Source organism: Eschrichtius robustus, chromosome 3 (assembly GCF_028021215.1).
Source record: "Eschrichtius robustus isolate mEscRob2 chromosome 3, mEscRob2.pri, whole genome shotgun sequence".
Lineage (NCBI taxonomy): Eukaryota > Metazoa > Chordata > Mammalia > Artiodactyla > Eschrichtiidae > Eschrichtius > Eschrichtius robustus.
This window is the reverse complement of record NC_090826.1, coordinates 88,220,804-88,276,439: the sequence shown is the minus strand read 5'-3', so window position 1 is coordinate 88,276,439 and position 55,636 is coordinate 88,220,804. Positions and strand designations below refer to the sequence as shown.

General features: G+C 36.5%; 1 protein-coding gene across 1 annotated transcript; it reads left to right on the top strand.

Annotated features, from left to right (window-relative positions):
* Positions 1-21,648: 21,648 nt before the first annotated feature.
* Positions 21,649-54,033, top strand: FRRS1 (ferric chelate reductase 1). Its single transcript, XM_068538079.1, has 15 exons — positions 21,649-21,844; positions 22,854-22,990; positions 24,056-24,150; positions 25,750-25,897; positions 29,006-29,188; positions 34,939-35,037; positions 36,197-36,344; positions 43,804-43,917; positions 45,271-45,383; positions 47,133-47,219; positions 51,025-51,122; positions 51,360-51,418; positions 52,236-52,379; positions 53,556-53,617; positions 53,700-54,033. Exons 1-15 carry the CDS (start codon positions 21,649-21,651, stop codon positions 53,790-53,792), a joined length of 1,776 nt encoding a protein of 591 aa, XP_068394180.1. The 3' UTR covers positions 53,793-54,033.
* Positions 54,034-55,636: the final 1,603 nt, after the last annotated feature.

Sequence of the window (55,636 nt, the reverse complement as noted above, 5' to 3'; positions counted from 1 at the left end):
AGGTGATTCTGATGCATATGAAAGCCTGAGAACCATGGGTCTAGAGAAATGACTGATATCATTCCAATGACAAAAACTCTAATACAGCAACTCTTGGGTATGTGAGAATAACCTTGTGCTTGTTTAAGTGCACAGTTCTTAGTGCCTTCCTTGGGGTGGAGTGGTGTAGGCAGATAACCTCTGAGTTAAAACTATACCCCTTTCTTCCATCATTTCTGCAATACTGAATTAATATCCTTAAGTATTACCAAATGATGTCACAAAATACAATTTTATTTATTATTTAAATCCTCACATATCATTGGTTGGAATGAAACAAAAGGAGCAGTCACTTTGGAAAACAATTTGGTAGTTTCTTATAAAGTTAAACATACACTTACCATATGATCTAGCAATCCCACATCTAGGTATTTACTCAAGAGGAATGAAAACATTTGTGCACACAAAAGCCAGTATGTGAGTGTTTATAGTGACTTATACACTTATAAGTCACTATGCTTATAATTGCTGCAAACTGGAAACAACTCAAATGTCCTTCAGCTGGTGAATGGATAAACAAACTGGTACATACATACAATGGAATATTACTCAGCAATAACAAGGAATGAACTTCTGATATATGCAACATGGATGAATCTCAAATGCACTATGCTAAGTGAAAGACACCAGATGCAAAAGGCCATAGAAGCTATGATTTCATTCATATGATATTCTGGAAAAGGCAAATCTATAAGGAGAGAAAATAGATCAATGGTGCTATGGGTTGAATTGTGTTGCCCCAAAATTCATATGTTGAAGTCCTAACTCCAGTATCTCAGAATGTGACCATATTAGAATAGTGTCTTTACAGAGGTAATCAAGTTAAAAATGAAGCCTTTAGGATGGGCCTTAATTCAACATCACTAGTGACCTTATAAAAAAGGAAAATGTGGACACAGAGCCATATAGAGGGAAGATGATGTAAAGAGACATAGGAAGAAGTCAGTCATTTATAAACCAAGGGGAGAGGCCTGGAACAGATCCTTCTCCCACTGCCCTCAGAAAGAACCAACCCTGCTGACAACTTGATTTTGGACTTTGAGACGTAGATTTTCTATTTTTTAAGCAATTGAGTTTGTGGTACTTTATTACAGGAGTCCTAGCAAACTAATACAAATGGTTTCTAGGGTGGGGGTGAGGCAAGTGTTGACTATAAAGGGTCACAACGGGACATTTTGAGGTGATATGAATGCTCTGTTTCTTGATTGTGGTGGTTACATGACTGCATGTTTGTCAGAAATCACAGAACTCTACACTAAAAAGGGAAAATTTCACTCTTTGTAGAATTATACTTCTATAAACATGACTTGAAAAAAATTAACCAAAAAATGACATTTAAAAAAGATTACTTTTAAAATTAAATATTGAAGAAGTGACCCAGGATGTACGTATATACAAGAATATTTACATTAATGTTGTTCATAATAATAAAACAGCAGAATGAAACACAATGTCCAAAATAGGAGATTATTTGAACAAACAGTAGTTAAAAGCAAAGCCAAAAGATAAAATTCTTTCCCTGACAGAACTTATATTCCAGCAGATGAGCTAGCCAATACATAAATAAAGAAATAAATATGTAAACATAATGTCAGGTAGTGATAAGTTCTGTGAAGAAGACAAAGTAAGGTAAGGGTAGAGAGTTAAAAGGAGCACTAGTTTAGATACAGTAGTGTAATGCCAACAACTTTGCTCGGTTATAATCCCCAGTTATTCCATCAAATGCTAATCTAGATGTTGCTGTGAAGGTATTTTGTAGATGTGATTCAAGTCCATAATCAGTTGACTTTCAGGAAGGGAGATTGTCCTAGATATCGGGGTGAGCGCGGTGCAATGATGAGCATGTTAAAAGGCCTTAAGAGCAGAGACTTCCCTGAAGAAGGAGAAATTCCAGCTATGGTGAGAGAGAGAAAACTTGAGAGAAAGTTATTATCTCTAAGACCATGTTATCTTAGAGTTTTATTAGCCAGGGAAGGGGGCTACATTTTGAATCACACATATTCTTACTCTGTTTTTAAAGGGCCTTTTTTAAAAAAATTGGTACAGTGGTTCTCAAATGGTAGCCATAGACTAACAGCGTAAGCATTGCCAGGAATCTTGTTAGAAATGCAATTTTTCAGGTTTACCCCAGTCTTCCTGAATCAGAAACTCTGGAGGTGGGTTCTAGTAATCTGTGTTTTAAGGAATCCATCAGGTGATTCTGATACATAGGAAAGCCTGAGAACCATGGGTCTAGAGAAATGACTGATATCATTCCAATGACAGAAACTCTAATACAGCAACTCTTGGGTATGTGAGAATAACCCTGTGCTTGTTTAAGTGCACAGTTCTGAGTGCCTTCCTACAAAGTCTGTCCAGTAGGTCTGAGGTGGGCCCAGGAATCTCATTTTAATAAGTAGGTAATTGTGATGCAGGAGGTCCACAGGTGACTCTGAGAACCATGCTCATTTGTCAATTGTTAGTCTCCAGTATATTCAAGCTCTCAGTGACATTGGACGTGATGGACCTCATCCATCTTCGGTACCACTTTCTACGTTTTGGGACTCACCACTCTCTCAGTTATCTTCCTACTTTACTGGCCAATCAATCACAATTTCCTTTACTGAGCTTGCCTGTTCTTCCCAACCTCTAAACATTAGTGCACTTGAGGCTTATTCTTTAGGCCTCTTCTTTTTTCCATCCATGCTCACACCATAGTGCAAATGACTCAAATGTGTATCTTCATACATGTATATCAACAGATATCTCCACTTGGATATTTTAATGGCATCTAAAACCTAATATGTCCAACACTCAACTCTTGGTTTCTACCCTTCAAACCTGCTCCTCCCCTGTTTCCCACCAATCTTCCCATCCAAATAGATGCCACCACTTCCAATTTCTTCCTGTTTCCCTCAAGTTTTCTATCTTTGGATTCATCAAAATTTCTCTGTTGATCAGAATTGACTCAAGAGATAAAATTCTGGTTGTTGCTTCCTTTGCTCTCAGAGAGGTAAAGTTATTAGTAATTCAGGTCAAGAATTTATTCAGTGTTCTGAACTTAGAGTCTTATTTTTAACATCTTAAAAGAAAATATCCCATTTTAGGCTAGAGAAGAGCAAACGTGACCTACTGGGGTCAGCAAAGAACAGTGTGTCAAAGGTTTAGACCCAGAGAAGGCACTGGGAGTGATTAGTTACTAAGCAACTCTCCTAAGCACTTAGATCACTGATGTGATTAGTACTCAGCTCTGCTGCTGCCTGATGGGAAGTAAGAGACCGGAGGAGAGTATCAGATGAGTGCAGAAGTGCCTCTCAGAGTTGGGACCAATGGACAGACATGGCAGCCATCATGAAGAGACAGCTGCTCCTGTTTGCTCCATAGGGATTATCAAAGTTTCCTGGAGAATCCATAAACTACTGAAATTATTATCTTTGTTGACTCCAGCCAGCCTGCTCAATGGCATACCATCCAGACTGGACTCTTAGTTAGCTATCAGTGAATTAGCTTATGCTAAAAATGTACAAAAAGATTCACTATTTCCAGACTGCCTACAGTTTTTTTTTTTCCTATCCCCTTTCTCTTACACATTCTGTTTTTGCCTTTGGCCCTCGATAGTCTAATGTCTGTGCGAAGAAGGCTTACATATAAGTATTGTAGAGGAGCAAAATTTGCCACCCCTAAATGTGTCTCTTTGGCATGAGGATTAATTTAGGCTGATTATTTTTAAGGAACAGAAGACTCAGGAAGTCTCTCTTCTACATTCTCCTTGGCTGCCTAAATAATTTAGATAAAGGGCCTGTTTCCAGAATAGAGCTATCACCAGAGATATGAGTTAAGTGTGGTTGGGGGAGGGGGAGGGATGGGGACTTAGCTGGACCTAGAGATCAGAGTCCACTCTGTGTCCCATAGTCTCTGCATGGCCCAGCAAACATTTATTTACCAAACATTTACTTTTCCATCTCTATGGCAATTACCTTCCTCCTCTTTAAATTGCCCAAACTACTACCCCCAACATCCTCTTTTGTCTTTAGCTGAAGATGGTACTTAAGGTGAGGATTTAGGCCATTTTGGCAAGTTACTCAGTTTTCCTGGATCTCTCCCAGGTGTTCATGTTATTAAACCTTTGTTTGATTTTCTCTTGTTATTCTGTTTCATGTCAATTTAATTCATAGACCATCCAGAAGAACCTAGAAGGGTAGAGGAAAATTTCTTCATTCCCAACAATATTGAGAAAGAAGGAACTGATAATTGACTTGGGGAAATTAAAAGCAGTTGGTTTCAACATTTTGGGCTGTAGCCCACAGTAAGAAATACATTTTATCTCACAAACCAGGATATATGTACTCATAATCAGAAAAGCTCATGAAATAGCATTCATTTACCCTTACCATATAACGGTATTTTCTCTGCTATTTTTTTCTATTTTATTTCATTAACAGTTTTCTGATTGTGACCACTAAAGATTTTACAGTCCACTGACAAATGGGTTGTGGCTCTGAGTTGAAAAACTCTAAGCTATAAAATATGAAAAAGACAAAAAAGTTAAAAGTCCTCCAGGTTTAGTTTGAGTGGTGAGGAAAATGGGTACCACTAATTGATAAAAATAAAGAAGAAATTGGAAAGGAGAGTTGATAAGTTTCCTGTGGCTACTGTAACAAATGTGAAAGGAAAATAAAAATGGAGTTGGTGTTGCTAAGAGAGCTCTCTAAAATGAGCCAGGAGGCCATTGAGGAGGTGTGACTTGTGTGCATCTTGGCCTGGATGAAATCTGGTCTTTTGATTCTTGTCCTACTCAGGATCCTTGTTGGACCGTTACTCTAGGGTGGCTCCTGGCAGCCTATCTGCTTGTTTGGGCCCTTGCCCTACAGCAGCTCATGATTCCTGGAGGACAGATGTTTCCTGACTTGCGTCAGGGGCGGTCACGGTTCTTTGGCAGCCGTGTGGCTTTAGTCTTTGTGGGCCCTTGACTCTTTCTCTTCCCTAGAACACTCTTCCGGTTTTCCCTGAATCTGTGTCTCCCAAATTGCAATTCCTAAGACCCCAAATAAAGCTCTTTTTTCTTTGCAGCCTCAATACTGATTATTGTTTGACACAAATTACCATAAACTTGGGATCTAAAACAACAAAAATTTATTCTTTCACAGTTCTGGAGGTCAAAAGTCCAAAATCAATATCACTGGGCCAAAGTCAAGATGTTGGCAGAAGCACACGCCCTCCACAGGCTCTAGGTGAGTATCTGTTCCTTGTCTCTCCAGCTTCTGGAGACTGCGTGTGTGTAGGCACATGGGTTTACCAGGTAATTGTGCCTCTTCCTCCCTCCCTCCCTCCCTCCCTCTCTCTCTCTTTCTTTCTTTCTTTCTTTTTCTTCCTTTTCTTTCTCATCCACCTAAGAAATCACAATATATTAGAGTAGATGTAGAACCACTTTGTACCAATATAGGTTAGTGCCTAGCACAATATCTGCCATGTTGTAGGTACTTGACAAAATGTTTGTTGGATGATTGTGATAATTCTTTTTTTTTTAAAGTGACCTTTCACCTAAAAGTCTAGTATTTTTCTGGTCCATTATGTGTCTCCTCTTGGCCATCAGAAACCTGCATTCAGAATTTGGCATGAAACCTTAGAGGATATATGGTTCCGGTTGTAATCCCTCATTTTTACTCTTTTTCTTTTCTTAATTTTTTAAAAAAATTAACTAATTTATTTTTGGCTGCGCTTGGGTCTTCGTTGCTGCGCGTGGGCTTTCTCTAGTTGCGGCGAGCGGGGGTTACTCTTTGTTGTGGTGCACGGGTTTCTCATTGCGGTGGCTTCTCTTGTTGTGGAGCACAGGCTCTAGGCATGCAGGCTTCAGTAGTTGTGGCACATGGGCTCTTAGTTGTGGCTCGTGGGCTCTAGAGCGCAGGCTCAGTAGTTGTGGTGCACGGGCTTAGTTGCTCCGCGGCATGTGGGATCTTCCCGGACCAGGGCTCTAACCTGTGTCCCCTGCATTGGGAGGTGGATTCTTAACCACTGCACCACCAGGGAAGTCTCATTTTTACTCTTGAGGTAAGAAAAACAGAGAAGATAAGTGATTTGTCTAGAATGATCTAGTGCTCTTTTCACCACACTCCTTTGCCTTTTCACATTCGTTTTAAGCCAAGCTTCTTTTGAGTTCACCTGTCAACCTAAATAAGCAGTACTATTACTAAAATGTGGTAATACTCTAGTTCTTTCCCCTGTTGGTATTTATTTTCTTCAAAAGCAAAATGCTTCATTCCACTGGGACCCAGAGTGACTCATCTAATCACAGCTTTACACAGTGGATCCACTCTCATACCTTATATCTGCTTCCTGCTGCAACTTTGGAAATGTGTAGTGGCATTTTTTGGATTATCACTATTAATGGGTAGAGCAGGGCTTCTGTATTTAATAGCTGGAGTAATGGAATGCTTAGACATTCTACAATGAGTAGGACAGTGTGTCACAACAAGAAAATATCTCAATTGAAAATAATTACTAGAAGGCAATGTCCTATGCCACAAAGAGTTACCCTCTATGTATTTACATTAGAGTAGACTTTTATGACTTCAGATCATCTCCATTTTTTTTATGGTAAAAATAATTATGGTGAAAGTAAAGATTTTTTCAAGAGATTAATTTTATCCAGAGAAGGCAAAACTGGGTCTCACTAATAACGTTAGTTATCTTTTGAAGACACAGATAATTTTAGCCAGGGTTTGGGTGAAGTGGCAGATATTCTTCAGGATCATTCATCGTAGAGAAGTCACATTATGTTGAGTAATTTAAGGAGTAGGCTGTGTTTAGAGGAGAATAATGTGAAGTGACCTGGAACTGGTAGAAAGAGAATTATGAAGAAGAATGTTGCTACTACTAATCTAATGCTGAGAATGGCTTTGTGTTGTCAGAGAACATGTGAAATATGGATTTAGTGAACAGAGTTTGGTTAGAAGTTCATGGGTAATTTTGGAACAATTTCTTATTGTGAAGCACTGGGAAGATGGGGCATCTCATTCACAAATCAAAAAAAAATTTTTTTTCTTTTAAGTATGATTTATTAAATACTTCTGTATCAGGCACTGTGATTTACAGATATTATTTCATTTGACCATCTGTCTATGGAATCTGGACATTCATTCATTCAGTAATAAGTAGTAAGTGAAGGTTTTTTGAGCAGAAGAATTACATGATGTGAGTTATACTTTAGAAAGATTAATATGATAGCATGTGGGATGGCTTATTAGGTTGATGAGAAACTGGAGGCACTTAGTAGATAATGCCCACAGTCCAGTGGAGAAGTAATGAGGACCTAAGCCAGAGTGATGGCAGTGGAGATAGAGAAGAGGGGATGAATTTGGATGAGATGGCCATAATTAAAGCCTGAGTGAGAATGAGTCCATTTTAGACAGTGGGTTTGGTTTTATTGAGTTGAGGCAGGGTCTAATCAATTGGAGATGTTTTACTTCAATGTAATTTTTAATGAAATGCTGACTATAATAGGAAGGTTTTTAAGTTTGGTCCATCAGCCCTCATTCACACTTGACAGTGTAGAGAGTTAGTAGCTCTGGCTTAGAAACCGGTCTGTCACTTTTCTCTGCCTGACCTTGGGCTATTTACTTAGCCAGGCACATCCTTAGCCTTCTCAGCTGCAGAAAGTCCATAACAAATACCTTTTACCTAGAGTCCTTGTGAGACTTGGATATGATAATTCATGTGCCTTGCTCAAAACAGAAGCTCAACAGATCGTTATTATTGTTCTTGCTCTACTTTATTTGCCTTATTCATTCTCATTCTCTTATGAGTATGCAGTGAATTTTTCCAGTGGCTGCATGATGTGCTTATATGATATTGCAACAGACTGAATACAGAAGAAGATATGAGAATTCAGCTGTCTTCTATTAACCCAGGCACAAAAGAGATTTGTAAAAATTTAAACAATACTACTCTTCTCACTAAATTCTTATTTTTGAAAAACACTTATAAAAGCAAGAGTAAAAAATATCATGTCAACATGTAGAGTTCATTATTGTCATTTGTCCATAAATAAATTTGTGGAATTTGTGAATAAGTATTTAAATATTTCTCACTTTATTGTTTTAATACAACAGATATTGACAGATATCACCCCCATAACCAAACATCTCTTAGAGGCTGCAATAAGTTTTAGGAGTTGCAAAGGGGTCCTGAAACCAAAAAAAATTTGAGAACTACTAATTTAGAGACATGAGAGCTGGCTCCAATAGGCTAGTATCTACTTCTCAGAGTCCAAGGTCCATTGAAGACTTTAATAAATTGGGTTTCCTTTCTGGCAGCTGACAAGTAGCTGATGAAGGAACCCCGTTGAGGTGAACTTCTGGGAGGGAATGATAAGGGGAATTATAACTGGGGACTTTCAGGGAAATGATAGGCCTGGAAAGGGTGGTTTTAGATAGTGCTAAGCCTCTCCATTCAGTTTTTTCTACTGTACTTTAGGATTAAAGATTATGATAGTATATTCTAAGAATTATTTGTTTTATAGACTTTTTATCATGCTTTTGGCATGTAAAGTGTCCACTGGGGACTATTCCTGGAAAGAATCTAACTAAAACTAGAGAAAGTTATGTCATCACTTGACGCTTTATATGGAAGGACTGAAGATCAACTGACTTAGTTTAAATTCTTTCCCATTCCAAGCAGCTTTAGGATAGAAAACCAGAGCTGCATCTTCTTTATTTAAAGCTTCTCTCTAAAATCCTGTAAAGGGGGCTTTTGTTACTTGTGACAAGTTCCTAAAGAGAAAGATTAAAGTGATGGCGTTCTTTCCCTACCTTTCTCCCCTTTTGAATTGGTTCTAGAGAATTTACTAGTGTGATTGCCAAACAGTGATCACAGGTCACGGCGTGTGTGACAAAGTCTATTTTCCAGTCTGCACATGTTAGTCATGGTCTGAAGTGTTTAATATTTTCAGAACATAATCTTTTCCTAGCCCTGAATTTTTTTTTTTTTTTTTTGTGAAAAGAATCTTGGAAAAACAATGGTTAAAGGCTTAAAAAGAAACAAAAACAAACAAAACTCCTAAATTCCAAGGTAAATTTTGCATAAGAAAAGAATTCTTTTGCATTATGTCATTTACACTTTCAAAGGCTTCATTTCTATGCAGTCTGATTCTATTACACCTTTTGTAGTTAATTGAAATAGTTTGCTAATTACTGTTATTCTCTAGATAGGGTTGCCAGATAAAATAGAAAGTAAATTTGAATTTCAGGAAAACAATGAATCACTTTTTAATATAAGTATATCCCCAATATTGCATAGGACAATACTTATGTTAATGAATGATTTGTTGTTTATCTGAAATTCTAATTTAACATCCTATACTTTAATTTGCTAAATTTGGCAACCCTAAACTAGGCACAAACAGGTTCTTTGGTTTGTCTTTACTTAGCATTATATAGAACAGGTTGTATTTTCAAATGGTTTTATAGTTAAAGACAAAAACTTAAATTTTCTCAGTGAAACAATTATTAGTTGGCAAAAAGTGTTCCTTTGTGTAAAACAGAATGGTTAATTCTCAGAAACTGAGTCCTAAGACTAGCACTGGTCTTGCAAATCCAGTTTTGCGGTTCAGTTTGGGAAACGTTCTCTTCTCTTTATGGTTATACTGGCTCCACCCAGCTGCTGAAATGAGATATAAGTTGTAAAAAAACCGGAAGTTGGATGGGCTGCCTTTGCTTCTCGAGGTAAGTGTCTCCTGTTTTCTTTATGTCCGAGCTCTTCGCAGAGCGCTTAAAAATTGAATCCAGCTCGGTGACAGTACTGAGAGAGCAGGCGCCTGTGCTGACCCGGGCGGTCGGCGACGCAGGATGGATGCTTTATTAACAAACTGTGTTCTGGAGCTTGCGAGCTTGTGTTGAGCTAATGAGTGCTCACGAACGAGTTAGATTAATGATAAATCACGTGACTTTGACTACGGCGCTTTAATCCCATGAAAAGGGTGATTGTAAGTAGAGACATGTCTGGGATCATGAAAAGCATTGACTTTATTCATGCGTCAGTGTTTTTATGTTTTTGTTTTTTGTTTTTAATTTTAAGCAATGGAAACTCCCTTTTTATCTAAAGCTAATGGCGTTATTACCTATATGGAGGTTACTTAGAACCCTATTTGGCTTTAAAAGTGTCTTTTAATTTAGAAATCTCAGCTCCCCTCACCCCCACCTCTGGTGTGCCTTTGGAATTTCAGAGACGCTCTGGGGTGACTAGGTGTTACCTCTGCCCTTAATTTTTTTACGTCTTGTGCTGCCCTAAGGGCAAAGGGGAGTTTTCCGTTTGTAAATGTATTATTAGAAGTATTTCTTTATAAAGCTAAACTTCTTAGTTCAGATATTTTCTTTTTTCTCTGAATTAAAGAAAAAGTAGAAAGATTTTGCATGTTTACTTGGATAGTGGAGAAGTGGGAGGCTAAAATTTGGTCTATTGATTTACTGAAAACAACGAGCTAGACTTTTTAAAGGATGGTTTTGTTTAAAGGGATGAGTTCTACTAAGTCTTTTAATAAGCCAGTATGTGGATTCCTTTTGCTGGCTGTACCTTCTGTTTCACACCTGTCCACTTAGGTAATGTCAGATTCCCTGGAAATCACATTGTAGTGCATTGTGTTGAGTGCTGTTTTCAAGGTTGCCTGCTAGTCATTGTGAAAGGAGATCAAGGAGTAGGATGCCTTTGCTGCCTTCAGAAATTTGCCTTAGGACAAGTCAACCAGTTGTGGCCAAAAAATGTGATAAAATTTTTTATTAGCAAAAAAACCAAAGCTTTTGGAGCTTCCCAGAAGAGACTGGTTAAAGTTGGCAGAATTAGGCAAAATTCCAAGGAAGAAAGGATTTTAATGGAAGACCTGGTTTATGGTGGGCACTGTGCTAAATGTTTCGTTGATGTTATTTCATTTAATCTTCACATAAAGCCCTTGATATTGGTAGCATTGTCTCTAACAAAATGAGAAGTTTTAGGCTCAGTGAGATTAAATAATTTGCCCAAGGTCAGTCATTAAGGTGGTACCTGCTGGATTCAAACCTAGGTCTATGTGATTTCAAAGTCCTTACCACACACTGTCTCAGAGGACAGAGTAGTTGATAGCATTTTAAATGGACCTTGAATGACAATAACAGTAAAAGTAATATAGAATGTTTGAAAATAGAGAAAAGAAAAAAATCTGAACACCTTACAATTAATTTAATGTGTTTCTTTACAGTCTTCAAATATGCATGTCTTGTAGTGTTTTTTAGATTACAAAGCAGTACATGCTTTAAAAAATATGCAAAATTCAAAGAGGATTAAAAAGAAGTCCATTTCTTTTCCCGTATTGAAAACACTTTCCTAGGGGCTAACCACTATTGAGAACGGTTAAAGCACGGTGTTTTTTCTTTTCCCTTTTCTTTTATATGCACTTGGTACATTACGTATCATTTTGTAGTTTGCTTGTTTTCATTCCTCATTGTGGCAGGAGCATGTTTCCACCTGAGTACATGCAGATTCATGTCTTAAGCTTTTCTGAAAAGAGTTAACACTCGCAAAGAACTTAAAAGAATGCCTAGCTCTTAGAAAGCAGTCAGTAATTATCAGCTGTTATTTCGGTCATTGCCTACTCTATTTCATTCTTTTAAATGGGTACACGGTATTTTATTTGTAAATTTTTGTTTTTATTAAAGTATAGTTGATTTACAATGATGTGTTAATTTCAGGTGTAGAGCAAAGTGATTCAGATCACACACACACACACACACACACACACACTTACACACACACATATGCATATCTCTATTCTTTTTCAGCTTCTTTTCCCTTATAGCTTATTACAAAATATTGAATATAGTTCTCTGTGCTATATATAGATCCTTGTTGGTTATCTGTAGCAGTGGGTACACAGTATTTTAGAGTTTGGGTATAGCATAGTATATCTTTGTAACCACCTAAATTGTCTTAAATTTTTGCTGTTACAAATAATCCTTGCATCATTGTGGGGGGGGGTTTCTTTTTCTTTCTTTCTTTCTTTTTTTAAATTGAAGTATTGTTGACTCACAATATTATATTAGTTTCCGGTGTACAACATAGTAATTCAAGTTTTTATAGAATATACTCCATACGAAGTTATTATAAAATGTTGACTGTATTCCCTGTGCTGTGTGTTGTGTGGGGGTTTTTATAGGATAAATTCCTAGAAGTGAAATTCCTCAGTCAAAGATTAAACATATTTTAGTTTAGTAGGAAATTGTCACATTTCCTCCAAAAATATTGCAGCAATTTACACTCTTCAGTGTATGAGCACACTTATTTCTCCACATGCTTGCTTATGTCGGATATTATCAGTCTTTTGCATTTTACATGAAATGATAGGCAATGTACCTTTATTTTTAACATAGTTTAAGCACAGTGTTCAGATATTTTCCGTATCTATTTTTTTCCCCGTTTAACATATATCTGTTTTTACATGGGTAGGAATTTGATGGATGGCATGATGGAGGTCCCAGTTAGAAGACAGAACATGGGGAGAAAAAAAGTGAGGTACTTGTTCCAGAAATAAGTACAAGTGGTACATTGTTGCTAGAACATGGATTGGGCTGAATACACATTAAATGCCTAGTGCTTTTGTCTTTAATTGAATAATTCCAGGGAAGCTGTTGAAGGTTTTTGGTGAGCGGAGTGATATGATGAGAATTGCGCCTTAGGAAAATGATCTTGTGGTGTTGTGTAGGATTTGAATGGAGATACAGAAACAGGGAGGCCAGTTGAGAGTATTTCATGAATCTGGGTGACAGATAATGAAGGCTTTGTGCTTGAAGGTGGTGTCGGAATGGAAAACTGCAGACAGATGTAATAGAGGGAATGGAAGGTAGAAGAGAGAAACAGAAGGGATAGGTAGGTGTCCGGAAGGGTGGAGGTCGAATCTGCTTAGCTTATTTGGAAATTGGGGTCCCAGAGAGTGTTTGGAGTCAAATCTTGAGAATTTGGGCTTTCAGATATTTTTTTTAAAAAAATTAATTATTTAATTAATTTTTGGCTGCATTGGGTCTTCGCTGCTGCACACGGGCTCCCTCTAGCTGCAGCGAGCGGGGGCTACTCTTTCTTGTGGTGCGCGGGCTTCTTACCGCGGTGGCCTCTCCCATTGCAGAGCATGGGCTCTAGGTGCGCGGGCCTCAGTAGGTGCGGCACGTGGGCTCAGTAGTTGTGGCTCGTGGGCTCCGGAGCACAGGCTCAGTAGTTGTGGTGCACTGGCCTAGTTGCTCCGCGGCATGTGGGATCTTCCCGGACCAGGGATCGAACCTGTGTCCCCTGCATTGGCAGGCAGACTCCCAACCACTGTGCCACCAGGGAATTCCCAGGGTTTCAAGTCTTGTTGACTAGAAATGTGTTGATAGGCCACCGTCAAAATAGGAAAGTCAGATTCAAGAACTGGTTTGGAGGAAAAAATAATGAATTTCATTTCAGAAAAATTGAGCTTAATGTCATCCAAACAGAAATCTATGTATAGTTGGAAATTTGAGTCGAAGCATTGTGGAGATGCGGGATGGGGGCAATTGAAAGATTTGGGAAATGTTATTCAGGGGTGATAACTGAGGCTATGGAAGGGATAGCCTGTAGAGAAATGTGGGGGGTCAAGGAAAACAGTCTTGGGGATGGATATCTTCATGTAAGGGTCATGAAGAGGGACCAGATTTATAGTATTTTTTATAACGACTGTTTCTAACATTTGACCTTGGACCTAGTTAGGCTATTCTTCACTGCCCTCCAAAGTCCATTCTCACTTTGCTCTTTCTATCTCTACTTCTTTCATTGCTCCCAAATTGTGCTCATTCTGAATCCCTTTTCCTGTGGGATTACTGTGTCAGCTTTTAGTGCCTGATTTGAAGCTGTGGATGACTTAGTGGTTAAAACCTCACAGACTAGACTGGAGATCATACTTTTCACCACTCATTTGCTGTGACTTTGGCAAGAATCTTAATCAGTGCCCTGCTTTGCACACTGGGGACAATAATACCCCTCACACCTTCCTGGGTTGTTTTGTGGAATGTGTGCTAAATCCTTGACATGATGCCTGATATGTTGTGAGCCCTTAGCGCTTCTATCATATTCTCCTTTACCTCTCAATCGCCATAATAGAATGCAGTTTTTTTCCGCCTTGTCCCTATGTGATCTTAGGCAGTAGGGTTTTTTTTTTTTTTTAAATAACCTCTGTGAGCTTCAATTTCCATGCAACAAAAAAATGTTTTTGTTTTTTCCAGGGATTAGAATTCATACGTGTGAAGCACCTACTATGTTGACTAGAATAGAACAGGCGTTCAATAAATAGTAACATCATTTAAATGATAGATTAATGGTATTTGCTTTTGTTTCGTCTATTAGCTTTGTGTCTTTAGAGAAGGGACCATTCCACTTAGCACCTAATATTGTTTTTAGGACAGGACTATTGTGAGGGCCATGTGGAATGATCCAGATGAAAGCTTTGTGTGTAATAAGATATTTGCTTCCAATCATTTTTCCAGAGAATGAATAAAGAAAGTGGAAAAGTTGCTTTCTGATGATGCTGTGATTAGAGGAATCAGAATTATATCAGAGAGCTCCCAATTCCTTTTTCTTCAGTGGTTTCCTCTACCTTTCCTTTTACTTAAACTCTAAATTCTTTTCAGAATTCTTTTCAACCATTTTAGGTTGTCAGACCTGACAGATCTCATTGTGACATTTTTTATGCTCTATGTTTTTTAGAATCTTTACTGAAAATGTCATAACTCCAATTGTTAATTTAAAAAATCATTTTTCTCTGTACTTCCTGCTGTGAAAATGGAGTCTGAAACATTTTTATAGGGGGAAGTGGAAATACTTGACCTGTTTTTCAAATTCCCTATAATTTGAGATTCAGCTATCAAAGTCAATTTAACTCTTGATGTGGAAATTTTCTATGAATATAAAGTTAAATTGCTGGAAAGAAGGGGAGCAAATCTTCTGAAATATTTCAGAAGGCTTGAACAAGTTAAACGCAGATGAAAGAAATATATGGAAACCTCAGTTGTTTAACCACAATAGTGTTCAGAAGAAATTAGCACATACTGGTGATGCAGAAAGGTGCTAGTGATTATAAATAATGGCAATTACCATTTATTGGCAACTTAGTGTTTTTAGGCATTGTACTACTTGTTTTTATATCCATTCTTTCAGGAGCTTTAGTTCTATGAATGAAGTCTCTACCTTCCTTCTCAGACTCATAGAGTGTACCTGACGTTCTGAATTAAGTAGGCTAATTTAGATTTCACGTTTGTCACAGCATGCCCCCACTCACATTGTTCGCTGTGAAATTTAGATCCTTGCTGTACCTGTTTACTTTCCACATCCTTCTGTCTCCAAGGAGGGAGCAATGATGTGGAATGAAGAGAATGAGAATGTTGGAGTTAGATTTAGGTTCTAGTCCTAAAAGTGTACACGGTTTCAGGTACACTCCCTGGTATCAGTTTCTTCATCTCTAAAATGATGATAATATCTGCTTGTTGTAAGGATTACATTAGATGTACTATCTACCAGTTTCTCACCAAATGTCTGTTTCTTTTTCTTCTTATTCACACTGTGGCCCCTTTCTCCCCCCCACCCCCGTAGTAAAACTGTAATCCTTTCCTTTCTTATTGTTATAGAAATTTCATTGCTCTCTGTATATCTCTTGTGCTTAGTCTTAACTTTTCTGATTTTATCAACCTCCTTATCCTTCTCTGGTTCTACCTACTTTTCTAAAACTTTCTGCCTAATTCTGCCACTGTACAAGTGAACACCTATTTGTACCTCTAACCTCACTCCCTCTAGGTTTTGGTCACAGGCCTACCAGGTTTGCCCCAGATCCTAGATGAAATGCTGAAATTACACATGTGCTGTGTCCCAAAATAAACTTTTAATTCAGCTTGGAATTTCAATTCTATTTTTTAATGGAAGCAATATTATAAATGGTGGTTCTGTCTCTAGGCCAAAAGCCCAGAAACAAAAGCATGTTTAACTCATAAGTTAATTGAAAATTTTATACTTATAACAAAGTAAAAGAATATAATGCCATTGCAATTTTAGTAATAAAATAAAATAAAAACAATATTGAATAAGAAGTAGTTATTTACTTTATACATTGTAGTATGTACTTGATGGAAATTTTGAATGGAGCATTCAAGTGCTTTAGGGATTGCAGTGTTTGTATATTATGGTTATGATGAAATAAATATTCACATTTTAAGGCAAGACAAGAAAAATTTAAACATAATGTTTTTTCTCTGCCCCTTTGGCCACCTCCCTCCCCTCTAGTGTGCACTATGCATCTGTATTATGGGTTAACCAGACTTCCCCAAAGGCGGAAATACCTGCTCAACCATAAAGATTGATTTTTTCTTCTGGCACCAGTCATGTAACTCCTCGAAAAATAACATTCCTTTCTCAATCCAGTAAGGGGTTGATTACCCAACACTCACCTTGTACATGCAGACATCTTTGGTGAACTTTATGTATGATGCCAATATATTATTTCCCTTAAAGATAGTGATTGGTGTAAAACAAACTGGTCAGATGACCTGGGGAGATACTGGGCTACACCTAATGGAAGTTCTTAGCTTAAATACTTACTTATGACCTTATTAATGTTACTAGCTGTATTATTTGTATTCTGCCTATTTTACACGATTATTGTTTCTTGCATTACCAACGTGTGGCTGAACCTCAGATAAATTTAGTGATGATTAGGAAACCTGATACGATTGAGCAAATACATAGTACTATAAGATCAATGATTGTAATAGTGTAACTCTAGTTGTGGGAAGAAGCAACAAGAGGGAACCATTTCCTGGACCATAACAGACTCGTAAGACAGGTGGTATGGAGACTTTTGGCTACTGTTAACTGGGCCTAGTTCAGTAATGGCATATTGAGTGGCCTATCAACAAAATCCTTGCTGACCTGGGAATGAGCATTCTTACTGCCATGGGACAAATTGGTCCCAAAATGCCTACCAAACCTTGGTCGAAATTAAGACTGAAAGGGAAGGGATTGTAAAGAATGTTACCCAACATTCACTTTTACAAAAATCATCAGCCACTGCAGTCGCTGACCTACGGTACACCCTCAAAGGAGTTCACGGTGAAGATCAGGATGAGGCACTCTGCGCTTTGGGAAAACTGGCAGAACAGGCCTTCAGATAACTAGATAATTTCAGGAGAAAATTTTATGAACCCAGTTTCTTGCATCTTCCCATACTTAGAAAAGCACTAAAACCATTCACTAAGTTATCTCCTCCTTGTGAATAATAGTAACCTTCTACCAAGATGTGTACTTGATTGCACGTACCCCCCTCTCTAAAATCACATAATACTGGCCTTCCCCTTTACCCCTTTGGAACAGTTCTCAGAGCGCTCTGAGAGACTGTCTTCTGGATTGTAATCCTCGGCTTGGCTCAGAAAATTTTTGCATTTCTTTCTCAGATTGACTATTGATTAATTTTTTTTTTAAATATAAAAGGTCACTGTGAGAAAGCTAATTTGTTTGCCATTTTTACAGTTTTTGTTCATGTTCACAAACGAAATAATATAGAATAAGACATTTTCCATAAGTCCATCTCCATCTCTAAAATCCTCCTTGTGGCTTGGTTTATTTGTTTCTTCTATAGTTCTGAGAACTCTCCTTTTTTTTTACTGAAATCCCTGATACTCCTAAATTAGAACTTGATTCATGACTGAACTTTAATGGTCTGTATATGCCATAAAGTTATGTTTTCAAACTGCAGGTTAAGATTCATTGGTAGGTTATGAAATAACAATTCAGTAGGATGTAACCAGCATTAAAAAAAGACAAGAATAGAAAATATATGAGTTTATCATATGCGGTAAAGGTAAATAGTATCTCTTGAAATGTTTGTAGGGTCATAATGTAAAAACATTTCTTACTTTGGGTATGGTAAAAAAATTAAAAAACCCCACAGCATATAGCAAAAAATATCCTTTTCCAAATTATTTAGACATTTTTTAGTAAACTCTTTTGGTTTAGTTTTTGCTTTTTTGTGGCTTTTTGTAATTGAAAGAACCTTGTTACCTCACACCTGTGCATTAATTAAGACTGTCGGTGCTTACTCATTTCTTGGATGATGTGGAGTGGGTGTTACTGGCGAGTTCCCATAATTTTTTGTGTGTATGTTAACTTTTGAACTCCTTTGATGCCTTCATTTAAAACAAATGACTGGGGCTTCCGTGGTGGCGCAATGGTTGAGAGTCTGCCTGCCGATGCAGGGGACACGGATTCGAACCCTGGTCTGGGAGGATCCCGCGTGCTGCGGAGCGGCTGGGCCCGTGAGCCACAATTACTGAGCCTGCGCGTCTGGAGCCTGTACTCCGCAACAAGAGAGGTGGCGATAGTGAGAGGCCCGCGCACCACGATGAAGAGTGGCCCCCGCTTGCCACAACTGGGGAGAGCCCTCGCACAGAAGCGAAGACCCAACACAGCCATAAATAAATAAAAAATTAAAAAAAAAAAAACCAACAAATGACTGGTAATAAAAGCTAGAGCTTGAATGCAGTATAACTAGACTCGATTAGTTATTTGCTAGCTTAATCATCTGACATGGTTTTAAAAGATGTGCTTTCCTCCATATTTCTTTTTTCTTACATGTCCTTGGAGTCGTACAATAAAAAGACATTTAATGACCAATTTATTTAAAAAATCCTTAATTAACACATAATCCTTTTTCTTACATCTAAATATTTTTCAATTGGATTCTTCTAATTTTATCTGAATTTTACTTTGTTGTAATAAATATATTGTCCTGTTAATGTCTGTAGTTCACAATGACAATAATAACTACATATTCATCCAAGTACGAGAATTTGGTATTCAGGTAATAAAGAATACACTCGTTTTGAAGTTTTATCTTCATGTGAGATGTATGTAGAGCATGGTAAAGGCAGTCATTATACCTTTTTACTAAGTGCCTGTCTTTCAGGCAAGAAAGAAAACTGTATAAATCTCATGAGGTTTGGTAATATTTCAGTTAGAGAATCAGGATAACCTCTCTTTTAACCTTTTAAACTAATAGGTCTGTCTTTGTCCTAGGATGACAAAATGCAAGTTATGATATCTTTTCTTTTATTTCTCTATATTATACTCATGGTAGAATGTGAATATTAAAAACCTGTAAAAATCATACAAAATTGGTGGGAGTTTTTCCAGTGCTTGAAGAATGATCTCATAATATAATAGCTCATTATCTATATTCCATAATTTTAGCTTAAATGTTTCCACGTATAACTCTTTATTCCTTTTCATAACTATGCAATCTGTTGGCATAGATTGCCTAATGAATTAATGTATTCATTTGAAAAAGGTTCCTTAAATCATTAACTGGGAAATCATCATTGGCCATTGTTAGGAAAATAGAACTTTACCTTGAGTGGTCGGTATCTGACTAAGGACAAAGAAATTGCTGTTGTCTACTTCTCTCGCTGACCTTGTTTGTTATATTTTCCTGATGAATGACAGGTAGTGGTGTCTTTTTCACTTCCCTTTCCCATCTTATACTTCATGCTCTAATAATTCCCAGTATGCTTTTCCACTTTGCTTTATCCTAAAATCATAATGTTAGTATTGCCCTGAATTTATTCCAGTTCATCTGTTATATTTTGCAAATGAAACTGAGACAGAGATTAAGTGACCTGATTGATTGATGTTATTCAGGTACTTAATGCATAGCAGAGACTAGAAATAAAGTCTTGTTTCCACTTTCACCTGGCAGGAAGTCAGTGCCAAATAAATATTTGTTAAACCAAACTAACTCTTCCCACTGTACCATTCTTTAAGTGAGGCACATTTCTGCATTTAATTTTCATAATAACTTGGCCAAGTTCACATGGTTAAAATAATGACCTTGATCCTCTCCAGTAAACCTTGTATGGTCCTAAAATCAGGTCTGGCCCTAACGAAAGGACCTGATAGCCATGTTCGAACAGAAGATTTTCTATTGCTCCATTCTTTAGCAGTTATTTTCTTAAATATTGTTTCCTATAGTAATTAACTATTTTCAGGGTTATGCTTTTCCTCTGAGTCTACAGAGAAATCTTGTGCTGCTCTTATGATATAGAATTTTTCAGAAGCTCTTGATTAGTTCATTTGTTCCTTTTGCTTATCTTTAAATGAGAAGAATTCTATCTAGCATCAATGTTTGATAAAAATTAGGGGTATAGAGTTGGACCCAAAGCTATCTACTTGGTAGCTACTGGTGTAATGTGCAGGGCTGGTTAGAGTGTAGCTCCAGCACAATTTCTGGTGTCTAGCAGGAATTTCTATAGTTTAGCTCTGGTCCAATGTGGGGTTTATAATTTACATGACTATAAAAGGATAATTTGTTCTAGTGATTCTAAGGGTGCTTTTATTTTTGTCTATGACCATGTATAGAAAACTCCCATTTCTGTGGAGAGTGAACTGCCTCTTGAGCTCTTCCCATCTGCAGCCTGTTCACCGTGTGGACTTTACTGCCATATAACATGTCCCTGCCCATCTTCCTCTAGCCTTGTTAAATACTATGATTTGCAGGTTCTGCATATATGCACAAAGTGAGCTAGACAAGGGTGGGACTGGTTTTCTGTTAGGCAGATGGTAAGAGGCAGATAAACTGGATGAGAGAAGAAAATTGCCTGGGTTAACAGTCATGTTTCTTAATTCAGAAGTATTTGGGCTAGAAGTAATAGAAATACTGTCTCTTGCAATTGGTTGTTAGCCTCAGTTTTCAGTGTTGCAAATTAAATTGTCACCATGACTAGTTTAATGGCAAGTTGGGAGAAATCATATCAGAGATTTATTCAGGTGATGATATTTAAATCCAGAAGAAACATTTCTTATTTGTTCTTTAAGCTTTCTAGGATGAAGTGGAGCAAAACCTTTTGCTTTTATTGGATTATTTTATTATTTCCCAATCATGCTAATGAAAGCTAACATTTATTATCTTCCTTGTCAGACCTTTGGCTGTATCTAAATTTTATTAAAACAGTTTTGAAAGGAGGGTTTTCGTTTCCTTATTTTTCAGGCAAGGAATGAGACTTAAGTGACTTGCTAAAAGTTTCATAGTTGGTAATTGGTAGAGCTGAGATTCAAATCCAGGGCAAACTTCACATATCACATTCTTTTTTTTTTTTTTTTTTTAATTATTTGCTTTATTTTTTTAGTTTTTAAAATTTTATTTATTATGGCTGTGTTGGGTCTTCATTTCTGTGCGAGGGCTTTCTCTAGTTGCGGCAAGTGGGGGCCACTCTTCATCGTGGTGCGTGGGCCTCTCACTATCGCGGCCTCTCTTGTTGCGGAGCACAGGCTCCAGACGCGCAGGCTCAGTAGTTGTGGCTCACGGGCCTAGTTGCTCCTCGGCATGTGGGATCTTCCCAGACCAGGGCTCGAACCCGTGTCCCCTGCATTAGCAGGCAGATTCTCAACCACTGCGCCACCAGGAAAGCCCCCACATATCACATTCTTTATAGTACATACTTTTGAGAATGTGGTTAACTGACTATTGGAAGTAAATAGTTGTCTAGAACTTACTATCCTGTGATGTGAAAGCATTTATATTTTAATTACTTTTGAAAATAATGTGCTTTTAATCTTCTTTTTGAGATGGCAGTTCCTGGATTTACCCTTGGTGCCTTCATACTTCTGTTGCTCGTTACTTCTGTGGCTAATTATCCCAATGGAAAGGTAACGAAGTCATGCCGTGGAATGATTCCTAAGCATGGTCAAACTCCACAGTCTGATCCTGCTTGCCACATCTCAGTGAGTCAGATGACATTCAGGCCAGGAGATCAGATCAAAGGTACTGTGCTGGTATTAACTATTTACAGTTTGAATTTCACTTTTTTACTGTACATTGAATCTTTATTACTGTTGGATTTATACAGTTTCATTTAATCTGTTCATCTGCTTTTATAAGATACCATGATCTTATACTTCTCATTTTTGTGTTTAACTACTACAGATGACTATATTACTTAAGTAGTATATTTACTACCCATTCAGAATAGGTGTTTTTTTTTTTTTTTTGGACACACCACACGGCCTGCGGGGTCTTAGTTCCCCGACCAGCGATGAACCTGGCCCTGGCAGTGAAAGCACCAAGTCTAACCACTGGACTGCCAGGGGATTCCCCAGAATAGGTTTTAAAATATGTTTTTGTCATTATTTAATATATCTTCATTAACAGTACTATTTACTCAATAGAAATACATAAAATAAAGCTTATTTTATCTGGGTTAAGATGTTAAACCCGTATCCTTCTTGACATAGTATAATCTCTTGTGTTTCCCTAATTCTGGCAAAAGGTAGGCTGAAACTTAATAGTCTATTAAGGATGTATCTATAACAGCATTTTACAAATTCTATTTTCTGCAACTTTAGAAATGCAGAATATTAATAGATACGCTCTAGCAAAAAGGATATATGGAAAAATAAATTTGGAACACTCTGTTATATATATTTCTTAGAGTTTCATACTGCACAGAAGAATGTTAAAGGGCCTGAGACGTTTGCAGTAAAGGCAGAAGTATTTACTTTCAACCAGCATTTTTCAAACTACTTTGGCCCCATGGACCACACTCTGACCATAACCTACCTTTTCTTCCCTGTGGAATGGCTATTACATCTCATGGAATAATGTCCTGTGGAACACGGTTTAGAATTTCTTTGACTATAGGATGATTTCTACTGTTTTCTCTCTTGGAGTAGCTTTCTATATATACACCCGATTTGATGACGTGCCTCCTTTAAACAGTTTTTTTGGGGGGATGTTGCTAAACTCTTAACTTATCTTTTTGTTTGTTTCTCAGTTACTTTGTCAGGGCCACCATTTAAAGGCTTTCTCTTAGAAGCACGTGATGCTGAGAATTTGAGTGGCCCTCCTATTGGCTCCTTCACATTGATTGACAGTCAAGTGTCACAGCTTCTGACCTGTGAAGATATACAGGTTTGTGTTTAGTTTGAAACTGATTTCTGTCAGTTTCCATGGGTCTTTTCACTATAAGATGGTGTTTGCAAGATAAACAAATGACATTACCCATGCATTGCAAACATCTGAGTACATTCATATTGATCAAACTTTCCCCCTAATTTTTCTACTGGCAACATATTTTTATACAACATCCTAGAAAAGGTAAGGTTGTAGCTTGAAGAGTTTATGGCTTTTGATATTTTATATAGTATTGACTCTTACTATATTGAATTTCGAAGGATGTTGATATTGAAGATAGAGTTCTAGAGTGGAACAGAGGTCTAGTTTTTGTAATTAATTAATTTAATGAACATTTATTATACCAGGAACTTTCCTGCATGGGATATGGTGATGAACAGGACTTGTTCTTTGAAGAGCTCATAGCCTTACACATAAGTAAAGCATATGGACATATGCTATATGGCAATAAGTAGAATGTATGGATATAGGACAGACACATAAGTGGAATAGTATGATGATTTAGATTAGAACCCTACACAGGGTGGGTGAGAAGCATAGCAGAGGTGCCACACACAGGCTGGAGGGAATTGAGAGAGAGGAGATGATCTCAGCTAGACCTCAAAGAATGAGTAGGAATTTCCCAGGTGAATGAATGTGGGAAACAAGATTGTTCAAGAGAAAGGAATTACTAAAATATAATATTGCATATTTGGAGGCAGGACTTTTTTTCTTTTGATGAATCTTCTGCATTCTGTTTGCATCTATTAATAAAAAAAGACACTTACAGTATAAATGAAATAATGAGCAGGCTTTATATAGCATCAACACACCCAGTATTCATAACTCTCTTCAGTTCTTAAATTTCTGCTGACTCTAGTTTATTCATAGAGCCGGCTGCTAATTTGGTGTCAATCAGTCAACCTGTATTTATTGAGCACCTGAGTCCCTGTTCTAGATAAAATAGTCTTTACCACAATGCCAAGGTCATGCAATGATAAATTACTTTGCAAAATGGCTGTAGTTCCAGCTATGTTGAGCTATTGAGTGTCTGAATGGTAGTTCTCTTCCATTTTATTTCAGGGATCAGCTGTGAGTCACACAAGTCCATCCAAAAAAACAGAAATTAAAGTCTATTGGAATGCTCCAAGCAGTGCCCCAAATCACATAAAGTTTCTGTGAGTAGGAGAGTTTACAGCTCTGTAAGTTATATAATTGAAATAATGATAGTCTGTATCTTTTTTTATACCTATTGGACATTCACCTGTATGGCAGAGGTGTGGTGTAGTAATGACACCACCTTACTGATGTAAGTGGCTGTTTTGCTTTTTTGTTTGTTTTTTTTTTCAGCATATATACTGAGCACTTAGCACGGGACCAAGGACCTAATAGACACTTAATAGACATTTGTTGAGTGAATGAAGTGTTGTAGTGCCTTCACACTAATAAGAGCCATCAATTAATACTTGAGTCTATATGGTGTATGGACTAATACTTTTTTTTAGATTTGTTCTTGTACTAGTATGAGAATATGAAAAAAAGCAGTCCTGAAATTTGGATGACTTTTTTTTTGCAGTGTCACAACTTGCAGATTAGATTGTCAAAAAAGTAAGATCATGTGTGCTCCTCAGAATTATGAAATTCAGTAGAATTAGAATAGTACTTCTCTCTTAATCTTACATGCAAGGGGGAAATGGAATGTCATAAAGCCATATAATGATTCCTGAGTGGTGTTATAGACATATATTTTAAAGGGAGAATTGCTCTCCTGGCCTGTCTCTATTTTCTGCTTCACATTCTGCACAGGTCACCAGCACACAGTAATGCAGCTTTGCACCTGTGTGTTGAGTGGAATGTGAGAAAGGGGATATGACCCCAGTAAGAACTGATAGTTTCTTATGCAGCCTCTATATAGCTTTTTGCTGTAGCTGCCTGTTACACATGGCTTTTGGAATAATTTGAATGACCACTATGAAAAGTGTGGTCGTAGTATGTTCTCCAATGTCAGGAGTGGAAATCTGTGCACTTTAGTCCCGGGGTCTGACATTCCTGGTTGCTGTGAATATGCCCAAAGAACAGACAAGTAAGAGAAGAGAGAGAGAGAGAGTAACTAAAATTCATTTGGTGATGAAGTGGAAGAGAGTCATTAGAGATTTTCCTCACACGAAATTCTGTCAGGTATTACAGGCATCCTTGTTTTATTGTACTTTGCTTTATTTGGCTTCACAGGTATTGTGTCTTTTTACAAATTGATTTGTGGCAACCCTGCACTGAGTGGGTCTATGGGCACCATTTTTCCAACAGCTTTTGCTCACATTGTGTCTCTGTGCCACAGTTTGGTAATTGTTGTAATATTTCAAACTTTTTCATCATTATTATATTTGTTATGGTGATCTGTGATCAGTGATCTTTGATGTTACTACTATAATTTGCTGAAGGCTCAGATGATGGTTAGTAGTTTTTAGCAATAAGGTATTTTAAAATTAAGGTATATTCATTGTTTTTTTTTTAGATATAGTGCTATTGCACACTTAGTAGACTACAGTATAGTGTAAACATAACTTTTATATGCACTGGGAAACCCCCAAGTTCTGTTACTCACTTTATTGTGATATTCGCTTTATTGTGGTGGTCTGGAACCGAACCTGCAATATCTCCAAGGTATACCTGTATTAAGTGGTATGTCCCTAGTTCATTACTTTTTTTTTTCGACTTGATTATGATGGGCCACAATCATGGTTCTGTCTAATCTCACTCTCGCTGGTACTGCATTTCAGAGCCACAGTTGTTGAGAAGTACAAAATCTACTGGGTGAAGATTCCTGGTCCTATAATTTCACAACCAAACGTCCTTCCTTTTACAACACCTAAAGCTACAACAGCACCTATGCCAACGTTACCTCCAGTCTCCCATTTAACCAAATCAGTAAGTAACATTTTTATGGTTTCACCAAATGCAATCTAAAGGAACAGCTTCCTTAGAAATTGTGGTTCTGTGCTTAGGAACGTGTGTAGAGAAGTAGCTGTCCTGGGTTGTGGTAGCAAGTTTTTGAATTCCCTTCAGGAAATCAGGAGGAAGTCTTCATTGTAACATTATGATTTATAGGTTAGAATAAGAGGAGTGTAAGACCCTGCATGTTCAAAGTGTGGTTATGACATTCACATGTAGTCTATACTAGCGGTGGATATGTTTTCATTTGAAAGTAAATCTGAAGCAGCAGCTTTCTTCCATTCTTTTTTTTTTTTTTTTTATTTTTAAAAAAGACACAGCCAAATATCACACATGGAGAGGGAACTTAAAGCTTAAGCTAAGTTTAGACAAGATTTGGAGGAGAATCTTGACATGGTGATATAACTCTTCGATCTTATTTCATTAAGGCCAATGAGTACTGGGGAATTCTGTGTGTTGAACCACAGAAACTCGTTTGCAAGCTCATCAGCTAGAATTCCATTTAAGCCCTTTGATTCAAAAGAATTACCGTTAAAAAACATATCTTAGAAAGGGTGATGCATATTAGAAACATTAGAAAGGTTTTACTGAAAGCAATTCTGATAAATTGTACTTATCATTTCAGAAGTAAATATAATGAAAAATGTCTTAAAGTAGGTTATTACAGTTGCAAGAACAAATTTGGGCCTGAATCCTGATTTGTCTAATTTCTGTTTGACTTTGGAAAAATTACTTAATTCCTAAAGTCTCAGTTTCTTCACCTGTAAAATGAGAAATAATATCTAGCTCTTACATAGTATTACTATGAGAACTAAACATTGGAATGAATATAAGGTTTCTAAGGGCTTTGTACTTAATAGATATTCAGTAAATATTAGTTCATTTTTTTCTCTTCCTTCTCTTTCTTGTCTTTTTATAACTCTTTTTTCCCTCATACTAAATAAAGCTCTTGTACTCCTATACAGTGTCTCATTTTGTTTTCCTTCTTTTCTACATTATGCAGTATATGATGAGCCATTTGATTACATTATTATGAACTTTTGTTTGACCAAACAATTCGATCTATTATTTGCGCTAGTTCTCAGTTTATTTAGTGTTAATGTTTATTTATTTAAAAACTGCTTTAGGGGAGTCCACAGTCAGTTTGGACCTGAGCTTCCCAGTAGGAATCTGTTGACAGGATTATTATCTTTCCATAAAATCATATAAAAGGCTTTAGCGCTTGTTGGAGCTTTTGATTTTATCTCTGCACCAAGTTTATAATCTCTAATTATAGAGAGGTTCATTCAGAGTCACAGGATGATGGCATTTGTAGAGAACTAGGAGAGACCTCAGGGTCACTGCTGCATAGTTAGGTAAAGAGACCCTGAGAGAATAGGTTCTTTAGCAAACGTGATGGAGTAAAGGGGAGAGCAGAGATCAAAACCCATGGTTCCTAGCTCCTCGTGGCTTGTTCTCTCCACTCTACTAGGATTTCTCTTCAAGTTCCTGTGAAATAATAAGGAAAAAAATAAAACAGCCTCTGCCTGGTTTCTGTTAATATTTGGCCTTGACCCCAGTTCCTGATACAGAGCTGCTAAATCCCTTGGAATTTCCTGGATGATGGGAGCATATTTTGTTCTAATGAGGTGACTCTTGGTGGGCTCCTGTATGGGGGCTGGTCACCAAAAAGACCAAGCCATGATTAGAAGCTTGCAGCTTTCAGGCCCCCTCCCCTCATTCTCCAGAAAAGGGAGAGAGGCTGATTGAGCTAAAAATCCATCATGCCCACGTGATGGAGCCTCCATAAAGATTCCAGAAATGGGTTTCAGAGAGCTCCTGGGTCCTGACCACGTGGAGGTGCTGGGAAGGTGGTGAGTCAGAAGTTCTGTGCCCCTTCCTACATACCTTGCTTTACGCATCTCTTCTCTGGCTGTTCCTGGGTTGTTATCTTTTTATCAACATAATAAACTGGTACTCTACTAAGTAAACTATTTTCCTGAGTTCTGTGAGCCATCTTAGTAAATTATCCAACTTGAGGATTAGGTGCTGGAAACCTCCAATATATGGCCGACCATTCGGAAGTACAGGTGACAACCTGGGGCTTGTGATTGGCATCTGTGATTGGTATCTGAAGTGGGTGCAGTCTTGTGGGACTGAGCACTTCACTTGTGGGATCTGACACTAACTTCAGGTAGACAGTGTCAGAACAGAATTGAATTGTAGGACACACAGCTGGATGTGTCCAAAGAATTGCAGAATTGCTTAGTGTGGGAAATAGCCTCACCCACTTGGTGGCCAGAAGTATTGGTAGAGTAGAAGAAGAAATGAGAGTTTTTCTGTACAGTTCCCATTAAATCTAGTTACTTAAAGTAATGGTTAGCTCTCTTCTGAAATGTCGTGTCACAGCTCATTCTAACACAAGATAACTGCCTGTTTGCCCTGTCAGATTGTAGAGCTGACATTTTTCAATACTCTTTCTTATTTGCCACACCAAGAAGCTCTGAATTAAATCATTGTAGATTATTTTTGTTTCTCCCCCACTAAATTGTTCTTAACTATTATTTGGAGTGGTGGTATATATAGGAGTAACCATTTTTTCTTACATTATCTTAATGTCAAATTTGAACCTGAATTCTAGAAGCGGAGTCCAGGATCTAAATATAAAACTTGCTAAGGGCTTGTTTGTTTGCTTTTAAAATTTCCATCTCTGAAAACTAGAGGATACCCTTTAGGCAAGAATGTCAAGGTGGACTTAAATATTCCCTAAGAAATTCTCAAAATTTACCAGAAACTTTGCTCCAGAACATAATTAACATGAAGTATTTTGTGTATTAAAGGGATTTTAATACTCATGCATAATTACAGTCCAATTAATGTTGTGTCTTCTAAAGTTTAATTAAAATTAATTAAGTTTAAAAGTTCACAACCTAACTACTGCTTTGATAATTTCTAATTTGGGATGTGTCTTTGTTCCCTTGTTTGAATCCTTATTATGAAAACGTATTCTTATTAAAACCCATACTTCAAAGTAGTAGCTCTTCTGTCATTGGAAATGAACTGCCTGTTTGATAATTGACTTTTTTCCCCCTGTCATTTTTCTAGTTCAATGCTTCAGATTGTGGGAACAAGAAGTTCTGTATTAGGAGTCCTTTGAACTGTGACCCGGAGAAGGAGCTTGCCTGTGTCTTCTTATCCTTCACACGAGATGCCAAGTCAGTGATGGTTGAAATGAGCGGTCCCAGTAAAGGCTATTTATCCTTTGCATTTTCTCACGACCGATGGATGGTTTGTACCTCTCACTTACATAAGTGGTAATGAAAGGAGAGTCACTGGGGTGAGCTCTCATCCATAGCAGTTTAGCTGTTTGTTCCAGAGTCAAATTATCATACTTAAGGGAGGAATGGGAAGGGAGGGCAGAGAAACTGACTTAGATTCTAAGTTAAGCAGCTCTGAGTTGGGCAATTACATACCTCTAAGAACAAGGCTGTCCTGAGGAAAGTTAGGACATTAGGAAAGCTGGTTGTATTTCCAGTGGATTTGCCACTTTATCTGTCTACCTCTGTCTGTCTATCTCCGTGATAAACAGGAAGTGCAGTTAAGAAAAAGTTGCTCTGTGTAAAATCTCATGTTTGTGATGCTTTTCAACTCCTAGTTTTCTCAAGTGGCCAGCAACTACATACAGCATGGGTTGCTGCTCTTCTTGCCCCCCGTCATCGGCACATTTCCCAAACAGAAAATTAAACCTGGCTTGTCCAGGCATAAATGGATTCTTTACCAGGTCTACAGAAGGCAGCATTTATTTTCACCTGATTCTCCCTCTCCTTGGGTAGTGCTGAATGGATTAAAAGATTCTGTAGGTGGCAGCCTTGCGGTGTAGTGTGGAAGAGCAGAGTTCTGCATTAGCATTCTGATTTCCCAGGGAGAGGGAAGAAGGGTATAAAGGCCAGGACATGTGTCAGTCCTGTTCCAGCAGAGCTGGCTGTAGAGGGGGATGGCTACAAACGGAGAAGGCTTTTTACTTCCACATTAACAAATGCAAGGCGTCTTTTCTTGAGAGTTTTCTTCCTGTCAGGTTTTAAACTTAACATCACTTTTTAAGGAAATCATTATTTCAAAAACAGAGAAAAGGAACTCTGAGAATCTATGATAGAAGAACAAATATTTTCCTTCAAAGTGCACTCTGATCACGGTGGTCCTTGTTACGCTGGCTGCAAATATTGCAGGAAGCCAGGTGTAACTTTTTTAGGGGGATGTCATTGCAATATACGATATGACCTGTATATTTTACTATATAGTTCCAGAATGCACTCATTATCTTTTTTCATTCAACAAAGGGTATACCTTAAACCTATGAGAGAGAAGACATGTCATCGGCTTCTAAAAAGAACATATAAATTATGACTCTTTCCTTTTTAAAGTTGCTTTTATGGGAAATTTTATACTTGTTCAAATGATGTTGCAATTGTTCAAAACATTTTGCCCATTTCCCTTTTGTAATTACCATTAGACCTACAGCATATCCTTTTGGGTATTCTCAATTCTGGCAAAAATGAACCTTATGCCTAAGGTGCATAAGGGGGCTGGGTTAAAAATAAAATGTGACTGTAAAGCAATAAGGAAAGTTGGTGGCTTGTTGTTGTGTGAATGGAACTGGCTCTGAAGGAAACTCTGAAGATGAATCCAACAAGGGTTAACAATGGTAGCCTTGTTGGAATAAGTGTGTAGCTTCATTAAGGTGCATGTCTAAGGTAGGGTACACATTTAGATATGTGTTCGAGTCACTTCATTAAAAATATTCTAGTCACTTTGTAGCCAAACTTCATGCAAAAGTATACCAACACATTTCCTTTTCTGGTCACATAAAATCCGTCAGCCAGAGGAAAAGACAGTATTGTTGCAGTGAGTGTTGTGATGAGGAGCCTACAAGTAGACCAGTTATTTCTAAGTTGTAGGCATAGATGACACAAAAACCTTTATGTCTAATTCAAGATATATTTATCTTACTTAGAAATCTTATGTTTCTAGTATCGTACTCATCAACAATGTTTATAAAAAAGGCTTAATTATGCAGGTGCAGTTGATTTACAGAGAAATCCTATTTGATGATTAAAATCATCTGTACACCTGTTTGCCTAAATTGGGGGGAAAATAAATCATCATCAAAAATATTTTTAAAGTGGTTGTTTCTATTTTTGATTGTTTTAAAATTTTTTGGATATTTTTATGACCTGCCATTTCTTATCAGTATGTAATGTAAATTTAAATACTGAAGGTATCTGATGTTCTGAATACTGACTAGATAACCTAAATTATACCTTTTTCAATTTGGTTGATAAATTAATGATAGCAGTTGTTTTGGTATTAGACCTCATCACTAAAATTGGTGAAAGTACAACTATCCATATTTTTGCTAACAGTGACTTGCTAATATCTGAATTGTAACTGAAATTCAAAGTATACACCTCTTCCTCATCTCAGATATTTTGCTATATGAGATAGAGTATTCAAGTATATACACTATATTAGCTTCCGTTCTCTGCCTTCCCCTGCCCAGTGTTGTCTTATTCTGTACATAATTTCTCAACGCTCAAATTCCAGAACGTTCCCAGTCCTGACCTCTCTTGTGTGTGTCCAGATTGGAATTTCCAGCTGCTGGGTGGTCTCTTCCAGCTGAGTGCTCTGGACAACACAGACCATCATCTGTAAAACTGAATTTATTATCTACCCTCCTGCTGTCCTTTTGTGTTTCCCATTCTTGATGATCAACAACAATAGTAAAAAAGCAACTACTATTATCGATTTCTTGCTTCTTTTCAGATACTGTCTGGGGCAATTTATGGACTATCTCATTCATTGCTGCCACCATCTTCGCTGGTGTTCAAGGAAACTTCGTTTGTGATTTAGATTCTTCTTTTTTATTTACCTTTCAGGTGCTTCTTTCTCTCACCCACCCCAACTTTTTGTTCTGAAAAGCTTTAAACATTCATGAAAGTTGAGAGACTAGTACACTGAACACCAGTAAGCCCTTCACCTGCATTTGTTGTTTTTTCTCTCTCTCTCTCCGTGTGTGTATGTGTAGATTGACTTATTCACTGTATATTAACACACATTTTTTTCCCCTGAACTGTTTGAAAATTAAGTTGCAGATATCATGACATTTTAAGTCTAGTTTGCAGCATGTGTTTCCTAAGAAGGATATTCTCCTACAATTATCTATAAGATCACTATCACAATATATAATATAATAATTTTATGCAATAGAGCCTATATTCAAATTTCCCCAATTATCCCAGTGAAGTCATATCTATATGTATATTTTAAAAATTTCTGATACAGACTAATCAGTTACCACTCAATGCATTTTATTATCTCTTTAATCTCCTTTACTTTAGAACGGTTACCCTACCTTTTTTCTTTTAGGCCAGTTGTTTTGTGGAATGTCCTACAATTTTTACAATAGACTCAGGTTAATGTGGTTTTTGACCACATTTGAGGTAATCTCAATCTTGGCCCCAAAAGCCTTTAGTAGTTAAGGTGAACCTTTAGTAGTTATAGGAAAATGTTTTTTTCTTTAGCATAGTTTCAAAACTCTTCAAAGTCCATTTCTGGCCTTACCCTGTATATGTTTTAGCTCACAAAACTACCTGTTTCCGAAAGTTTCCCTATATTTTTTATATTTCTGTATCTTTGGTTCTAGAAGTTCCTCAGTTTGAAAAACGTTTCCCTTAATCGCAGCTCTACCTTATCCACATATATTTTTTATTCTCTAAGGCCTAGTTAATGCAATCTTTTCTGATAAGCCTTTTCAATCTTTTGGCCCTACCTAATTTGTCTTTCCATAGCACTGTGTTTAAATCTCTGTTTTATCATATTTCATGTACTATTTTAACCGTCTCCTCTATTAAAACATAGTCTTTGATTGTAAGAACTATGTTGTCATCTTTATTTCCTCCACATGATATTTTCTCATAGAGGGCATTCTAAATGCTGGAATGAGAGGAACAAACGAGGGTAAGAGGTTCTGTCCAATTCAGGGATTTGGTTGAAGCTCCTCATGTGTGTCCTTCCATGCTCCAGATTTGGGGTTTCTACAGCTGCCTGGAGCCTAAGGTTGTCGTAGCACCTTCTCTTACCCTCATTGTAGAGTAGTGAGAATGGAGAGTTACCTCTTCTCCATCCCCGTCATCCTCTCCAGTATTTGGGAGGTCTGCCTTAATGACTCAGTTGACTTTCATCATCAGTTTGCCTCAAAATCAACCATTCTGTTATATTAAATTTTGTTTTAAATAACAAGAAAATTCCTATACCTCATTGATGATAAACATTCTAGAAAACACACATTGTTTGTTTAAATCAGAGATCAGCCAACTCTTTCTGCAGAGGTCCAGATAGCAACCACTTCGGAATTTGTGGGCCATATGGTCTCTGTTGCAGCTACTCAGTTCTGGTGTGATAGCGCTAAAGCAGCTGTAGATTATCCATAAGTTGGTGGCTGTATTCCAACAAAACTTTATTTATAAACACTGAAATTTGGATTTAATATATTTTTACTTGTCATGAAATATTATTCTTTTAATTTAAAAAAAACCCATTTAGATGTGTAAGCACCATCCTCAGCCTGTGGCCTGTACCAAAACAGGCATCAGGCTGAAGTTGGTCTGTGAGCTGTAGTGTGTAGCAGTTTAAATTATGACGACTACGAGTTTCTTATCTTGAGTTGCACTAATTCTGATTTGAATATAAGATGTGTAACAGGGAATAATTTCTTTGCTAAGGTTATGTACTTGAGAGTTAAAACTGGAACTTTTAAGAATAAATTTAAAACATGTTAGAATATCATATTGGTATTCATAGCAAAATTTAAATCATAACTGGTTGGTCTTGGATCTTGTTTAAGGAGTTTAGTGACTAAAGCACATAAAAGACCTTGTTAGATAGTTTATGAAGAGCAATTTAGAATAGATGAAAGAACAAAAACTACACACAAGAATTTAAAATCCAGATTATTCTTTTGTACTGTGACTTAAATGTGCTTTAAAGATGCAGTCTGCCCTCCGATAGTCACTTTAAATAAGATTTAATTTTTAGAGCTAAGGAATGTTGGGGATTAAAGGATAGATAAGAATTAGACTGACAAAGAATGCCCCCTTGAGCTCAGATATTGTGGTCTCAATATGCAATAGTAAATCTATTAAGTGTGTACAATATTAGCAATATTTGATTATAGTATCTTACATCTTAAAAGTCACCCCCCAGAATCCAATATAATGCAATGCACTTACAGTTATGAAAACTGTAGGACACATTTACTTACAAATAAATATCCAGAGCAATGTTTATGAAAAGTTCAGTGAAAAAGGTAACAAAACTTTATATTTTCCCATTTGGGGAGAAAAATAGGTTATAAATACAAATAGGTTTGGATGAATATATACAAAAGCATTAACAGCGGTGTTCAATTGGTGATGGGTTATGGGCATATAACCATGTTATATGTCTATTTTAATACACTGAAATTGTATTGCTTTTGCATGATAACAATCATTTTTAATTAATTTATCAGACAGCCAATTCTTTAGAATTTGCGGTATCATTTTAAGATTGAGTCAGTAAGTTATGTTTTAAAAGCATCAAATACTATTTGATAACATTACGGACTGTTTTCTTTTTTTTGGATGCGTTGGGTCCTCATTGTGGCTCGAAGACTCCTCTCTCTAGTTGCAGCGTGTGGGCTTCTCTCTAGTTATGGCATGAGGGTTTTCTTTCTCTAGTTGTGGCGCGCGGGCTCCAGAGCACGTGGGCTCTGGCATGCAGGCTCTCTTGTTGAGGCGCACAAGTTCAGTAGTTGTGGTGCACAGGCTTAGTTGCCCTGTGGCATGTGAGATCTTAGTTCCCTGACGAGGGATTGAACCCGCATCCCCTGCATTGGAAGCCGGATTCTTTACTGCTGGACCACCAGGGAAGCCCCAGGGACTTTTTTTTTTTAAAGAAACTAAATTCACTTGAACTTTTTCTCATTTGCAATTGTTTTTCAGGGTGATGATGATGCTTATGTGTGTATTCTTGAAGATCAGACTGTGCACATACAACCTTCCCATCTGACAGGGCGAAGTCACCCTGTAATGGACTCAAGGGTAGGTGTGAAAATTCTGAGAATCTCCGTCTGGCTGGTCCGCCTTCTGGCTATGTGGCTGACAGTGACATGGCTATGCTGCAAGATAGCTTCCAAACCTGCAGTTAGCAGCAGGGGCCTGGCAGCAGGGTTCCTCTCTTATTATAATCTGGGAGAAGCCTTTCTGCGTTTTATTTTTAACATATATATATGTAAATTGTATATATTTAAGGTGTACAACATGATGTCTTGATATCCTTCTACATAGTGAAATGATTACTAGAGTCAAGCTAATAAATGTATCCATTGCCTCACATAGTTACTTTTTCTTTGTGATAAGAGCACCTGAAATCTACTCTCTTAGCAAATTTCCAGTATATAGTACAGTATTAACTACAGATACTGTACCCCTTTTCTATGCTTTAGAAAGCATAAGAAAAGTTTCTCTTTGAGGAAAAGATGAATTCTTGCTTGTGTTACTTAAATCCTTTTTTTAATGCATCTTACAAAAAATATTTTATGGTTTATTAAGAGGGTCAAAGCATCAGCCCCTTTTCAAAAACTTACAGACAGATTTTTAGAGGCTTATGTAAGTGACACAGAATTTCTTGATTGGTGAGAAAGAGGCGCACATATGGAAGGTACTGCTTCAGTGCCTTGGGCAATTGTCTTAAGTGCCCGTTGTAGGCACCTGTGCCAAAGATGGCCTATTTCTGGTAGAGAAGTGTCATTTTCACATGGCAACTGACAAGCAAATGAGCTCTGATGGAACAGTAGCTATCATCTAATGACATGTTATGTTCTCTGCATAGCTTTCTCGTGGGGTTGGAACTTCTCCCCAGTTGCATGTTGCATTTTGGCCACTGGAGTATTACTTGCGAAGTGTTTCTTCAGTGTTGTTGATTGTATATTAGTGGCCAGTTGAAGTTAGTACATCTGCCAAAGTTTCTAGCCTAGGTAGTAAAAATACTATCTTTGCCAAGTGGGATAAAGACAAATAAACTGGGAGAATATGTTTCTTGTACTCTTCAAAGAGGAAGTGGGAAAACAATGACACTGCAGACAAAACATGCACAGGGGAACTTAGGGAAAGGAAATGGAACAGGTCAGGATTTTGATCATATCTTATTTTTAGCAAATCTTTGGAAAGTGCTGAGAAGACCCATTGTATGTGTTTGCAGGATCCTCTTGAGGATATGTCTTGGAGGTTGGCGGATGGTGTTATGCAGTGTTCTTTCAGAAGAAACATTACCCTTCCTGGGGTTGAGAATAGATTTGATCTAAATGCAAGCTACTACATATTTCTAGCAGATGGTGCAGCTGATGATGGTAAGTATATTGATAAAAAACTAACTTTTTAAGTTTTTTTTCGCTCACTTTATTCCTTTCCCTCCTTATTTGGAGAGACTATGGTAATTGCTCTTTTTTAAGATATATGTTTGTGGGTAAAGAGTTATTAAACCCTTTTCCATTTTTTGCCTGACAATTTGACTTTGGTTGACCTCCTAGCTTTGTTCCCCTGGAAACTAGGTAAAGGTAGTGTTAATTGGGTTATTAGGCAACCTGCTTATGATAAAAGTGCTTTCTGGCTGGTAGACTGCATTTGGACCAGGAGTAACTGTAAATACCTAGTAAGAAGGCATGTCTTTGGGCTTCCCTGAGTGCAGTGACATTGGCAGATCCTTTGCAGGGATACTAGAAGCAGGACTTTGGGGTTATTGCAGGAGATATTGGCTTCTGTGGATGCCCTATCCAATACGAATCTCATCGCCTTGGACCTGAGCTTTCTTCAGGGAGGTGGAGAGGGGTAAAGAGAATAGCTCCTGGACAGCTGAGTAAGCTTCCACAGGACCTCCCTTTGAAAAAGAATGCCTCATGGTGTCCTGCAGGTGTGCTGTGTTTCCTGTCCCACATCCTTCTCAGTCAGTCTGATGCCAAGCGTAGCCTAAGGGAGTTTTATGAGTTTGAATGTTTAGTTTATACTTAAGACTGCCCTGGTAGGTACTGCAACACATATTAATAAGAATAATTAGATTTTGTTTAAGGTCTTGGCTAATGATATTCTGAAGAACTGCAGGAAATGCCAAGGTAGTGTAATATTTAGTGACTCATCTCCCTGGAGATAATACTACCCCCAAACTTTGAGCATATGGCCTACTTTGAAAATGGTGAAAAGCTGAGCATATAGAATGGAAGGATGGGGGTGAGGTAAAGGAGGAGGAGGAACAGAAATGTGGTACAGGCAGAATTGTGAAAAGCCTTGCGTATTCTATCATGTGGTTTATTTTTAATAGAAGTATAGTTGATTTACAATGTTGTGTTAGTTTCTGGTGTATAGCAAAGTGATTCAGATATAGATATATATATAGATATATATATATATATATATATATATATACTTTTTCAGATTCTTTTCCATTATAGTTTGTTACAAGATATTGAATATAGTTCCCTGTGCTATGCTGTAGGACCTTGTTGTTTATCTATTTTATATATAGCAGTTTATATTCTATCATGTGGTTTAGATTTTATACTGTAAGTAAAGTAGGGATTCAAAAGGTTTTAAAGCAGGACAAAATATCAACTCAGTGTTAGAGAAAATTTAGGAATATTTGCAGCTTTAGTTGTGGATGATATGTTTGGTTATCTTAGTCAAATCATGTATTCTTACTTGCACCAGCAACAGCAAATGTAGCTGGAAATAATTTCCTGGTTAAATGATAATAATGAACAAAAATTACTTAGTACTTAATGAGTGCCAGTTGCTGGCTCAGCGCTATCATTAAGGTTTTCGTTTTTATCTTCATAGAAACCTACATAAGATATGTACTATTATTAACCTTATTTTATCTGGCAGGAAACAGGCTTAGAGAGGTTAAGTCATTTGCCCAGACAAGTAAATGGTAGAGTTGGAATTTGAACCTAAACTCTTTGACCTCAGAGCCCAAGTGTTTCACTTTCTAACATGGGAAATGCAGGAAATGAATTTTTAAGGAGAAGAAGGTCAAATATTTGCATTTTTAAACAAATATTACTAAAGCACAGGTTATTGTCTTATTGTTATTATTGCAGCTATCACTTATTGTACATTACATATATCTCATTTATTTCTCACAGAGGCTTTGTAAATAGATATTATGTTGCCCATTGTAGAGATAAGAGAACTGGAGCCTAGAGCGGTGAAGTAACTTGTTCAAAATCAAACAGGTAGCAGAGTCAGGAATTAAACCCAACTCTGTTGCAGTTATAAGAGTTGTGTCCTTTTCATCATATCAAACTGCTTCCTTTTGTGCCCAGAATTTTCTAGGTGCTCCATAAATGATTACTGACTTGAATGGATGACTTAAATTGCTAGGAGATTTTAACAGTTTGCATCTGTACTTTAAAAAAGTTTATACTTAAGAAGTTTATACTTTAAAAGAAAAGCAGTGTCATTTAAATGGGTGAATTCTGTTGTACAATAAATTATATGTGTTTTGGGGTGTATGGTGATGCCAAAAATTTCTTCTTAGGCCAGCATTGTAGAACTTGGAATGCATTTTCTGATAGAAACAATATTTTCGGTAATAGTTCTAATATTTTCCTGGAAAAACCTAGTTCGTGGACGATTCATGTGCAGAATAGAGCACTGTTTTATCTCCCTTTCCTGCTGGTGTTGCTGTGCTCGTGGCATGGTAGGGAGAATCTCTACCTTGTCTTTTGTGGTGTTTGCCAAAGCGTGGGGCTCAAATAACCTGCTTCAGAACCACCTGGAATGACTGCTCAAAAGGCAGGTTCCCGAGCTCCATCCCACACTCACTGAATCTCTGTTGTTTGTGCTTGGCATCTGCATTTTAACAAGCATTTCAGGCAATTGTTCTGTATACTGTGGTTCGATAACTTACTGCTCTAGGACAATGTTCTTCCAACGAAGGGGTACATATTGTAAGGTAGTCCAGGGGATACAGAAAACAATACTAGAACTTTTTTCTTAGATTTATTTTATCTCACTAAAAATTTCTAATTTAATAGTGTTCATAATATGTTAAAACAATACTACATAAATATGTTTATTAACAAAAATATACATATGTCACAGACTCATTTTTGTTTTTTAAAAATTTTTTAAAATGTATTTATTTTATTTTTTTTGTCAGCGTTGGGTCTTTGTTGCTGCACGTGGGCTTTCTCTAGTTGCGGCGAGTGGGGGCTACTCTTCCTTGCGGTGCGCGGGCTTCTCATTGTCGTGGCTTCTCTTGCTGTGGAGCACGGGCCCTAGGCACTCGGGCTTCAGTAGTTGTGGCACGCGGGCTCAGTAGTTGTGGCTCGTGGACTCTAGAGCACAGGCTCAGTAGCTGTGGCGCTCGGGCTTAGCTGCTCCGCTGCATGTGGGATCTTCCCAGGCCAGGGATTGAACCTGTGTCCCCTGAGTTGGCAGGCAGATTCTTAACCACTGCGCCACGAGGGAAACCCCCATATTTTTTTTTTTTTTTTTTTTTTTTTGTCTAGTGGAGTGCAAAGCAACAAAACAAAACCTCAAAAAAACAAATCTAAACGTTACCGCTTCAGGGAATTCACTTTCTAGTTCCCTTGTATTGGGGAACAAAGTACAGTTACCACATATATCAATTGTCGCTTCTGTTATCTAGTCATATGTATGTGGATAATTTATATGCTGCGCACTGCTTAAAAGCAGTGAGACTTTGTGAGGTTGAAACCATTTTTCAAAGCAATCATATAATCTCTGTAACCCATGCTAATGTAGAATGAGGTCGTCCTGGGCAAACCTGACGCTCAGGAGGCATTGTTTACTGGCAGACTGAAGGTCAGAGGGAACACCATGGTGAGTCAGACGCTTCAGATGATTCTTAAAGACGATGCCAAGCTCTGAAGGATGCTACATTATTAGTAAAAATAGAAAAATTAACTACTTTCTTCATCCAAATATGCAAAAGTGATTCAGCAAAAGTGATCAAAACTAAGATACAGGGGAAATTGCTTAACATTTTCAGAATTCAGATAACTTTTCAGGTTTTCATTTTCTACTAATTTTTCATGTTATCCTTATTTTTGCTGTAAGCTAGCACATAATTATCTTTCTGTTCTTTTTCTAACTGCTGAGTTTTTTTTTCACCCTTTCACAGGTAATTTTATTCTCTTCTCTGGATGTCAGCAATGCTCATAGATTGGAATTTGAAACATTCAGAAAGCAGATACCTGAATATTGTCACATTTCTTTACATCACAATTAAATAACTATTAAACATTCATGTCTTACTAAATGCAGCAAACAAAATAGTATAAATTTTTACCCGATTCCCTTGTAAACAAGGCTGGTGAAATCCATTGGTGACAAATGGAATTAATGCATTACACAAAGTCAGTGAGGAAAAAAGCCTTCTCTGTGAGTAAATTATTCTGTTTATAAATAAACTCTGATTTTTTTTCAGCACACATTTACAGACCTGATCAATGAAAAGAAACAAGATACGTATTTTCCTTTAAAAAGAAAATGTTGAGAAATGGCCCACAATGGGAGAAGTCACCTAGGAAGAGGGGTCAGAAGCAAACTAAAGATAATTGAGAGTTGAAAGTACTGTCATATTTAGTAAAACCAATTTAAAACCTTTTTCTAACTGCTGTGTTGCCCCCAGAAAGCTGACTTTGTCCTATCATGAAATAAGCAGTCATGTGAAATGCTGAGTGTTTGAACTGAAAGATAGAACTCACTTGGGCGAATAAGTAATTCCCAATTTGGAAATCTACCAGTTTAAGTAATTAATGAAGTAGAGACCCTGTTATCACATGACCTGTTATTTTGACAATTTAGGAATAACACTGTAGAGCCGTGTACTACACATGAACCCAACATTCCTTAGAGCGTAACGCCTAAATTATAATGGAGCCATACAATGGAACTTCAAAATTATGATGGACTTCTGCTTTAATGAAGGTTAAGTTCATCTTAGCCCATGGCTCCACGGTGAATCAGAGTTTAAAAACACTTTTCTTCCGACTTGACTCTCAGGCTGTTAGGAATGTGGTCTGGTTTTTATCACTACCACTCTACTAATACAGTATTTTTAGATTCTTCAGTGCGTTTCTTGTCATTTTCAATAGTTTTTTTCATTCTTTTCTTTTTGACATTTTTGTAGCTTCTGATAGTTATTGTCTCTTTCTTCTTGACACAGGTCTCTGGGTGTTCACGACATAAAACTCTTCTCGTTTTCTGCTTTATCTCGGATCTTCTCTGTAATAACAAGCCATGATATAATAGTTCACCAAACGAATAACCTGGTGTCCAAACACCAGTTCTTGAATAGTCCATTTTAATAAATCAAATTGTTTACAGTTTATTCTTCCAGTGATCTGTTTGTCTATTACTGCACTGGTTGAAATTACTATAGTTTAATAATACGTTGTGAATTTTGATAAAGCATGATACCCCTCCTAGCCTCCTTTTTCAGGAATTCAGGAATTCTTGCCTCTTCCTTGTGTATTGGTTCTTCTAGATAAAATTCAGAAATGATTTATCAAATTTCATTAAAAATCCTTTTGGAGTTATGACTGGAATTGAAATGAAATTTTAGATTAATTTGTGGAATAATCAACGTCCTTGAGTCTTCCTATCCAGGAATATATTGGGATATTCCATTTATTCAGATCCTGTGGTTTTCTTCATATCTTCCTGTAGGGCTTATTTATTTTTGTTACTTTGTTCATACGTATTTTATAGATTTCTAATACAAACTATTGTGAATGGGATTATTTTTTCTTACATTTTCTAAATTTGTTGGTATACAGGAAAGTTATTGATTTTTGAATGCTTATCTTGAATGTAGCCACCTAGTTTTCCAGTTGATGGTCTTGGATTTTTTAGATGAAACATCATATCTTGTGCAAATAATGACAGGCATAGTAGCCCTCATTTTCTTTGTTTCCTTGTCTCACTGCATTGCTTACTTCTCCCAGAAAAATGTGGACTGACAGTGGTGATATGGCAAGTATTCTTATCTTATCCCTGATTTTGATGGGAATGCTTCTGATATTCAGTGTCGTGTCGTATTTGTTGTATTTTTCTGGTGGATATATTTTATTGTGTTTAGGAAATATTCTGTTCCTAATGTTACAAAGAGTTCATGTCATGGATGTGTGAAGTTTATCATTACTTTTGTAGATTTCTGAATGGGGAACAATCCTCACTTTCCTGAAATGAAAGTCATGTTTTATTATTCTTATTACTGCATAATTGATTTAATTCACCAATATTTTATTTAAGCTTTTCACATCTATATTCATAAATGATTTTGGTGTGTGGTCATAGGATTCTGTGTGTTTGTGTGTGTGTGCATGTCGGCCTCATTTTGGTTTCAGTGTTATGATAATCTCATAGAAAGAACTCAAGAAGAGTTTAAATAAATACGAATTTTTAAAGTTAAAAAAATTTTTAAATGGTATGATAGAACTCAACCACATAACAGCCTGAGACTTTAGAAATGAAAATATTTGACTAATAAAATAAATTTTTATTGCTATTATTCTCCAGAGTTACTACTACTTTGATCAATTTTTGTAATTCTAGATTTCCTCAGAAATTCATCCATTTTACTTAGATTTTGAAATATTTTTGGCTGACTTAAAGTTGTATATAGCATTTTTACATAATTTTAAAGAATATGTTCTATATCAGCAGCTATGTCACTGTTTTCATTTCTAATATTGTTTGTGATATTTCTTTTTTATCTTGTGGTCAGATTGTCAAAAACTTCATCGATTTTATTGGCCTTTTACAGAATTGATTTTTCTCATTTTTAGACTTACTAGTTTGTTAATTTCTACCTTTATTTTTAATCAATCCTCCTTTCTGGTTTCCTGTGTTATATTTTGTTTTAAACACATCTTGAATTAAATGATTATTTCAATACTTTAAAGTCTTTTTATATTTTTTTAAGGAAATGCTTTTAAGATGATTAAAAACTTCTTTTGAATAGTACCTTAATTACATCACATGTGTTTTGATATGAAGTGCCTTCATTGTTATTCGTTTTAAGAAGACTTGTGATTTTAGTTTTGATTTCCTATTTAACCCAAGGGTTATTTAGAAGAGGAGATTTTAAAATATCTAGCTGGACCATTTTTTCCTAGCTTTCTGTTGTTAATTTGTTTCATTTTAGATAGATAATATAACCTATATAAATGTTTCTTTTTGGAAATCATTGAGGTGTAGTCTGTGGTCTAATACTTATTTGTTTGAAACAAAGATTCATATATATCTCATATCAAATTTCTTGATTATTTTTATTCTTTTTAACGCTTGCATTGTATTCTAAAAATAATGTATTTTCCATAATTTATTTACTCAATCTCCTAATGATGCACATTTAGCTTGTTTAAATTTTTTTTACCCAGTGTAAAAAGAGTATCTATTAACATGCTTATAGATATACCTTTGGTTAAAAAGTAAATATTTCTGTAAGATAGATCCCCAGAGTGAACACACACCCATACATACCCATATACACAGACTAATTGGAATAATTCTATACATGCACAGATATAATTTTATACATAATGAATATTATTATATTATATTTTAATACTACATATATTTATATTATATTAATACATTTGTATTAATATAATATCAGTATATAATAGTATATATATATCATCTCTATTGAAATTTATTTATTTTTTATTACCTTAAGAAATTTTGTTTCCATGCCATGCCATTGTCTCTCCATTCCTTCTCTCCTGAGAAAGTAATTCGTCTTCTTCTTCTTCTTTTTTTTTTGTTTTTAAATTTCAGGTCAGATTCATAAGCATTCTCAGCAACCTTTGATTACATATGAAAAATACAATGTGACAGGCTATCCAGAGAACATAGGAGGATCCCATTCTTTACTCCTTCTGAAGGTTCATGGTAAGTTACGTGTGTAATATTATTACTACTTTGTGGAATATACTTAACTTTGTGGAATAAATTTAGTGCTGGCTAGACTGAGAATGGTAGCAGGCATAATTTAGCAAACGTTCATAAATCAATAACATTTGCAGGTAGCATAAACAATAACATTTGCAGGTAGCATTATCTATTTTAATGTTTGCTAATTTTTATTAAAAATGGAGAGTAGGGGTAATTCAGTGGTTTTAACCCTGACTGCACATTAAAATCACCAGAGGAGCTTTTAAGACATCTGTAATTTTAAAAAAGTATTATAGTCATCTCTAATTGCAGCCAGAATTGAGTATCATTGGGTTAATTAATTTAACTTTTATGAGACATTAATTATACCATTTATTAAAAAATGCTAATAAAAGAGTGGTTTGTGATTGTTTAATTATCATAGTAGTTGGGTTTCAAAAATACAATTTTTTTGTTGAAGAACTGATCAATGTACAAGTATTTGAGGGTATACAAAGTACTCAGTGCTATACTTAGGTATTATATACTTAAAGTGATGAAGGGAACCAAGTTGGAAGAGCAGTAGCCTAGAAATAAGGCTCTGATGTACTCTGGTTCTACAAGTGAAAGTTGATTCCATTTGAAAAGTAGTCCAGTTGATTATTGAAAAACGGGATTGAAAAATAGGGAAATAGTGTTAAGTGTAGACTATACTATACTATTGTAATGTATTAGTATTGGTGGGAACTTTCCTTAATTGGTATATTTCCTTTATATTCTCCAGAGTTACCCATTCTAGTAAGAGTTTCAATAAAGCTTGAAACTATCTTTATTGTTGCTATTTTGTTTCTACCAGTAGCTCTAGTTGAACAGTAATTGTATTCAGAAATAACGTGCCTATTTGTTTTCCATTATTTTTTGGAGTGAAATATGAGAAGATTCTGAGATAACTTCAGAAAGGCTGTATAACTTCAGACAGTATAATGATTAAGAGCACAATTATTCAAACCAGCCTGGGTTCAAATTCCAACTTAGTAACCTTGGGCAAGTTACTTAACTTCTCTGTGCTTTCCTTCTCCATACAGCAAAACTGGAATAATAATTATACTTTATAGGAATTGTTGTAAAGATCAATTAGATCAATACACATAAAGCACTTAGAGACAGTGCCTGGCACGAAATAAGAGCTTTGGAAGTGTTAGCTATTAGAAGTAGTAGTGGTGGTGGTAAAAGCATTGATATTTAGGTTATGTTTATGTCAGCTGAATGTATTTTTGTTGGCTATTTACATTTTCTACGCATTTGGCTTGGTCATTTAAGAGACAGCTTAATTAGACTGTGTTGTCAACCGTTGCATTTTCTCACCTGTAGGCGCCTTAATGTTTGTGGCATGGATGACTACTGTTAGCGTAGGTGTACTGATTGCCCGGTTCTTCAAACCTGTTTGGTCAAAGGCTTTATTTGGTGATGCAGCTTGGTTTCAGGTAGGTGGAGAAAAAGTTTAATGCAATTTCCATGTTATTTGAACATTGCAACATGAAAACACATGAAGTAAGTGGATTTTTTTTGTGTATGTATGGTTATAGTTGTAATTTTGGAATCCTCATAATTTCTTTTTGCTCTTTGGTTTCCTAACCAACTGAGAATAGACACAAGGTACTTGATGGAAATAAAAATAAAGACAGCTCTACGAAGGGCCAGGCCGAATTGGAGAATGTATCAGCGCCATGTGCGTTTCTTTGGAACATGGATTTTGGGACCCAAATGATCTTGAGTTACATGTCTAGTTGCAGAAGAAGAGACTAGAAGAGCATTTACCCACTGCACTGAGTACAGATGGGTTGAGGAAGGCAGCAGAGAAGAAGAAAGAAATAGTGGGTGCTTACTATGTTGCAAAGCAGTGGTCTGTCCTCTGGTTGATGGGCCAGTGAATGTTAGGCCGTCCCTAGCTCACCAGTCAAGATCATGTATCTCCTGTGTGGGTGGGAATAGAAACTAAAAGTGTCCTTTTTAATGCTGCCCCTTCCCATGGGACGAGGAGGCAGTCTTTTAATAGAAACATGAGCAAGAGTCAATAAATACCTCTCAAAACAAAACAAAACAAACCTTTATCTTTCATTTGTCATGGAGTATAGATATTTGCACATATAGTGGAAGATCAATGACCGTGTTGAGATAGAATGTACATGTCTGCTTATAGAAAAAAATACTGCTTATTGGAACAGTTTTGACTTTATAAGAGGTATTCTTGAAACTTCATATAAATTTGTAGCTTTTAAGATTTACCTTATCTAAAATTGTTTCTCACATTTGGCTGGCAGTGTTAATCTGTTTTATTTGTTCTCAGTAATGACTGCTACATGCCTTGCTCCTGTCTCTGCCTTTGATTGCTCTCTCTCTCTCTCTCTCTCTCTCTCTCCCCTCTTCTCATGTGGATATTCCCAACTGGAAAACTCTTTATGTCTCCTCTTTACCAATTCAAATCCTCCACTGTCTTTAAAACTATGGTGTCTATATATATATAGGGTGACTATATGTTCTACTTTCTGGTGACGTGTGTATATATATATATATATAGATAGATAGATAGATATAGACGCACACACACCCCCATATGTATCTGTGTGTGTGTGTGTGTATGTGTGTATATATCTATATATCTATATATCTATATATCTGTGTATATATAGTGATTACATGTCCTACATTCTCTGGGATAGTGTTGGTTTGCACCAGTTATCCTCACATAATCAACTAACAGTGCCCATTTTCACTCTCGGCGTTCTTCTCATTTGTATAATGAATTACACATTTCAAATATGTTTCTCTTATCTGCTCAATTAAATCCCAGACTCCCCAGGAAACAGTACTGTTTCCTTGCAGTTTCGTTGTATCCAAGCACTGTGCTTGGTGGTGGAACTTAATAAATGTGTTTGGAAGAAAATGATGGACTTGGCAAGTAAGTGCTCTCTGTGTGTGAAATATCCATTCCTGCTGTTCTGTGCAGGTGAAGTCTTGGCAGATGCTTTAGAATGATGAGGTTGGCAGCTTAGGCTTTTCTTTAAAGTTCAGTGGAATAGTAAGATTTTTGTTTTTAACTGAGCACAAATTGTGGCTAGGTGTCAATTGAACGCATGCCTTCTGTGAATCTCATCCCGTGATCTTCATAGTGACGTCAACTCCTTTCTCTTATGTAGTTAACTCTCTTCTCATTTGTCATTTCACCCTTGCAGGTACATCGAATGCTCATGCTTACTACTTCTGCCCTCACTTTTATTGCTTTTCTTCTGCCTTTTATTTACAGAGGAGGCTGGAATTGGGTAAGTAGATCTTAAACAGAATGTTTTAATTCTATTTATATGTTTAAAATTCATTTTGGTGCCAAAGGAGATTGCTGTTTTATTCTCAGATGATGGGTAAAAAGATACTTCTGCATGTATCCCTCTTTCTTTCCTTTTTGAATCATCTGATGACTATGTCACATGGTTGGTGGTCAGGGATGAAGTGAGAATGTAAGTGCAGATTACTTGGTAATGAAATATATTTTTAGACTGCCTCAAATTTTAAATATACACTATATGGCTTTAATAAATTTTCTTGCTATAGAATGGTAAAAATTGAAAGCATGATATCTGAGGAACATGAACACTGTAAAGTGGTTTTCTCTAACTAATACTATGACTATCATTAAGCTAACATTAGTTGCATTCCTACTGAGCAACTGTGCTAAGTGCTTACATTTGTTATCAAATTTAAACCTCAAATGAAGTTGTTATTGATAATAATCCCATGTCACAAATGAAGAAACTGAGGCCTATTCTCAAATGTGTATTTCCAGCTTAGACCTCTACCCTGACTGAGACTCACACAAGCAGCTGTCTACTCAGGAACTCAACTTGCATGTCTAAGACATCTCTACTGAATTCCTGATCTCTCCTCCCAGTCTTGCTCCGCGGGCTGCCATCCCCATATTAGCGGTTTGCAGTCCCCTTCTTAGGCCAAAACATTGGAATTATTCTTAACTCTGCTCTCACACCGCATATCACATCCATCAGGAAATCCCATTGGCTTTAAATGTCAAATACAACACTTTTCACCATCACTGGTACTACTATGTGGGTTCGAGCCACCATCATCTTTTGCCTGGACTTTTGCAGTAGGCACCTAATCGGTCTCTCTACTTCAACCCTTGCCCACGTACAATCTGTTTTCAACCAAGAAGCAGAGTGATTTTTAAAAAATGTAAATCAGATGATGTCATTCCTGTGCCCCAAACTGGTTTCTCTAATGCCTCTCAGTTTTACTCAAGGTTAAAGCCAAAGTCCTCCATGACTGGCTCCCAGTTACTCTCTGAATTGATCTACTCTTTTCCTCATCCAATAGCTCATTTCATGTCACACTGGGCTAATGCTAGGTATGCTCCTGCTTTATAGTCTTTTTTTAAAATTTTATTTATTTACTTATTTATTCTGCTTTATAGTCTTTGCAAAGATTCTTCCTTCTGCCTTGGTCATGCCTCCTCTACTCCCTCACCTTCTTCAAGTCTTTGCTCAAATAATAGCTTCTCAAAGAGGCCTGCTCTGCTTCATTTTTTCCTGAAGCATTCTTTACCTTATGTCATTTCAGATAATTTACTTAAATATCGTATCTTTTCTTTGTCTGTCTTCTCACACTAGTATGTGAACTCCATGAGAAGACAGGATATTTACTGGTATGTTTGCTAATGTATCTCTAACACCCAGAACAGATTCTGGTACATGAGATATTCAGTAAATATTTATGGAATGAATGAATGAGGCTTATTGAGAATTGGAGATGTACCTAAGGTCAGAGCCTGTGCTTCCATTATACTCTTCTAGTTTAACAGCCAGTCAGAATTTGATATTAAAATTTAATATTTCAGTTTGGGCTGTTGCTACAAGGGCTAAGATTGAAGACTCTTGGGTCACAATATTATTAGGAAACCTCCTTTCTGCTTTTTAGGTAGTTTATAGATTGGTCAACCTATTTTTTTTTTAAATTTTTATTGGGGTATAGTTGGTTTATAATGTTGTGTTAGTTTCAGGTGTACAGCAAATTGAATCTGTTACACATATACATATATCCACTCTTTTTTAGATTCTTTTCCCATATAGGCCATTACAGAGTACTGAGTAGAGTTCCCTGTGCTCTACAGTAGGTCCTTATTAGTTATTTATTTTATATATAGTAGTGTGTATATGTCAATCCCAATCTTCCAGTTTATCCCTCCTCCCCCACCCCCTGGTAACCATAAGTTTATTTTCTACATCTGTAACTCTATTTCTGTTTTGTAGATAAGTTCATCTGTACCCTTTTTTTAGATTCCGCATATAAGCAATATCATATGATATTTGTCTTTCTCTGACTTATTTCACTTAGTATGACAATCTCTAGGTCCATCCATGTTGCTGCAAATGGTGTTACTTCGTTCTTTTTTATGGCTGAGTAATATTCCATTGTATATATGTACCACACCTTCTTTATCCATTCCTCTGTTGATGGACATTTAGATTGCTTCCATGTCCTGGCTATTGTAAATAATGCTGCTATGAACACTGGGGTGTATGTATCTTTTCAAATTATGGTTTTCTCTGGATATATGCCCAGGAATGAGATTACTGGATGGTATGGTAGCTCTATTTTCAGTTTTTTAAGGAACCTCCATGGTCAACCTATTTTTTTTTTTTTAACCTATTTTTTTTTAAAGGAAATTATGAAGATTTTCTGATATGACTCAAGATATTGAAACTTTATTTTATCCAGGTACTTGGACAAGTGTAATACTTATTTTGTAAACTTTGTAGTTTGTAGTCTTGGCAGTTTATGACTATGGTAGTAAAAAGGTTAAGAGCACAGTTGTGCAGGCAGACTGCTTGGATTCAAATCCTCGTGTCATCATTTATTACTTGGGACACCCTGGGCAAGTTGCTTAACTTCTCTGTCCCTCGGTTTACTCAAGTGGGGATAGTAGAGTATCTATCTTATAGGCTTTCTGAGGGTTGAGAGTTAATTAACTGAAAGCACTTAGGATAGTCCCAGCACATTCTAAATATATAAGAATTTTGTTGCTGCTCTTACTGTTTTTTATTAGAGAGAGGCACTTTCCATCTCCAGGGTCCAGGTTATAACTTATCTGTATATAACTGAGTCCATGGTTTGAAAGTTTTGTAGTGCTCTTCTGTCAACTTTTAGTTCCTAATTTGCAAAAGCTTCCTATCTTGGCTTGGAAACCACTATGTCCTTGTTCTAGATCACAGGTTTTAGAGCCTTCCCAAGCATGGGAGTCAGTAACACCAGACTGTGATATCCCTCTATTTAAACGTGTAACGTATTAGAGCATCTTCTTAATTCTTCTCTTAAATTTTTAAATGAAATAATTGTGCAAAGTGGTCTAATCCAACTGTCTGCTGTTTTCAGCAAGCACACATCACTGAGGGAGGAGGGTAGCCGAAACTGTTGAGGTATTGTGTTGATGATTTTTCTTGGCTTAGACCTTCGTTCTGAACAGAGGAGATGAGATTTTAATACAGTGGTTGTGCAGGTTATTCTCTTGATCAGCAAACATTTATTGAGTGACTAAGGCTCTGTTAAGCATATGGGTTACAAGGAATCAAGTAGAACCTTCAGCTCTGGGAAACACAGAGGTCTGAACAAGTAATTAAAATACACTGGGTTGATTGTTCCTGACATGCAGGTACTAACTAGTCCTAGGTGGGCTTCAGATGGCTGTGCTGGTGTTGGTGGTCATCTAACATCCTGGTGGGAAGAGGCAGCATTCTGTGCATGGATTCCACCACGACCATTTACACACTGTGTGGCCTTGGATGCATTACTTGATATCTCTGAGCCTCAGTTCCCCCATTTGTAGAAGTGGGATATTGATAACTAACTGTCAAGCATCATAGTGAACATTAGTGATAATGTGTATAAAGTATGTGCCTGGTATAGACACTCAGTGAATGGTGCCTGTTATTATAACTATCATTATTAAATGTTTAAAGCTACGGAAAAACGCTAAGAATACATCTGTGTGTATTATTTTTAACTTGAGGGTTTAATCGATGGGCAAGATTGAGACCATTAAAATGTTATAACTTTGTTCAGCATGCAGGTTATCACCCATACCTTGGTTGTATAGTGATGATTTTAGCAGTTCTTCAGCTTCTTTTGGCAGCCTTCAGACCACCTTTACATGACCCAAGGTACTTAGGTCTTTATTTATAAATGCTTTTAATGTAGATATCATTAGTTGGGAAACCAATTCCTTTTTTGCATTTTATAAAATTCAGTGATAAATTATATTTACTTTAAAAGATTTTAAAATGTATTTCAGATATCTAATTCCTAGGCAATAGGGAAATTACATGCTTTTTATTCTCTTGGGAATTAATTGTAGTTCCATCACTTTTAAGAATACTGACTGGTTCTTTATTTGGTAGAAGGCAAATGTTTAACTGGACTCATTGGAGTATGGGAACAGCTGCTAGAATAATAGCAGGTAAGTAATTGTGATGCTACTTATTCATATATAATTGCAGGTTGTTTATATTGCAAGTTGTAATTTGGCTTAAATGATTTTTAGATGCATTAGTAATTGGAGTAATTGGCTGTTGAGGAGAAATCAGTCAAACATTGAAATCCAGAAAGTAATTTCTAGAGGTAACTATTTAAGCCATTATTTCAGTTTCAAGGTTTTTAAAATGACTTTAAAACTCTCCTTTTGAGACTTTTTTTTAGCATTTGCCTTTGCCAGCAGAATAAGCTATGCTGATGACCGACCAAATATTTAAGCAGCTCAACTTGAGGGTCAGTCGTGGGTTGGGCTGAAGTGGGCTCCGGGGTCCCAGCCCTCTGTCTCCAGGTTTTCTCCATGGGGATGGTACCTTCTAGGGAAAGGTGTTTTTCAAAAGTCAAGTATGATTATCCAGTGTATTTTGATGCTTTATGTAATAAATACCTAAGCTGACACCTCCTACCCTCACATTTCTACAGTCTATAGAAATTCGTGGAAGGAGAGGTATAATCAGAAATGGTTTCCATACGTTTCTCCCTTCCTACATTGCAGACTTAAAACATTTTGAAAAATTTGGGTGCCTCTTTTTTAACAATTGGTCGATTGTAATTATAATTTCCCATCTTAGCCTTTCTGGTGTTAAAATAATAAAAGACTATTTGGTCTTAAATATGAATCTAATTGATATCATAAACTCTTCTAGTATATTTTACTTGATATAATTCACACACATGTATACATGCATACACAGTTACCTCTTGAATTGCATTTGAGAATATGTATTTCTTCCTTATGAATGTAGTGGCAGCAATGTTCCTGGGAATGGATTTACCAGGATTGACTCTTCCTGGGCCATGGAAAACCTATGCAATGATTGGATTTGTAGCCTGGCATGTTGGGACAGAGATTGTTCTGGAGGTACACACTTACCGACTCTCTAGAAAAGGTAACCTGTTCAAAGAGCAGTGTTATGTATAATCACTTTTATACAAACTGTTGGAATATAATTAGTTTCTTGACACTAATGGTTGACTCTTATACGGTAGCTTACTAAAAGTTTCTGTTTTGATTACTCAGTCTGTGGTAAAAATAGTGGAAAATTTCTGTGTTTGTTTTTATATTCATTAGTATTAGAATCAATGAGTAAAATGCAAGGGAAAGAGGTTTTAGGGAAGAGGCCTTCTTTGTAGGTACTTTTTACTTTTCATGCTGGTCTGACTTGGGGCTAGAATGCACTGAGAGCCCTGAATGCCTGGAGCTGAGAGACCCCTGAGATAGAGGAAGAAGAGATGCCCATGGTCAACACAGGGCAAAGCTGCAGACGAATTTTACCTATTTGACAAACTTCCTGTGTGCTGTCACTTAGGTTGCCCTATACATTGTATGTAGATAGCTAGCTAACCAGCGCGCTAGATAGGAAGGATTTATTTTGCTGGCGCTCTCTAGTGGCAAGGTCTGTTTTGGTCTCACCTCTAGGCAGGGTAAGATACCTGTAGCCATTAGAAGAGATTAGTAGAGAATCAGTGACATTTTAGCTTGATTTCTAGTCTGACTGTCTTTTGTGTCCTATCTAGTTCTCAGCCCCTCAAATAAGTAAAGGTGGCCTTCTAAAAACAAAACCTGTTTGTTGTCTAGTGTGTGTGTTGTGAATCTAGGAGCCTGGGCAGCTTTTAGGAACTGAGTACTAAATATCTGTCCTACCATTTTTTGGTTCTTGATAGGGTCAACATACATAGGGTTTGAGTCTTTTTTTTTTTGTTTTTAATTGAAGTATAGTTGATTTACAATATTGTATGGGGTTTGAGTCTTAAAGGACTTTTGATTGCTAGATTATGGCTTGCTATTTAAAATACACATGTACTTAAAACTTGGATTGTTAGGAGTTTGGTATAGTGTTTATTGACTAGGAGAAAGTCTTTTAACAAATGTATGCTGTAGCCAGCTTGACCTAATTTGTGAGAGCCTTAAGTATTCAAGAAGTTTGCAACATTTGGTCACTTGAAATGGGAGAATGAACATCCTGGAAATCAGCAAATGCTACAAATCAGGTTTTTTTTTTTTTGAGAATTAGTTTATCTGCATACCCACTGGCCTTACAAACTTACGTTCTTATTCTTGACAGTTGAAATATTGGATGATGATAGAATTCAGATCCTCCAGTCATTTACTGCAGCTGAAGCAGAAGTAAGTCTTTTTTTCTTCTTTATTGACACAAACCTTAATGATAGTTATTCTTTTTTTTCATATCTCAATTTTTTTCTTTCAGGGTTATGCTTTTAAAAAGACAGTGTTAGCAATTTATGTCTGTGGGAATTTGACTTTTCTCACGATGTTCTTATCTGCAATCAACCATCTATGAGCGAGCGAAGACCTTGGCTTTTGCAGACCAGGTGATAATTATCATCAAGCCAAAAAACTTGAGTCCTGTACCGACTGCCTGGAGCGTATTCATGACTTCTAATTAGGAAGACCAGGCCATGTCTATAGAGAAATTCAGAAGTCTGGTCTTTAGAGATCAACATTCACTAGGGTCCTATGGGCTATAAACTGATGTCAAGCTTTTATGTATTATTCTGAGTCTTAAAGGGAAGATTGTACTTGAGGAGAAATGACTCAAATATTTTTTATGCTGAAATTTTAAGAATGTTAGCATGTAAGAAAAGAACTGTTTGGAAAAACAAAAAAGATGTCATAGGATAAAATGCAGATAGTATTAAGGTAAATATATTTTGGACTATAAAGGTGCTGTGGTACTTTGAAGAAAACATTTATTTTTACTAGTTTATCTGAATGGTCTTTCTTAGGATTTTTTTCCCCTTCCCCCCTTTCTTAAAAATTTTTTAGAAACATGTTTTTCGGTCCAGTGTTTTGGACATATCTTTTGTTTCATGTATTTTGTTACTTCCCTGGTAAAGGTGAAAGTAGGGCCAACACCATTTCATTAACATTTAAATATATTATTAATATTATAATTTATTTCTTAGCAGTGAAATGCAAGTGTGCATCTTCTGATTAAGAGTGTCTTTATATATTCAGCTACAGAGCTAAAATGGCATTTTATATGCTAATTGTTTTGACTCTGAGGTTGTCTTAGCCTTTGGAGATTGTAGACTTGCATTTCAAAATTAATAAAATTCACTCTTGTGAACATATTTAAGAGTTATTCTTTGTCCTTGTGGTAATAAAATAATATGGGTGGTTCTGTTTTGTTAGAAGATCCTGATGCTGAAATGAATTAGAATTATCAATGTTATTTCCCTTCCGGTTCCAATAATTTCTATTTTATGACTGGGTCTCATGTTTGCTATGAGGACTTCTAGCCAGTGGGTGGCGCCATAATACTACTGCTTTGTTACTGTTAACTTGTGCTGATTCATTTTTAGTACTTAGATAATATCTTGGGATGGCATTTCTCTTAAAATTCACCAACTCTTAATATTTATTTGAAAAATTTCTGTCTTTTTTTTTGCCTAACAGTTATAGGTTACAAACTGAAATTAGGGACCAGTGTTGTTATTTTCTGGTTTCAATTCTATTTGTTTTCTAAACTTGATTGTAACCGTTGTTTGATACTTCCCTTTACATTCCTGTGACCCTGTAACAAATGAACATAACTATCTTAGGCAGAGGAAACAAGCAAAACTCTACATTCTTAAAATAAAAAGTTTAGGGAGGCATATTTTATTTACTTTTTTAGGTGTTCTTTCTGATTGGTCCAAGGACCTAAATTCTATCTGGTATAAATAATAGCCTCAGTGATGTATCTTACATCTTTCACTGGGTAAAATGATATGTTTTTGTTCTTTATATAGGTGTTTATCATAAGTAGCTTAGGGTTTGAGATGTGAACTTTCCGTGTTTATGCTCTATAAGTGCCAGGCTATTTACAGTCTAAACTTTCCTTTTGAATGTCTTCATTTAAAAACATTTTGTTTAGTATAGAAAGTTAAATGTATACTAAAATATTTTCCTCTAATTTTCAATTATTAGGGGCCTAAAGGTTAATAAAATTCTCTTAATAAATTATATTATACATTTGACAAGGAAAGATTTGTTTAAGGAGAAGATGAACCTTGGTGGGTTTCGTTTTCAAATACGTGAGCTTGCTCGATTTCCAGTGCTGAGGCTAACCTATTTTAACTTTTCTTTTTCATTGATTCATCTGTTGGCACTATTTTGATATATCATCAGTTGATATACAGA

Bases quoted from the DNA above. Each gene is read 5' to 3' on its own strand.
- FRRS1 (XM_068538079.1), top strand. From the start codon at position 21,649: ATGGCAGTTCCTGGATTTACCCTTGGTGCCTTCATACTTCTGTTGCTC. The intron at 35,038-36,196 runs GTAGGTGTGAAA...ATGTGTTTGCAG, and splicing joins ACCCTGTAATGGACTCAAGG to GATCCTCTTGAGGATATGTC. The intron at 53,618-53,699 runs GTAAGTCTTTTT...TTTTTCTTTCAG, and splicing joins TTACTGCAGCTGAAGCAGAA to GGTTATGCTTTTAAAAAGAC.